The sequence below is a fragment of the Ochotona curzoniae genome, unplaced genomic scaffold (assembly GCF_017591425.1).
Source record: "Ochotona curzoniae isolate NIBS_2020 unplaced genomic scaffold, NIBS_Ocur_1.0 contig_3819, whole genome shotgun sequence".
NCBI classification, from domain to species: domain Eukaryota; kingdom Metazoa; phylum Chordata; class Mammalia; order Lagomorpha; family Ochotonidae; genus Ochotona; species Ochotona curzoniae.
Genome location: NW_024466004.1, coordinates 58,789,425 through 58,860,845, shown reverse-complemented (window position 1 = coordinate 58,860,845; position 71,421 = coordinate 58,789,425). Strand labels below are relative to the sequence as shown.

General features: G+C 47.2%; 1 protein-coding gene across 1 annotated transcript; it reads left to right on the top strand.

The window, feature by feature from the left end:
• The first annotated feature begins 12,474 nt into the window (after positions 1 to 12,474).
• TRAF3IP2 (TRAF3 interacting protein 2) lies at positions 12,475 to 62,386 on the top strand. The gene is made up of 10 exons (XM_040983903.1): positions 12,475 to 12,579; positions 19,126 to 19,314; positions 31,150 to 31,972; positions 44,923 to 45,115; positions 49,191 to 49,339; positions 51,594 to 51,682; positions 54,264 to 54,332; positions 55,367 to 55,483; positions 59,031 to 59,105; positions 61,855 to 62,386. Exons 3-10 carry the CDS (start codon positions 31,162 to 31,164, stop codon positions 61,999 to 62,001), a joined length of 1,650 nt encoding a protein of 549 aa, XP_040839837.1. The 5' UTR covers positions 12,475 to 12,579; positions 19,126 to 19,314; positions 31,150 to 31,161; the 3' UTR covers positions 62,002 to 62,386.
• The last annotated feature ends 9,035 nt before the right edge of the window (positions 62,387 to 71,421 follow it).

The window sequence follows — 71,421 nt, the reverse complement described above, 5'->3', positions numbered from 1 at the left end:
GGTCAGAAGGCTGCTGGTAGCTAATAGCCAGCCAGAGCTGCAGCCGGAAATGTCCCTCGTGGGCTTTTGCTGCTGGCTGATTGTCAGCAGAGAGCTACAAGTTCTGGTTTGATAAAAGCCAGCTATAGATTTCAAACCTTCTTTTTTTCTTTTCCCATTTGTGCTCGGAAATTGTCATGCACTCCAAATGGAACTCGTGAGCACGCCGGCCTTTGTTCTGCCTGGTTAGGCAGCAGCCATTAAAGCTCTCTCCAGACAGTCGCTTTTTGCAGGGTCAGGGGAATGAGTTGAGGTAGGAGGAAAGGACCCCTGGGGCCGGAGGGGGTCACACAACACCCAGCGGCACAGGTGCAGCCCTGGGTGGGCTGCGTGTTTCAGTATCCTGCTGTAAGCTCAGGCTTACAGTCAGTTGGGTTCCGTGACAGCAGAAAGTGGGGGGTGGGATGTGTTGTAAGTCACAGGCAGGATTTATTGACTGAAGGCCCCGAAACAAAATGAGTCACCAGCTCTGTGCAGCAGGCAAGAAACCCAAGCCTTAAACCGCTTCAAAGCTCCCGCTGATCCCAGAGGCCAGCGAGCAAGAGCGTTTTCTGAGTCCTGGAGAGCTCTGTGGATTCTAGGGGGTGGGGTTGAGAGGGAAGTGACGGGGGGTTGGGAGTGGTGGCAGGGACCACGCACAATAGTGTGTGTGCTTTAAATTCAGATGCTTAGGAGATGTCATGTGCAATGCATCAACGGTGAAAAATAAACACCCAGCAGAAGCTAGCTTGGAGTTAAGGCGCGTACACAATAAATTTCCACGGGTGAAATGAGTTGCTGGCTGCTTGTTGTGAATATTAATCCTAGGAAAGGAGCAGCCTTCTACTCCATTAAGAGACAGGTAGAAATGGAAAACAGCAAAACATTTGGGGTTGATAGAGGCAGGGCTTACCTGAGAGCCAAGCCCGGTGCTAAGTCCCACAGAGAAACAGAATCTCAAAAAAGTCTGACACCTGCTCCCCTACCGCCTTGTGCCCAGGCACAACTGCGCTGTGACAACCAGTACACCTGCCCTGACTGGCCTTCACCTGTGCCCTCCAGGGCTCCCCAGAGATGTGTACTGGGAAAAAAAGTCTTGCTTGAGGGCATAGGAGATGAAAGAGTCAAGATTCCTAATTTTTAAATGAAATATGCATCTTTAACCATCTCCAACTAGATGGCTTTCTGGCATCTGTATTGTTGTGCAAGCATCACCATCTTTCACCTCCAGGACTTTTTCAGCATCCCAGACAGCGACTGTGTCCCTTAAACAACAGCATTTCCCTGCCCCCTGCCCAATAGTCCCTGTTGCACTCTCTGTTTCAATAAATATGAACATTGTAGCTACATGGATCAACTGGAATAATACAATATTTGCTTTTTCTCACTGTTTTTACTCATAATTATTTATTTTTATTTTATTTAGAGAGAGACATTTTGTCTGTCTGCTGATTCTCTCCCCAATACCTACAACAGCCAGCACTGGGCTAGACTGAAGCCATGAACCTAGAACTCATTCTGGATCTCCCATGTGGGCGGCAGGGGACCCATCCCTTGCCATCTCTCATGGTGTGCATTAGCAGGAAATGGTACTGGAAGTGGAGTAGCCAGGACTTATAGTAGGCCTTCCAACGGGATGGGACACCAAATGTCCACCACCTCTTTCTCATTGCTAAGGGTCAGCACAGACTCAGCCTGTGTGACTGGAGGACTAGTCCCATGGATCTCAGATCTGCTCACTGTTTGCCCATCCTGCCTGTCTCATCCCACATTAGCTGCCCTGTGCAGGCCCTTTACACTCTCCTCAGGGCTTCATCACTCAGTCTCAGGGGTTGCCCATGTCAAAGGAGAAGGAAACAATCAAGAAAAAAAAAAATTACTGGATGCATAGGATGGGTAGGCCGGGGAAGCAGGAGGAAGACAGCCTAACTCTTGCAAAATGCTTTTGTTTGGTTATGAAAATGCATCTTCCTTCTGCACAGCATAGTATTATGGGAAGAATCTGTGCAATGAGAAAGCAGGAACCAGGGATTTCCCCTGTGTTTCCAGGAAACTTCGCTATGATGTCTCGTGACATCAGAATAGGATAACAAGGTCAAAGTCAGGTTCCAAGAAATGGCTGAATAGGGCCCAAGAAGAAAGATAATTCTGGTAAGAAGTCCTCCATAGCCAGCTGAGGACAGGGTCCTTGGAATAGCAGAAACACAATTGGACCCTGTGCTTTAGCCCCTGACAGCCCAGACTGTGGCCTTCAGAGCAGCAGAAGCCATAGGAGCGAGAGTATGTGAGAATTTGTTAGCAATGCAGAATCCTGGACTCCATGCAATGGCTCAATGGCTAATTTCTCACCTTACAAATGCCAGGATCCCATACGGGTGCCAGTTTGTGTACTGGTTGCTCCACTTGCCATCCAGCTCCCTGCCTGTGGCCTGGGAAAGCAGAAAAGGATGTCCCAAAGCCTTGGGAACCTGCGCCTGTGTGGGAGACCCAGAAGAAGTTCCTGGCTCCTGGCTCCTGGCTCCTGGTTCCTGGCTCCTGGCTTCAGATCGGCTTAATTCCAGCTGTTTCAGCCATGTGGGGAGTGAACCAGCAGATGGAAAATGTTTCTCTCTGACTCTCCTTCTCTCTGTAGATCTGCCTTTCTAATAAAAATAAATGAATAAATCTTAAAGGAGAAAAAAAAGAAATGTAGGATCCAGGGTTGGTGTCCTAGCACAGTAGGTTGACTCATCACCTGCAATGCTGGCACCCCACATTAGATTTGAGTCTAATGGTGGGTGCTAATGTATAATGTGGGGTGTAATGTATATGGGAAAGCAGCATATGGCTGATGCTTGCGCTCCCACCACCCATGTGGGGAAGCTGATAGAGTTCCAGGCTCTTAACTTTTGTTGGACCTACCCTAGTCCCAGCTGTTTCTTCTATTGGAGAAATGAATTGGTGAATGGAAATTGTCTATCTACCCCCTCACTCTGCCTTTCCATTAAATAAAACAAATATTTGTTTTACTCTTAAAAATAAATACAGAACCCTAGGCCCCAGGCCATACTTAAAATAGGATCTATCATTTCACAGACATCCAGGCCATTGATGCGGACACTCGAATGTGATGAGATGTTTAGAGCAACCATCTGTAACTGGTCTGCATTAGATTTAACCTGGGGAACTTGAAAACTTTTCATGCCAGAATGCTCAGGAGATTTTAATTTGCAGCAAAATCTAAGAAGCACATCGCCTTTCAGGACCCCCATCTGGCTTTTCTGTGGCCTTGCCCTGGGCAAGGGCATTCATGGGGCTGTGATTGCTGATAAACCAGCTCTCTGGGAAAAGGAAATTGATTTCACGGTGTCAGCCAGGGTCCAGAGTGTGACTACTCCTGCCATAGCTGACTTCACGCCGCCAGCATGATGTCACTCAAAGTGGAGTTGGGAGATGTGGACGGTTGGTTCTCAGGAACCTGTGCCAGTCAACACCACTGCATGGAGCATGTGCACTGCTCCCACCCCTCCTGCAGGGCTGTGGAGCTCCCTGAGCCTGTGCACTCCCTGCCCAAAGCAGACACTACTGCAGAGTGTAGACGTGGGCTAAGATGCTCACAGTGATGCTGTGTGTGCAGGGCTGGTATCTCCATGGGCATGACTGCTCTGGCCCTGTCTGTGGATGGGGTGGGCTGTTGCATGTTGATGTCCCACTGGGGACTTTCTAATTTCTTTCCTGAGTTCTGGATAGACACCCTGGTATGACCACAAAAGTCCAATCTTTAAGGAAAGATTTGCGCACTCCAACCTTGGTCTAAGTGTGCTTGCAGGAGTAAGAAAGGAAAAGCAGTGCTTTTTCCTGGGGTGTGGAAAGAGTAGGAGAAAGAACCACAGATACCGGAAGTATATGAGGATAGAAGGGGGTCCAGAATTTACATGGGAATAGCCAGGAACAGGTGTTGTGGTACAGTGGATCAAGCCCTTACTCAGGACATCCACAGCCAATATCAGATTGCTTGGGTCCAAGCCCCACCTCCACTTCCTCCACTTCAGTTCCCCATTAATACACTCCTTGGGAGGCAGCATATTTTTTGTAAAGATTTACCTTATTTTTATTTGAAAGTCAGACACACAGAGAACAGAGACAGAGAGGAAGAGCTGTCCTTTGATTTGCTCCCCAAACGGCCGCAATGGCTAGAGATGAGCTGATCCAAAGCCAGGAACCCAGAGCCTCTTTCAGGTCTCCCACGCAGGTGCAGGGTCTCAAGGCTTTGAGCCATCATCAACTGCTTTCCCAGGCCACAAGCAGGGAGCTGAATATGAAGCAGGGATGCTGGGATTAAAACTGGCATCCATATGGAATCCCAGACGTGCAAAGCAAGGACTTTTAGCCACCAGGCTACCGCACCAGGCCTGGGAGGCAACATATTTTATTTGCATCCTTTCTATCCTAGCTGGAGATTCAGATGGAGTTCCTATATCCTGGCTTTGGCCTGATCCAGCTCTGGCTGCTTGCTGGCATTGGGAGAGTGAACATTTAATGCAAGATTCTCTCTCTTTCCCTCACTCCCTCCCTCTCTGTCTCTCCTTCTCCTTCTTTCTGTATGTGGGTAATTTTGCCTTTGAAATCAATAAAAATTAATAAACTTTGAAACAACAATAAAGGGTATTAGGCAGGAGTACAGACTCAGCCTCACCTCTCAGGTCTCCACGGGCATGCCAGGAAAGCTGCAGGACTTGGCGCAGTGAGTGGCAGGTAGACTGGAATCATTTTGCTTGTTGATTAAAGAAAAGGTAAGCCTAAAGGTTGGAGGAGTCCTATAAAGCTCCTGGGCACTGGAGGCGGCTGGCTGGATGGCTGGCTGGCTGGGGACCCAGCTCACGCTGGCTATAGACTGGTGCTGGGCAAGGACCTTCCGCTTGCCTTTCTTGTTCTGTCTTCTGCCTCCTAAGTCTTCTTCCTCCCAAACTTGGAGAGGGAATAGGAGGAGCCGGGGTGAGTGTTGGGAGGCACAGAGTTGGCCAAATGTGGGGCAGGAAAGCGGCCAAGGTGGTCAGGGAGCCCTCTAGCGGTGGTGGCCTCTAGGAGTCCTGCAGGAGGTGGGCTCAGAGGCTGGCACCTGCAACAAGGGGCCTGAAAGTTGGTGACAGGAACTGGCAGGTAGGAAGAAGTTGCTGACTAGTGTCACCTTCTTCCCAGGTGTTCATACCAGCCTTCCGCCCCCAACCCAAGGCCAGTGGGAGAGCATAAGCCCCATCAAAGAGGGTCCCAAATGAGGCACTATCAAAGTGGCAAAGAGGACCAGAGTATACTAACAGTTGCAATGTGTATGTGTGTATATGTGTGTGTGAGAGAGAGAGGGAGAGAAAATGAGAGAGAGAGAGAACCCTGTGGCTACAGTTGCCCTGTCAGCCTTGGTTGGCAGCAAGAGAGCAAGTTCCCCTTTGCTTGACTGCTCTCCCACTGAGCATTACTCCAGTCTTTGGAAATCCTCAGCCTGGTGACTCCCCGTGGGGAATGGGCCCTCTCCCCAGGGTCCTGATCTACTCAAGAGGCCCAAAGACTGGAAGGGTTTATTCTCCCATTCCCCCTACCAAGGCAAATCCAATTTCAGTCTTTCAATCTTCATGGTAGTTGAACTCTTCCTTAGGTTGCTAATGGTGGACATGGCCACCATTTTTAAGGAAAATTCTAGAACAGCGGGGAGGATAGGGGAGTGAGATGTGATCTTAATGGAGAAGATCTCAATAATGCAATTCAACCAGAGTCAAATGGAAGTTTTATGTAATATGATGACTTCGGTTCAGGTTTTCTAGGGACCTTGACTCTCCATATTGTTTTCTCATCATTCTTAGGGTACTGCTGTCCAACCCCAACAACTCACTGTTATGGATACAGTGACATGTGCATTCTAGTCAATGAAAAAAAAAAAGGAACGAGATAAAGAAGGCATAGCTGTCTGCTTGAAGGCATGAATTAAAAGGTGCACCCCATCACCTGTCATGTCATTGATCAGCACTTAGTCACATAGCCAAGTCAATCTATGGGGAAGGCTGGGCAAGGCATTCTTTATTCTGTGTACCATTTGCTCATTATGTTTCTTTCATGATGGCAAATGAAGGGAATGGATCTTGGGGCTCAATTCTAGCCTCATTGTAGTCATCAACAACCTAGGCTGGGCTGAACTACACCAAGCTCAGCCCAGGTCCTTGAGAATCTCAGGGAAGAGGTGAAGTTCAAGTTAGCTTACTCTTCCTGGAGGTCCCATGTGAGCACACAGCCACCGTTGTCAAGGGCAGTGCCCAGAGGGACAAGTAGTGTTCTCATGAAGATAGAAAAGTATAACCCAGGCCTGAGGCTCTGCCCTCTGTAATGTGTAGCACACAGGCTTCCAGAGAAAAGGGAAGACAATTCCCAGGAAACAGAATTACCAGAGAAAGGCAGATGAATGTATGTTGGCAGGCAGAAGATCTTGCCCCTTGGTTTAGAGCAATGGGAGCCCATGGGGAAAGGCAGAATTGTCAGAAAAAGGAATTTGGGGTTTTTGCTTTGTGGTTGGGTTCTTACATAGTCTAAAAATGAAATTGCTCTCTCTCTCTCTCTCTCTCTCTCTCACACACACACACACACACACACACACTCTCACAGAGGGAGAGAGAGAGAGTAGATTTTCTGGTCTTGTCATTCTCAAGATGAAATTCTAAGAACAATTTTCTTACAGTTAGCACTGCTGCTCCCGTTTCCTCTGACTGCATGTGTGTTTTTCCAAGCTGAAAGGGAAAATCTTTTAAGCTAAAAGGTCACAGAATTGTTTATCCTGCCAGGGAGGTGTGAGGATTGAGCTCGGAGTGTGAGGATGACCTTGCTCACACTAAGCATTCACGGGCATGAGAGGTGATGCAATCCGTCGTCCCAGAACTGCACAGGGCCAGGGACGCACCTATCCTCTGGACACAGCACAGGGCACGCAGGCCAAGGCCTAAAGAGGCAAGCACTTCTACCTTCAGTTTCTCTCCCTTTGGACTCTCAGTTGTGGTTATTGTAAGTTCTCATCAATGTACAAGACACCTGATTGGTGAACATTTTAGTATCATCTACTATTTTGTTGAAGTTTCTCCTTTAAACCACTTAGCATTTTTTTATTATTATTATTTTTATTGGAAAGGCGGATATACAGAGAGGAGAGACAGAGAGAAAGATCTTCCGTCCGATGATTCACTCCCCAAGTGAGCGCAACAGGCCGATACTATGCCGATCCAAAGCCAGGAGCCTCTTCCGGGTCTCCCACGCGGGCCGTCCTTGACTGCTTTCCCGGGCCACAAGCAGGGAGCTGGAAGGGAAGCGGGGCTGCCGGGATTAGAACCGGCGCCCATATGGGATCCCGGGGGCGTGCAAGGCGAGGACCTTAACCACTTGCGCCACCGCGCCGGGCCCACCATTAGCATTTTTAAAGTTTACTTTCATTTTATTTAAAGGGAAGAGGGGGAAGACAAAGAGACCTTTTATATGCGAGTTCCCTTCCCAAATGCCCACTACAACGAGGGCTGGGGCAGGTTAAACGCAGCAGCCTAGAATGCCATGTGGGTGTCTCTCCTACATGGAGGCAGGAACCCAAGTATTTGAGCTTCCTAGGTTGCTCATTGGCAGAAGCTAGATCAGAAATGAAGGAGTGGGGCTGGAACCAGGCAATCTGATATGGGATGCTGGTGTCTCCAAGTAAGGACTTAACCACTCTGCCAACTTTTGCCCCAGCCTTGCAACGCTGACTAATAGCCGATTCTTGGTACATTGGTGAAGGTTTTCATTTTTTAAAAAATATTTATTGGGCTCGGCGGCGTCGCCTAGTGGCTAAAGTCCTTGTCTTGAACGCGCCAGGATCCCATATGGGCACCGGTTCTAATCCCGGCAGCTCCACTTCCCATCCAGCTCCCTGCTTGTGGCCTGGGAAAGCAGTCGAGGACGGCCCAATGCTTTGGGACCCTGCACCCGTGTGGGATACCCGGAAGAAGTTCCTGGCTCCTGGCTTTGGATCGGCATAGCATCGGCGGTTGCACTCACTTGGGGAGTGAATCATCGGACGAAAGATGTTCCCCTCTGTCTCTCCTCCTCTCAGTATATCTGACTTTCCAATAAATAAATAAATCTTAAAAAAATATATATTTATTATGAGGATAGTAGCTAACGTTAAGTACTATGCAAAACATGGCACATACATCCTTTAGCCTAATAGCTGCTGCATGCCATTGGCTAGTGTGTCCATGGCTAAGGAGGGCATGGAGCTTCAGTGGAGCCACCCAGGTCATCACTCACCAAGACTGTGTTGGGGAAGAGGCTGCAAATACTCACCCTTCCATGTCACCAGAGGAAAGAAGACATCCTGAACGCAAAAGCTGAGGCCAGCACTAAACCACCGTCACTACCCTTGAAATAGACTCTTAACTGTCCCCAGTAATCAGTTTGAGAAATTTGGGTGTGAAGAGGTTAGGAAGCTTCCTTAAGATCCGATGGCTGGCAGGAGGTCAAGAGGGACTCAAGCCAGGAAGCCCAACACAAAGCCCCAGTCCTTTTCTACCCCTTGGGAATGCTCAGTTTTAGGGTGTAAATAGCTGGAAGATGGGTGTTCACATCAAATGGCTTGTCCTAGGTTCTGCATAGCAGGCTATGCCAGCAAGTACAGCCAATGCATTTTTTAACATTTCAGGTTTACGTTTACTTATTGAAGGGAGAAAGAGAAAGAACTTCCATCCACTCCATTCCTCAGAATCTCACAACAACCAGAGCTGAATCAAGAGCCAGGAACTAAGCACAGACCTAAGTACTTAGGCCATCATCTGTTACCTCCCAGGGACCCCTAGCAACCACATCCAGGGGTTTGGTGCTTTTAGGGTACCAGGTAGCTAAGAGGCCTGGAGAACTTCAGAGAAAAGATGAGAAGGAAATCTGCCACCTGGGTTCTATTTTCTAGGGTGTGTGTATTTCTGATGACAGGTTAACAGTTTGGAATCTGGGAAAAAGTCAGTTGGACTTGCATGAGCAGTCCATATTCTTGTTTCCCTGTGCCTACAACTTGCATCTGGAGCCCTGAGAGAGCAGTCAGTCCAGAAAACATATCAAGGATCAGCAAGAAGTACATGGCAAAAGTGATGTGTAGACCGCAGCAACATTATGTACCAAAGAAAGTTGATATTTCTATTTCCCATAAACTTTTTTTAAAAGACATTATTTTTTATCTGAAGGCAGTTACAGAGAGAAGAGATAGGGAGGTCTTCCATCTACTGGCTTACTCCCAAAATGGCCACATGGCTCCAGAGCTGAGCTGATCCAAAGTCAGGAGCCAGGATTTTCTTCTGGGTCTCCCACGTGGATGTAGGTTCCCATCTTCCTCTGCTTTCCCAGGCCGTAAACAGGATGCTGGATGGGAAATGGAGCAGCCAGGACTCCAGTTGGAACCCATATGCTATCCTGGTGTGGCAGGCAGAAACAGCCTACTATGCCATAGTGCCACCCCCAGATTTTTTCATAAACTTAAAAAAAAAACAGTATTTACTTGAAAGGCAGAGACAGAGATTTTCCATCCACTGGTTCTCTCCCCAGAGTATGCCACAATGGCCAGGCAGAAGCCAGGAGCCCAGTCCTCCATCCAGGTCTCCTACATAGGAGGCAAGAGTCCAAGAGGTGCTTGGACTAACTTCCACTGTTTTCCTAAGCACCATTAGCAGGGAACTGAATCAGACGCAGAGCAGCTGGGACTCAAACTGGCACTCTGATATGGGATGCTGGTGGCATTGCAGGTGGCAACTTAACCTGCAGCACAACAATGCCAGTCCCTTCCACATGTTTGAAGTCCCCTTGCACCTCCCTTCTAACTTGAGGACTACAGTTTTCACTATGAAATGTGCTTTTTGGGGCTAGGTTTGCCCTACCTGCCACCACCTCCTTCCAGTTCCTCACTTGCTTTCTTCAGTCTAAAATTCCTTTAGCATGGAATAAAGCCATTCATTTCATAGAGGGTGATGAAGCTTAAAATGCAAGCACCCCTCTGAGAGGTACTGCAGTGATTTAAATTCACACCATATAATTTAGGTATAAATGAGTGGGGTTTTTTTTCCCCCTGAGAGTACATTAAAGAGGAAAGAGCAGAGGAAGGAATAGGGATACAATACAGTGGTGTTGGAGGAAGGGAAGTCCAAAGAGGAAGATGGGCATGGAGGGAAGGCTTGAGGTGCCCTGGTGGTGGGCGGGGGGTGGGGACTCTCTGTGGCAGCAGCAAGGGCTGTATGCCTTCCTGGGCTCCCTGGGTGGGCCCCAGCCTGGCATGCAGGGGAGCCAGTTCACACAGTCTGTGGGCACTTGCAACCCAGCTGTGCAGCCCTTCTCTGCCCTCTGATTTCCTTGCCTATAAATTGACAGCAGTAAAACCCACCTTGCAGGACTGCTTTGGGTTTGTTTTTAATCATAGCCAAAACATAAAAAATTGGCCATCTTGGGGCTGGCGCTGCAGCTTATAAGATTAAGCCTCCTCCTGGGACACTGGCATCCCATGTGGATGCCAATTTGAATCCAAGCTGCTCTGCTTCTGATCCAGCTTCCTGCTATTGTGCCTAGGAAAAAAACCAAAGATGGTCCCAGGGTTAGACTCCTGCACCCATATGGGAGATCTGGAAGAAGCTCCTGGCTCCTGGATTCTGCTTGGCTGAGCCCTAGCTCTCACAGCCAGTGAACCAGCAGATGGAAGACTCTCTCTTTCTTTATCTCTCCTCCTTTCTCTGTAACTCTGCTGTCAAATAAATATAAAAATAATCTTTGAATTGAACACCTGAACCATTTTAAGTGTAGTTAAGTGGCACAAAGCACAGTCACTGCTGTGCAACTATCACCACCATCCACCTGCAGAACTGTTGCTGTTGTTGTTTCTTAATATTTGCCAGAATTTCTTGCTTTAAAATTTATATTTATTTTGAAAGAGCAAAAGTTATCTACCTTCTGCTGATGTACTCCCCACATGGTTTCCACAGCCAAGGCTGTTTTGAGACAGGTCAAAGCCAAAGGCCAAAACTTCACCTGGATCTCCAATGAAGGTGCAGGGGCCCAAGTACGAGCCGCCTTGCCAGGGACAGTTGCAGCGAGCTGGATCAGGAGTGAGGCAGCTGAGACTTGGACTGGCATTCTCATATGGAATAACACTGCCAGAGACAGGGAATTAGCCTATCGCACCACGTTTTGCAAAACTGAAATTCTATGTCCGCTAAGCAACAGCTTCCCCCATCCCTCTCAGCCCCTCACAACCCCCATCCTGATCTCACTTCTCTAAGAGCCTCATGTAAGTGGGCCTTGTACATCTTACCTAGCAGAATGCCCTTGGGTTCATTCAAGCTGTAGCGTGTATCAGAACTTTATTCCCTTTCAAAGCTGAACATTTCATAATTGTATAAACCACATCTTTTTCATCTGCCCATCTCTAGGAAAGGTGCATTTGTTTAGTTAATTAGTTAGTTAGTTATTATAAAGGCAGAGTTACAGAGAGAGGGAGGAAGATAGAGAGCCATCTTGGTTTTACTGGCTCACTCCCTGAATCTACAGCAGCCAGTGGCCTGGAGCCTGGAGCTCCTTCCATGTCTTGCACTTGGGTAGGATCCATCTTTTGCTGCTTCCCCAGACGTATTATCAGGGAACTGGATGGGAAGCAAGGCATCTGGGACTCAAACCGACACTCTGATAAAGAATACAGGCATTGCAGTGGCAGTCTAACTTGCTGTGCCACATTGCTGGTCCCTGTCCATTCATCTTTTGAGAAAATCTTAGGTAGTTTCCACCTCTTGGCTCTTTGATTAATGCTGCTATAAACACTGGTGTTAAGATTATGAGATACTTGTTCCAGCCCCTGATTCCAATTCTTCTGCAGATCAAAGATCTAGATAAACAACAGGAACAGCCATCCTATTTCCCATAGCAGTCGCACCTTTTTCCTATCCCACCAACAGTGTACAAGATGTCCGTCTCTTCTCACCCTCACCAACACTTGCTATTTTCTGGTTTTACTTTTTTTTTAATGAATAACAGTTCTATTTTAAAAAATATTTATCTGAAAGAGCAACAAAGAAACAGAGGGAGAGGTCTTCCATCCACTGGTTCGCTCCCAAATGCCAGCACCAGCTTTGGCTGGCCCACACTGAAGCCAGGAACCCAGTGCTCCTTGAAGGATTCCTGCACCGGTGACAGGTAACCTAGTTCCTGAGCCATCACTTGCTGCCTCCCCCAGTGTCTGCATGAACAAGAATGCTGGAGGTGAGAACACAGGTTCCATTTGAACCCAGGTACTACAGCATGGGATGTGGCACCTTCCACCTCAAGGGTTTTGAAGAAATGGAGTGGATTGAGCCACATCTTGTCACTCTATAGAAACCCAGCACCAAGGTGATGGCACGGCCCCAACCTGACCCATTTACAGCTTACACCTTTCCTCCCCTCTCCAGTGTTGCCAAGAATTGTGCAAAGAAAGCAAATAATGTGGACTCCACCCAAGCGGGCAGAGAATACAGACTACAACAAGGTTGGGGGAGAAGCAAAGTAACATCCACCAAGGTAAGTCAAGCTCTGGGTTTGAATCCTACTCTGTGGCCTAGCTGTGGGCCTCAGGAGAAGCTCCTTCATATCCCCAAATGAGGTTCTTCTCAAAATGGATTTGAAGTTGCTTTTCAGTGATTCGGGGGAAAGCGAAGAAAGACTCTTGCAGAGGCCATGAATTCATTTCCCCAAATACCTGTCTCTCACAGCAAAATGTCTTAGGTCCACCTAAGAGCGGTTAAAAGTCAAGCTTCTGTGGTTGGTATGATGACTCAATAGGCTAAGAAAGCAGAAGATGGCCCAAAGCCTTGGGACCTTGCATCTACATGGGGCACTCAAAAGAGACTCCTGGATTCTGGTTTCGGATTGTCTCAGCTCCGGAGCCATTGCAGCCATTTAGGGTGTGAACCGGTGGATGACAGATCTTTCTCTCTGACTGATGGCATTGTAACTCCTTATGAAAAATGTACTGTTGTGACAATATGGGAAAAATCAATCGGAGGGTGGATTGAGGGGAGGAGAATCCCAGACTCTACAGAATTGTATGATAAAATTTAAAATTTTAAATAAAAATTTTAAAAAATCTTTCTCTCTGCGTCTCCTTCTCTCTGTAGATATGATCTGCCTTTCCAGTATAAATAAATAAATCTTAAAACAAATAAATATAAATTGGAAGCCATGCTTCATATTTGGTGTCCCTCCTCCAGGGTCCTCAGGAAAACAGCTAGAGAGACACAGGGAGGACAGCAGCTGTCATGCCTGAGGGGTGGTGCTCCAATGGGAGCCCTTGAGGGCGGAGCCTGGGAGCCTGGGCCCCACCCATTTCAGGCCCTCTGTGAAAGGAAAAGCATTTCACCCCTGCCATGCCCTTATTCCCTGCCCACTTCCTCCCCTTGCCCTTCTCATGCACAGGCTATTTCCCCCATCCCTGCAAAAGACGATGCTAAAAATTATCTCAAAGCAGAAATTCCAAGGCTAAGGCAATAAAGACTATTTTTTTTATTTAAAAACAAGAAATTGTATTCCTTTTCTCAAGAAAAAAAAATACCACTTGCTTTGTGTAAAAGGAAAACATCAAATTGTGCCTGTGTCTCTCTGGCTCTCTGCTTTTTCATATACATGAAAATTTTGGTACTTGCATTGGGGTGCAGTGCGTTAAGCCACCATTTGCAATGCCAGAATCCTAAATCCAAGTCCTTGCTGCTCTGTTTCCAATCCAGCTCCCTGCTAATGTGTCTGGAAAAGCAGCAGAAAGTGGCCCAAGTACACGGATTCCTAGATGGTATTCCAGACTCCTGGCTCTGGCCTGGCTCAGTTCTGGCCATGGAAGCAATCTGATTTTTTTTTTTTTTACATTTTTTCCCTCTGTTTTATTTTTAGTTTTATGATACAATTCTGGGATTTTTCCTTACCTGCTCCCCAAATCCCACCCCCAACATATTATCATATATATATATCATATGCATTATTATATATTATATTATTATTATTATAGTATAGTATATTATTACAACAGTATAATGTTACTACATCTTATTTCATATTATTACAACAGTATAGTCCTTCATAAATAGTCTTAAGTCCATCATTCTGCTATTTAAGTGTATCCTGACATTGCAAGTACAGACTATGACAGAGTCCAGCATCCTATTGTCAAGTTATATCCAACAGCTTCTTTGAAAGTTCATCTTTGATTTGGAAGTACAGATGCATACTGCATTGTATCTTTACATCTGGATTTAATATGGACTGATTTTCTTAAGCAAATACACACATAATATTCTGGTGTAAAGAAATACAGAAATGTGGAGTCCAAGTAAGCCTGAGCAGCAGCACAGCATGGGTGTCTGAGTCCCTTGGGCACATGCCTGTGGTTGGGAGTACTCGCGCCAGCCCAGACTTCCTGCTGAGGTTCATAGCTCCCCATGCAGCACTGCTACATGGGGGGAGGGTCCTGGGTTTGTGGGCGGCCAGTGCGCCAACTGGTGCTAGTCTCCACCCACTGGCCACCAGCAGCAAGCTCTGGGGTCTTGGGAGTATGGAATTACTGAGTGTGTGGTGGGCAGGATCAGAGCAGACTGCAACACCCATTAGTTTGTGTAGAAGACAAGGCTGGAGACAACTGACCCAACAATCGCAACTAACAGTGTTCTCATGGGCCGATTTGGGCAAAGGACTCTACTGGTCTCTGTATTGGCATGCACACACACAAGGGATCACCTCAGATGAAGTTTGTTTGGGAATTCCCCCAGCCGAACCGCAGGACTCAAAACTCCAGCCATGGAAGTAATTACAGGTTCCATGATCTGACTGTGGAGTGCATGTTTCAGAGCTGTGCCTTCTCAGTGGTTTAGACAGAGCAGTAGACAGCATATCCAGATGCAAAAGAAGGATTTGGCAGTACACTGGAACCTGTAGAGGATACCTGGTACCATAGCAGAGGACGGAGGACAGAACAAATCAATCATCAATTACCCCAGCCAAGAGTTGGCAGTGAATACTTGGTCAAATGAAAACTCTAAGGTGGACTATGTCAGCTGCTAGATTCTGGAGAGATTTCATCGTGATTGGAGTTATAAGATTGGCAGCAATACAGAACTGTTGAACTATGAAAACCACTTGAGCAGGACCCTCGGAGCATACCCCACACTGGGGACCCTGGGAGGGTTGGAAGGTTGGGTGTGGCTTCTCCCCTTGTCTCTCCCCTCCTCCCAGATACAGGAAGGGAAAAAGAATATCAAAACAATGGTTATACCCACTTTGCTCTAGCCTTTGACACTTTGCACCCCAATTAGGGGAAAGTATCAAAAATAAAATGTATAGTTTTTTTTAAAAGAAATGCAGATATGTGTATACTGTATATACATATTTTTAAATATTCACTGTTTATTTTTATTGGCAAGGCAGATTTACAGAGAGAAAAGTCAGAGAGAAAGACCCTCCATCTTCTGGTTTATTCCCCAAGTGGTTGCAGTGACAGAGCTGAGCTGATCTGAAGCCAGAAGCCAGGAGCCAGGTGCTTCTTCAGGGTCTCCCACACAGATGCAGGGCCTCAAGACTTTGAATCATCCTCTCCTGCTTTCCTAGGCCACAAGCAGGGAGTAGGATGGAAAGTGGAGCAGCTGGGACATGAACTGATGCCTACACAGCAAGTTCCAGTACCTGCATGGTGAGAATGCAGTCGCTGAGCCACTGCACTGGGCCCAATATATGTTATTTTTAAACACTTATTGATTTTCATCTATTTGAAAAGCAGAGTGATTAAAAAAAAGAGAGAGAGAAGGAGGGGAGTTATCTTCTTCATACTGGTTCACTTCACAATTAGCTACAGTATCCACTGTTGGACCAGGATGAGACCAGGAGCCCAAAACACAGTGTGGGTCTCTCCCACGGGTGGCAAGAGCTCACACATTTGGATCATCACCTGCTGCCTCCCAGGATGCATTAGTAGGATTCTGGGTTGAAACGGAAGCATCAAAGACTCAAACTAACACTCTGACATGGCATGCAATGACCTTATCTACTGTGTCACAATGCCTGTCCCGGGATACACTATTTTAAAAACAAGTCATGCAACAGACAGGTCCCCATTTGGACCCCTTCATCCCATATCAGAATTCCTGGGCTCAAGTCCTGGCCCTACTCTCCATTCTTTTTAAAAAGATTTATTTATTTAATTTGAAAGGCAGAGTTACAAAGAGAGGGCAAGACAAAAGGAAGTCTTCCACCTGTTAGTTCATTTCCCAAATGGCTAGAGCTGGGCTGTCCAAAATCAGGAGCCAGGTGCTCCTCCAAAGCTCTCATGTGTGTGCTGGGTCCCAAATCCTTGAGTCATTCTCTGTTGCTTTCCCAGGTCAGAGAGCTGACCAGAAGTAGAGTAGTTGGGACACAAAGTGGTGTCCATATGGGATCTGGTACTGCAAGTGGGTGGCTTGTTACGCCACAGCATTGGCTCTCGTTCTCTCCATTCCAACCTCCTGCTAATGCATATCCTGAGAAGCAGCAAGTGATGCTCACGCAAGTGCTTGGGCCCCTGCCACCCACAGAGAAGACCTAGGTTGAGTTCCCAGTTTTCCTGTCTCTGACCTGTTCCAACCTCAGCTGTTGTGGGCATTTAGGAAATGAATCAACAGATAGATTTCTCTGTCTCACAAATAAATAAACACAACGTTAAATAAGATAAAATAAAGCAACTCATTTTTTTAAGTTCATAGAAAATGCATATTATGAAAAAGCTATGAATGCATTTCACAACTTTTTGTGCCCAAATAAATGTGTACTAACTTGTTATAAGCATGTTCAATGGGATCTAGTTTGAGACACTAGGAAAAGATAGCAATTTACAGAGTTCCTATTCAGAGCAGCATGAATTCTAACCAAACTTGAAGTAAGAACAGACATCAACTTTATTGTGAAGCTTTAGTGTGGAAGAACAGAGAAATTTTTTCAGGCCTTACCAGAAGTTTGTGGGACAATGCCCCCTTGGAAATCAGCAGTTTAGAGAAGTATAACTCATTTGAAAAGGGAATAGGATAATGTGAAGATGAAGCCTCCACTGGGAAATCATTCACATCCGTTTGTAAAGGAAAGATTGCTCTTGTTCATCGTCTCAGAAGAGGACAGAAACAGCAACCAACGTCACAGATGCCTCAATCAGTTCAGCTTGCTCAAGTCTGACCAGAGAGCTCCAGTGGAGCACATTTTCTGCTTGATGGCTCCAAAATTATTGTTCCCAGATCAGTCACAGCCCAAAGCAGAAGCTTGGTTTTATGATTTAGTTTTAGTTTTTTTTTTTTTTATTGGAAAGGCTAAACTATAGAGACAAGAGACAAAGAGAGACAGATCTTGCATCCACTGGGTTCTTTCTACAGACAGCTGGAGCTGACCCAACCCGAAGCTTCTTCTGGATTATTCCATGTGGTTGCAAGCATCCAAAGACCTGAGCCATCCTCTGCTGCTACTTTCCCAGACCACAAACAGGGAACTGGATCAGAAGTAAAGCAGCTGGGACTCAAACCAGCACCCATGTGGGATGCCAAAACCACAGATAAAGGCATAGCCTTCTACAACTCAGTGCTGGTCCTGAGAACAGTGGCTTTAATACAGATTTTATATAAGTATGGTCAGGATCCACAGGTACTTTGCATAAGCGTAACAGGAGGTGAATCATGGCTGAAGACAAAGCACAATCCAAGCTGCGGCTACCAAAAGATGGACATAGTCAAAGTACAAGCAGATTCTCAGGAGAAAGTGTCATGACAACGGTTGTTGGATGCTTACAGGTATTTTGCTTGTTGACTTTCTGGAGGGTCAAAGAATAGTAACATCTGTTTATTGGAAGTGTCTTGGAGAAAGTTAGCCAAAACTTAAGCAGAAGAATGCTTGGGAAAGCTTCATCAGAGAGTCCTTCTGCATCACAATAGTCCAACTCACTCCTCTCGTCAAACAACAGTGATTTTCTGAGAGCTCAAAGGAGAATTGTTAGACATCCACCTTGTAATCCTGATTTGCCTACTTCTGACTTTTTTGTTTGTTTCTTAATCTAAGCACACACAAATACACTTTAAAAACAAGATTTATTTCTTTATTTTTATTGGAAAGTCAGATTTATACAGAGAAGGATAGAAAGATTTTCCATCCACTGGCTCACTCCCAAAGTGACCTCAATGGCTGGAGCTGAGTTGACCAGAAGCCAAGAGCCAGGAGCTTCTTCTGGGTCTTCCATGTAGGTACAGGGTCCCACATGGATGCAGGATCCCACAGCTTTGGGCCTCAACTGCTTTCCCGGGCCACAGACAGGGAGCTGGAAAGGAAGTGGAGCAACTGGGATATGAACCGGCGCCCATAAGGGATCCTGGTGCACACAAGGAAAGGACTTTAGTCATAAGGCTACAGTACCCATCCCCCTCACACACACACACACTTTAAAAGCAATTCATTTCTCTTCAGTTAATAATGAGAAAAAGGACTGCTGTGAGAGGATCAAATTCCCAATACTCTTAGTTCCATCAGGATGGACAACGTGACTCTCCTTGAACAGTCTGGGTGGGTTGGTTTAGGGAATGTTTACCACCTGGGGATGAAGAGCTGCCAGCCAGTGGACTGACCCTCCCATGTGTCCACTACCAGGAGCACAGTGAGCAGCCTAGGGGCACAGCTGGATTCATAGCCCACACCCTCCACCCCTGAAGCACCCAACACCTCACACCACTCTCCAGGTTCTCATCAGCATTGCTTTGATACCAGCTGCTTCTTCCGATTAAACAATGAAGTCATGAAAAATGCAGCCAAGGGTCCCAGGAGCTGCGAAGAGGCTCCAGTTTCACACCCCTCGCCATTAGCTGCTCCCAATCCTCCTCCTGGGGGAGAAACAGTCTGTTCCAGCCCCTCCTGGAGACACTTCCTCAGGTCCCCAGCAGCCTCTTAGCTGGGTGGTGACATTCTCAACACACACACACACCCCACCACGCAGCCTTATTGGCCGCTGGCCCTCTCTAGTGAAAGAAGGAGGTTTCTGTTTTAAGAAATATAGTGACTCCTCGCCTGTTGATTCACTGCCCACAGGGAGATCAGGAGCCCAGGCTTCCTAGCCTCGCTAGAAATTTGCATACGACTTCCACTTCCTGCCTCAGATCCTGCTCTGCCACTTACCTGAGCCCGGGGAGGGCGAGAGCAACCTGAAGGCGGAGAACCTGGAGAAGCAGAGCGACCACCTGGGGCCCCCCTCCTCCCGTCGTCGGCGTCTGTCCCAAGGTAAGTTACTCAGCTTTGCTGCCTGCCTGCCTGCCTGCCTGACTTTGAGCCGCTGACCCATTTTCCTAGGCGCAGTCTCTTATTTATTGAAACGTTCTGCCTTCCTGCTCTCTTGCCTCCGCCCCTCCCCGCCTTGAACTCCACTTGTTGGTGCTTAAGAGCGGCTGGAGGGAATGACAGTTGACTTTCTGCCACAGCAACGTGCCGCCGGAGGTTTAGGGTTTCAGCCAGGCCAGACGTGATTCCCTCTTTGGGGCCAGGTGGCACGCAGACGGGTCCTGTTCAGGGCTGCCTGGGAACCACTTGTTTAGGTATTTGGTGTCCCCACAACTCTCAAGCAAGATATTCAAGCTCCATTTCTCCTACGAGGCAGCTGGGGATGGCATGGATTAAATAATTGGCTTCCAGCCTCAGAGCGCGTCAGCAGCAGAGGGGGAAAGAAAAGTCCCAGTTCTCCAGCCGTGTTTCATGCAAGAGGGAAGAAAAATCAACACAACATTCTTGGGCCAGGAAGTTCTGCTTGGGCCCATGCCGGCCCAAGTGCCTCCTCCTCCGACTCTCTCACGCCCCTCCTCCCCCAGCAGCCCAGACCATTGCTGGCACTGGAAGCAGCCAGCAAAACCAGAAAGGCTTGTGCTTGACCTTAGAAGCTGATCAGTTTCATGTTCAAGATGGGCTTTTGGAATAGAACATTTGTGTATGTGTGTGTGTGTGTGTGTTTTTAAAGGAACAGGAGGCAAAATGGTCAAGGTTATAAGAAAAAGGAGGGCAAAAAGCCAATTCCAAGTGTTTGCTCTACTTCTTGTGGTGCCATGACTAAGGCAATTGCCTGTGGCTCCTGGAGTCTGGATTTCTTCATCGGAAAGTGTTTGGGGGCGGGGAGGGTGGAGGGTGAGCTAGCCTGATTAGAGTCTAGATCTCCTTCTAACAACATAGGAATAAGCTAGTCTCGGAAGGGCAGCCAAAACGGGGATCTTGGAGGATGGTTTTGTTCACCGATCATTCATGTTCCTAAATTTGACCTCCTTCTGCCTATTGGTTAGCCCTGGGAGGAAAGGGACTTGATTCTTAATACTCTTCCGTCCTTTTCCACTCCCCACGCCCCAAGCACACCATCGCAGGGCTCATGAGACCGCCTCATGTTCCTTGCTGGTGAGCTTCTCTGATTTCTGTGAGCTCCTCTGCCCTTAAGGTCAAAGGCGAAAAGCTTGGGTGAGGCTGAGGCCCTTGGCAGTCAGCAGGGCTGCCTAGACTGTGGGCAACACTGGGTTCTGGGCCGTAATGGAGAAAATCAGGGTTTCCAAGTCCAGTTTGGCTAACCCAGGAAGGAAGGATTGACCTGCGTATTTGCCACCAAAAGCAACATGGGCCAGAGAACCTGCAGGCACGCCCAGCTTCCGGAGCCAGCGGTACTGACTCAGCAGGAGCTGAGAACCACCTCCTGCCAGGCCAGGGAGGGCAGTCCATGGCGGGGGGGGGGGGGGGGGGAAGGAAACAGTGAGACACAGCGTAAGCCCCTGTGTGTGTGCAAGTGCTTGTGCCGGTGATGGCGTGTACATGGAATCCTTAACCCTTTCCAGACCACACCTTACTATGTTTTTCATTGCTGTTGTTTCTTCAGAGTTATTGCTAGCTGTCAGTCCAGTGCTGACAGACTCCAGCTGATGTGGCTGGGCTGCCTGAACGCTCCTGGTAGGGCTAACCTGTTTCTGCAGCGTGGAGGCCAGGGGTAGGGGGAGAGGAATCTCAGAGCCCAACACTGGCCTCTGTCTGTTCCCCTGGGATGAGAGAAGCCAGGATTCGAGAGTCGCCATGAGTTCCTGCTTTTACTTTCCAAGAAGGAGACAGCGTTATCTGAAATCAGGCTCTTTGGTGACCCGCCTAACTTTGATCCCTGAACGCCACACTGGAGCCAGAGGCCATGGCTGAGATGGATGGTGCGGTTACTCCACTGGGGTGGGCTGTCGAGGCTGGGTGTGTTGAAGAGAAAGATTCTTAACTGAAGGATAATGTATCTGCAGAGGGTGCATAAATGGAAAATATTAATGCCTGCTTCTTCCAGGACTAAGGAGTTAGTGACTTTCAAATGCTCTGAAAATTAAAAGAAGAGGAGGAGTCAGCCATATTCACAGGTGCTCTTTAATAGGCATTCAGAAATATAGATTCTGGCGAAGTAGTTTGTCTAAATTAAATCTCTGTGCCACCCCTCCCAGCATGGAAATCTCAGAAATATCCTGGATTCAAATAATTTTCCTGCTGCAGGCAATTTTAGATTAGTCTTGAAAAACACATGCGGCTTGCAGGCCACCGCAGCCAAGGAGAAAAGCTCACCCAAGAGGCACCTTCCACTTCAAATTCCTTCCAAACCCAGTGAAATGACCCCTACCATTTGATCACGTCGCCTTATCAAAACGATCTCGCAGCCTTTCCAGCAGAAAGCAGCTGAGAGCTTGAAGTACGGAGCTATCCCGTGGGCCTCTCCTGTTTCCTCCTGAATCCTTGTCACCAAGATATTTTTAGTTGGTGAAGCCCAGGCTGTCCTGTCTGCTTCCAACATTCTTTGTGGCTCATGCCCAGAGGCCTCCCAGGAGCTCACATGTGCTTGGCTGGCTGGCAGCTCAGTTCCCCCTGTGCCTCTGTGTGTGTGTGTGTGTGTGTATACAGGCCTTGTAGGAGACCAGGGTTGTAAAGCAGCAGGGAAAGGAAGGGTTTTCACGCACGTGGGGGCCCCCAGCACTGTTCCAGTTGGCTCTCTTCCCTGATAAGACAGCTGAAATCCAGCTCAGTGGGAGGGAGGGGATGGCCTGGAGCCCCCAGCCTGCAGGCCCAGGCTGGCTGGGGTCCTGGCAGCTCCTCTTGGCGATGAGCAAAACTTGGCTGCCTTTGCCTCATTGTGTTTCCCAGGCTCAGGATTCCAGCGCTTTCCTTTCTGCCCTCCCAGAGTCGAGGGTCTCCCTCCTCTATCTGACCTCTCATCCCACCCTGAGCCATCCCAGGCCCTTGTGGACCACCAACTTTGCCTGGACCTGGTCGCCCTATACCTACACCCGAGCCTTCCCTTCCAGCTTGCCTTCTCAGACTCAATGAGAGACCCCATTTCCGGTTGAAAGAAGTCTCTCTCTTAGGTCCCTCCTTGGTGCCTGATCAGCCGCTTCCTTTAGGGTTTTCCCCAAGTTCCTTACATCCCTCCCCTTCCACTCTGTTCTCTTCCTTTCTTGATTTTCCCTTTCTATTCTTTTCTCTCCTTCACTGTGGCCTGGACCCAATTAGTGATGAAAAACATGTGCTTGGAGAGACTTTCTTATCTGAAAAAGAAAACACCTACAATAACACAGAACCGGGGCTGTTTGAGGTTGTTCTCCAGCCAACTTTCAAAGCAGCCAGGTCAGTGTGTTGGGTCCCATTGTGCAGCTTCTCCTTTAGCTAAGCCTCTTGGAGACCCAGCCAGACTTCCTCATAGGAGGTCTGTGTGTGCTGCTTAGGCCATAGCATGATGGCAATGTGACTGTGCAGGGGTGTTTGCAAGGCATGTTACATGTTCCTTTGTCTTCAATCTCTGCTGCCAATTCTCTGGCAAACCCAGTGAAAGAACTTTCTGTCTGGAAAACTACAAGTAAACTTGGAAGTATGTATTTGCAGGAGTTTGAATCAGAGCCTAACAATTCACCCAAAACCAACGATCTGTGAAGCTAATCAGTGTTGTGGAAGTTCACATGCATTTGGGTAGTAAACAAATAATATTCATTGGTTTGAAAACTTAAAAAAATCCATGACTTTCAGATGTATCAAAAAATTACTCTCTAGAGGAACGAAATAAGGCCTGAAGAATCCAGTATTTGAAAGTGTATGATCCAAATTGGAGCTTAGGATCCTCCCAGTTGTAAATTTCTGTATTTATATGAAATCCACCTGAAATACTCCTGATGCATATCTCTAACCTCTTGCACTTTTTCATTGACCTAAAGAACACTTTAAAACCTCCCAGCAGTTGGTGAGCCCCGAGCTTGATAATTTAGGAGCTGCTCACACGGTTTATTAATTACTCAGGCTGCGCGCTCCTGCCCTTCCTTGCTATGCGATTTGTCTTCTTCCAGGGACATAACACCTTCATCAAATCCCTTCCGCCCTTGCTTCGGAGACGTCCCCTGGAAGATCTCCCTTTCTCAGCATGCATCACCATTTATCATCACTCTTTGTTTGTGCTCTGTCAACCAGCTTTCAATTTATTTTGAATTCAGTTTATGATTAAAATTTAATGAGATCCAATCAAGTACTTTTCTCGAATCAAGATGCCTCTGCAGTTTCATCCCTACCCTCCATTGTAAGGGCAAACAACAAAGCCACATGAGGGCTCTAGCCTGGCAATTCCTTATAGCACACAGGTGGTGCTTTAGTGTCAAGGTGAATGGCTCCGAAATACATTTATTCCAGAAATTCCAGGGGCTACGTGGTCCCCCTCTTCCTTTTTCTCCCTCCCAAATATCTTAACGAGCTCAGTGCTCACAATGAACATACAAACCGTTCAGTGCATAAGGTGTGGTATGCTGAGCTGCTTGAACTGGAATCCTAATTCTGTTACCTACTGGGCATATAATCTTGGGCATGGTATCTAACCGCTCCGTGCCTCAGTTTCCCCATCTATTAAAAAAATGGGACTTTGGAAAATGGGCATGGAGAAAGGGGAGGTGGAGCGGGGAATCCCTATACCTATAAAACCATATCATGGAAAATAATAACTTTAAAACATGGGGCTGGCAGCAGTAACAACCAAACAGGGTAGCTGTGAGAATTAAGCACGTTAATGCAGACAATACTTAGAACAGTACTTCACACACAGTAACCCTGGAATGAATATTAATCAGTGATTATTAACTAAGAGTGGCATTTCCCAAGTCTATCCAGATCATTCATTGTGCATTTTGATTTATCAGCGTTATTGAGAACAGCAGTTGATAAACTACAATCCTTGCTCCGAAGGTGGCCTGTGACCTGCTTTTGCATTGGCCTTTTGTGAAGAGTACATTTTATATTTTTAGAGGATTGCTTTTGTTTAGAAAAGAAGAACCAGAAGATGAGACAGCGACAGCATATGGCAAATAGCTGGAAGTCGGCTACTCTCTGGCCCCTTGCAGATAAGCGTTTGCCAACTCCTGATCTGTGTGGTTTAGTGGAAAGAATCAGGAGAGATCTATAGGCCAGATTGGCTCCACTGCACACTTGTTGGCTGACTTGGAAAAAGCTGGTTAATATGTCTGAGCTAGTTTATGTGTCTAGGCTAGTTAAAGTGTCTAAACACAGTGTGTAAAATAAGAAGAACACTGAGATGGTGTTCCTCACCCTGCCTGTGGCCCAGGCTTGTTTTAAGGACCAAATGAGATGATAAACATCAAATATGCCGGATGTGACTCATGTACTTATTTCTTGGTGAAAAATATAATCTTCATACATTGGGTTGATATAGTGATAACAGATGTGTAGAAAATGAGGTAATGCAGTCTTTAAAAAGAAAACAACAAAAACACTTCCACAGGGGCTGCTGGTATTGTGGCATAGCAAGTTAAGCAACAACTTGAAACGTGTGCATTCTATGTTGGAGCACTGGTTCAAGTCCTGGCTACTCTACTTCCAATACAGCTTTCTGCTACTGTGCCTGAGAAGTACTGGGAAGTACTTGGGCCCCCGCCACCCATGTGGAAGACCAGATAGAGGTTCTAGATCCTGACTTCAGCCTGTTCCGGACTGTTTATGGCCACCTGGGGAGTGAACCAGCAGATGAAAGACCTCCCTCTCTTTCTCTGTGTCCATCCCACCCCTGTTCAATACACAAATCCATAAAAACAAGCAAATCTATTTTTTAAAAAAGAGTTCCATAGATAAATGACTTGCTGAAGTAAGAAATAACAAAATGGTCGTTTTTTTTAAAGGGTTTTTTAAAAAGGGACTGTTATTATTATTTGAAAGGCAGAGTTACAGAGAGAGAAGGAGAGACAGGAAGAGAGACCATTCATCTGCTGGGTCACTCCCCAAATGGCCACAGTGACTACAGCTGGGTCAGGCCTCCCAAGTGGATGCAGGCACCCGAGCACTTGGGCCATTCTCTGCTGCTTTCCCAGGCCTTTTGCAAGGAGCTGGGTTGGAAGTTGGGCAGCCTGGACTTGAACTGATGCCCATAGGGGATGCAGATGCTGCAGGCAGAGGCTTCATTTGCTGTACCACATACCTCAACGTTTTTTGAGAATTGCATGTGTGCCAAGTTCTACACTTACACTCTGTGATTTATTTCCTTTTCCTTTTGTTTTCAGGACACTCCTATATGGCAAGTGTTGCTATTTCCCTCATTTTGCAGATAAGAAAAATGAGACCCAGAGAAGTTAAATAATTTTGCCAAGGTCACATGTCTTACTATGCTAATGTAGAGAAAAAAATGTAGACCTCAATAGTCTGAAACTAGAGCTAAAGTCCTCACTTTGCACACCCAGGATCCCATATAGGCGCCGGTTCATGTCCTTGCAGCCCTACTTCCCATCCAGCTCCCTGCTTGTTGCCTGAAAAGGCAGTGGAGGATGGCCCAAAGCCTTGGGTCTCTGCATCTGTGTGGGAGACCCGGAAGAGGCTTCTGGTTCCTGGTTTTGGATCAGCGCAGCTCCAGCTGTTGCAGCCCCTTGGGGAATGAATCAGAATCTCCCATTTGGGGAGTTTCTCCTCCTTTCTGTATATCTGATTTTCCAATAAAAATAAATAAATCTTTTTTAAAAAGAAAAAGAGAGGCCACAGAATGGGAAAGGAAGCACGTTAGAGAAGAGTGATGCGATGAGAAATATAGTGTCACAGAATTGGATTGGCTCTATTTTGAGAAACTATGAATTTCAAGCTTGGTGTGCTCCAGGGGGGAACAGGTTGCTGGGAACAGACAGGAGGCAAGAAAGACCTGTGTGCAGGAAAAAAAAAAAAAGGCAGAGAGAGGTGTGGACACACAGGAAATTCTGTGAGTGAGACAGCAGTGGGATACTGCTGCACGAGATGTCAGAGCTGCTGTTGTCTGTGTAAGATGTTTGCAAAGCCAGGCTGCTTGTGCAGAAAGGAAAGGAAAGGCCTCAGGCCCCAGGAGACCTAAAGGGAGTCCCAAGTGAGAGACTTTGGAGAGGGAGAGAGAATATAACAGAAATATTTGAAGAAAGGTGCTGGTCAGATTTGAAGAGTTCCTACACTTAGGGTAATGGGATTCCAGAGAAGAAAAATTACTACCCTTTGAGTCAAATCAGAGTAAGACCCAAGCTCATCTGTGCACTGTTTCAGACTGGTTGGAAGTCTCTGGCACCAGCTACTTCTTAGCCCACCTAAGTGTATGCTTAATTTTGCACCAAAATTTTTTTAAGTCACTTTTAAATTCCATCTGCCATAAACTTTTTGAAGCACTCTCATATACAATCTTATACAAAGGGTGACATACTCTCTACACTGAGATCTTCCACCTCTGGCACACTCCCCAAATGCTTGCATCAACCAGATCTCCAAAACCAGGAACCTGGAATTCAATATTGGTCTTGCATCTGGATAGTGAGCACCCGACTACTGGAGCCACCATCTGCTGTTGGTTCCCAGGGCGCATATTAGCAGGAAGCTAGATTAGAAGCAAAGTAAGTAGGACTCTGATATGGGATGCAGGCTCCCCACACAGCTATGCCAAATATATGCCCCAACTTCCTCACTGTCAGCTGTACTAGAGCTTAAAAAGGCAAGAACCTCTGAGGATATAAGGACTGTTTCTAGTCTGTACTATCCCAAATCTTGCCACATTGCTTCTGGCATGCACATACTACCATGGAGGAAATTCTCAAGAAATGAAATTACTAGGTCAAAGAACAGATGCTTTAGAAATTCTGATAGCTGCTGCCAAGTTGAACAGTTGACACTCCTGCTGGCAAAGCAGACAAGTACCTGTGGGGCTTTGCTGTCTCAGGACAAAAGGGTTGTGGTGGTGGTGAGGAAGCTTGGGGAATCCAGCAAGGGAGTGGTAGAAAGGGATTCTGAGCCAGACCTTCTAGGTTTCCTTGTCCTTGAAGCTATCCCCTCCTGGCTTGTGGCAGTGTGGTAATGGCTGTTGTCCTCCAGGCCTGTGCCCTCAGCTTCTCCCAGGCTTGCTGAGCTCCAGTGCCAGCTATTACTTCCCGGGCTGCCCAGGCTCTGCCAGTACTGGGCTCCCAGGCCCCTAGCCCACTGCTCTGGCGTTCAGGGGTTTTGCCCTGTGAACCAGGTGCTACCTTCTGTGAGAGACTGCAGCACAGACCATGCCAGGGTTCCAACCAGTGGACAGCATGTGGAGAAGTCCTGAGGACAGGCTAGGGAGGGACATGGAAAAATGGAAATGATTAGCAGTACAAAGAGTAGGGATTTTTGTTTGTTTGTTTGTTTGTTTTTAATGTGTAGAATTTTTACATTATTAACAATAAAATTGCAACAAATAAAACTGCTCTTTGTGACCTAAAACACTACTCTTCTATGGCCTCAGCATGCAATTGTCCTCTGTGATGACTGGGTAGGACCAGCCCTGCCCTCTGTGTGCCTGTAGACAGATGCTCCAGGACCTGTCCTGCTGCTGTGTAATGGGCAGGACATCATAAGTATGGCCCAAGACCACTATGGAGGCTTGGTCCCTAGTGAGGATTCATAGCATGTTTGTGAAAGGAAGAAGGAGGGGTTGCCCAAGTGGCCCGAAAACTCAGCCCTCTGAACCCTCCTTGGTGCCTCCACCCATGACGTGGTCACTGTACAGATCTGTTGCTTCTTGAGCATCTTCATTTCTCACTCATTCACTCATTCAGTACTTCTTGACTGAGTCCTGACCTAGAGCTAGAAACAGTTTGGAGAACATAGAATAGGCCCCAGCCCTGCTCTCTGTGACCTTTGCATTGTGCAGGGAGGGGCAGGCGAGAATAACCCTACAAGAGGTGGTTAGGTATTGACACGTGTTTATGATAGAACTTGGGTAGGCTGTAAGATGATGATGATTCTGGGAGGGAAAGGGAAGATGGAAATGAAAGGAAGCGACAACTGAGTGAGAGTCTGAAGGCCAATGGAGGTGAGCCATGCAGGTTTATTGGCGAATGGGGTCCAGTAGGGGAGCAGCCAAAGTCAAGGCCCTGGGTGCAGCCTGATTGTTGCAGTGCTTATGCATCTGTGGATATCATTTGCTCATGTGCACTGGATGGCCTTTTGTATCTACATGGCCTTTTGAAGTCAGCATCACCGGTAGAGATTTTAAAAATCCAAAGAAATTAGAATTAATCATATGCCTCAGCAGGTCACTCACACACCAGACTAAACCCTGAACAGTGTTCCATCATTATTTGGTGTTTAAATATTTGCTATGTAGCATGTTTGAAGCTTGAAGGTCCTGTCTCTTTTCTGAAGAGCCTTGAGCCCATCACTATGTGAGATGGCTCATTGCCCCTCTGTGTTATTTTACTAACCTCCAAGGAAATACGCCATGGGTGTGTGCAGGTTTCAGAACCACTTAAACCATAGCACCGCCACCCTACAATGTGCCTCAGATGTGCAGGAGACATGACTGCGCTCATCACCTTTTAAGACGATTTTTATATATTTGAAAGGAAGAAAGACCGAGAGTTCCTATCCACTGATTCACTCTCCAAATGCCTGCTGCAACAGCTGGTGCTGGGCCAGGCTGAAGCTGGGAGCCAGGAGCTCAATCCAGGTCTCCTACATGGGTGGCAGAGGCCCAGCCACTTGAGCCATCACTGCTGCCTCCCGGATTGTTCATGAGCAGCAATCAAGAACAGAACCTGGGGCTCACACCCAGGCACTCCTGTGTAAGGATGCAGGCACTCTAAGTGGCACTTGAGCTGCTAAGCCAAATGCTCTCCGATTTGTCCCTTTCCCATGAGCCTCCTCTAAACCCTGAGGCCCCTTAACTGGAAGAACAGAATTTGTAACTTTTTATGTTTTCTTGGTAGGGAAGCACTTCTAAGGAATTCATGTTTGAAAACCCAGGGAGAAAGTAAAACAGCTGTACCTGAAGTGCAGGTAATGAAAATGTGTCCCCTGATGAGAAATGATCGGCAGAACGTAGTCCATTAGCCAGCTCCCTTTGTGCGTCTCTTCGCCTTCCCACTCAGCTGTAGGCTCCCAGATGCATGCAGGAGATTACACCCTCTAAAGCCATCCCTGAGACAAGACTGGTATTTTCTGCCCAGCTGAGGAACATGCTAGGTGGCATATCCAACTGCATAGCTCTAGACAAACCATGAGAAAGGAAAACAATAGTGACTTCTTAAATGCTGTATAGTGGAAATATGTTGGTTGCTGTTGGCACTTGGGCATTTTTGCAAGGTCTAAGCAGGTGAAGTGGTGAGGTCTCTTGTCTGCAGAGGGTCCAGGGGTGGGGGCTGCAGTGCAGCCTGGGAAAGGAGATAGACAGGGGAAGGGAAAGGCAGAAGGAAGTGGGAGACCAGCCAGGAATTAGGGGCAGAAGGAGTTTCCTGTTGTGTGAGAACAGTGCCAGGTGGTTGTGCAGCGGTGGGGAGGGGTGCTGTGTGTGCGCCTGACACCAACATCATGGAGGGTTCATTTGGCAGGGAATAGAGGCATGTCTCTTTGCATAGACAATGAGGACACGTCTGGTGACCACTGCAGGCCCCACCTCTGTGCAGCCGGGCACTGCAGAGCACCAGCTGTCATCTTCCCACTGACGTGGGGACCAAGGGTGGGACAAAGTGAATCCATGTTTATGAGTGTGATGCACAGTAAACCTTTAGCCCACATTTGGAGTTGAAATACTATATAGACCCCAAGTGAAAATCCACAAACAATCCTTTCTTCTCTCTCTCCTAAGCTGAAGCTGGGTATATATGAGACCTGACATAGAATGAAAACTGAGATTTTTTTTCCCTTTCGCTCAATTGTTTGCTCTTTTGTGACACTGCAGGTTTCTGGAAGCTTCCTGATGCTCCCCAGAATAGCCTTTCCCCCATCCTGCCTCCCTTCAGCCCTTGAACGTTTATCTTAACCAAATTAGTGCGCTTGCTAGGCTGAGCAAGAATTCTCTTGTTAGGGATAGAGGCCATATTGCCTGAACTCTGGGCTAAAGGCTTGGCTAGGGAGCCCAGCTAGTTCAACTGCCACAACACAAACCAGGTGGTCAGTGCTACCTGCATTCCAGACATAGGGCCAGAAGGACACATCCCTCAAATGACCCCCAAGCTCCTAGGTAAAAAATGTCACTATGACCTGTATTCCACGTGTTTGGAACTTGGGATGGCTTTCTTGTTTGTGTGTTTAACCTCTATTTATTTTTACTCATGAGGCAACAGTCACGGGGAACAAAATTGTAAAAGTTGGAGAACCACACACACTCCCTTCCAGTTGCCGCTCCCCACCTGCTCCCATCCTCGTAGGCAGCTGGGGTCCTCGGGTCTGGGTTCTCCACATGTGCGCTGCACATACATAAGCAGATACACATATGCAAGCATGCACACACTCCCTGCATTAGCCAACAGAATGGTGTGCACACTGGTCAGCACCTCGCTTGCTGTTCGTCCCTGAACAGGTTCATATTAGTTCCTGGGACGTCCTTCATCATGTATTCCATACACACATGGAACAGCCCACACTATAACAAAGTCTTTCCTTGGTCCTTGGCAGTGGATTTCCACTCGTGATGACGGGGGCTCGGCAGGTGCACAAGCATCACACCAACTGGTAATTTTAAGCCATGTCTTGAACGAGGTCCCTTGAGGTCAGAAAGTGGGGGCGGGGATTGTCTTTGAGAATTGATAGGTCTTCTGAGGCGGTGGCGTGTTTTCTTTCTTGTTCCAGAAACAAGATAGAATGAGTCGGAGCATTCCTGTGGAGGTTGACGAATCGGAACCATACCCCAGCGAGCTGCTGAAAGCGATCCCAGAAAATGCTCTAGAAGCAGAATCAGAGTTCCCTGCTGCAGGCACAAGGAACGTGGCGCCCCAGGGCTTGTGGGCTCCTCCGGCTCCTCACCGGCCCCAGGGAGACTCTGCTGAGGTGCCTCTGGTACTTGTCAGCCCGCAGCGGCCTGTGTCCCAGGAGGTCGCCTGTCTGCGTGCTCGAATCCTGGAGGAGAGCGAAGACAGCTTCTTCAGGAGGCACCAAGACGCCGACAAAGATTTCCCCACAGGCTCCTCTGCAGCCAGCACGTGGGAGGCCGGGACTGGAGCCGGCGCCCTCCACCCGGAGAGTCAGTTTTCGTTTCTGGAAAAACACATTGTACAACCAGGATCTCAGCTTTCAGCAGCTTCTTCTGACGCTAGCCATGACTCTGACAAAGCCGACCGGAGTTTACCCACTGCCTCAGCAGACTCCCCAGACAGCAACCAAGAGACGTGGCGGGGCGCCCAGCCCCACAGGAACCGACTGGCCCCAGGCCCTCCCACCATAGACACGGGGTATGATTCCCAGCCCCAGGATGTCCTGGGCATCCGAAAGCTGGAAAGGCCTCTGCCCTTGACCTCTGTGTGTTACCCCCAGGATCTCCCTGCATCACTGAGGTCCCATGAGTTCCCACAGAGATACCCAGCCCGCGCCCAGGTGCAGCCTCCCAACCCTTGTGCACACACTCCGTGGGACCACGCCCACTGGTATCCCAGAGGTCCCAACCACCAGGTGCCATGTAAGTGATCTTCTAGACACTCTGGATGGGGTGACTGGGGAAGCAAGGGCCTCACATCCAACCATATCTCATGTCACCAGACCAGTACACGTGGTGAGAGCTTTGGCTCTCGGGGACTTCCGTGTGTCTGCACTTGCAAGAAGGACCCATGAGGAGGCTTGCTCTGAGCTCGCCCCACACCCCTGGGAACCTGCTGCCCTTGGATGCTTTAGGGATGGCTTCGCAGAAATCTGCCCAGACACAGGGAGGTGACTTCAGTGATTTCTAGAAAGCACATTAATTGTTTGAGTTTTGGAGCATCTGAGTGCTTCCCTTTCTTCAAGTGTCTTTCCTATTTTAGACTTGGCAAAGAAAGGGGCCTTTGGTCAATCATAACAACAAAAATCAGCATGCATCCAGCCTGACGTTAAGTCTCCGGATTCAGGCTGTGAGCGCCAGGTTGGTCCCGTATTTCTGTTGCTTAAGTCCTTCTGGGCTATCTATGTACCACATTTGCACTGTCCCAAGGACTGGCAGGCCTCCTGACTCATCACATACACCTGCCCCTGCTCTTCAGTCACTAGAATGTTCCTTCCTCTAGTGTGTTTGACCCACGACTATACATTTTCTAACAAACTTTTTTACTTATTTTTTAAAAGATATTTATTGATTTATTGGAAAGGCAGAGCAATGCCAGTGGCCAGGGTGCGGGGTGGCTTGGGGGAGGGTGAGAGAAAGACGTCTTTATCCTCTGGTTCCCAAATGGCTGCAACAGCTGAAACTGAGGCAGACCTGGAGCCAGGATTTCGACCGAGTCTCCCACGTGGGTGAGTCAGCTTTGAGTCGCCTTCTGATGCCTTTGCAGGTGCATTAGCCGAAAGCTGCATAGGAAGCAGAGCAGCCGTGTGAGATGCTGGTGATGCAAGTGGGTATAACTTGCTATGCTATAATAACCAGCCTCTGCATGTTTATTTACTGATCTATTTGTGAAGCAGAGAGAGAGTGAGAGAGAGAGTGAGTGAGAGAGAGAGTGAGTGAGATGGAGAGAGAGCTCCTGTCAACTTGTTCACTCCCTCAGTGCCCACAGTGGCTAAAATTTGGCATGGGCCAACACTGGTAGTTAGAAACTCAATTCAGATCTCCCATGTAGATGGCAGGATCTCAGTTTCTTCAACCATCATCATTTCTTTCCAGGGTCTGCATTAACAGGAATTGGGAATCAGGTTCGGCGCGATAGCGTAGTGGTTAAAGTTCTCGCCTTGAACGTGCCAGGATCCCATATGGACGCCGGTTCTAATCCTGGTGGCCCTGCTTCCCATCCAGCTCCCTGCTTGTGGCCTGGGAAAGCAGTCGAGGATGGCCCAAAGCCTTACTGGGTGGGAGACCCTGCACCCGTGTAGGAGACCTGGAAGAAGCCAGAAAAGCTCCCGGCTTCGGATTGGCTCAGGTCCAGCCGTTGAGGCCTCTTGGGGAGTGAACCATCAGATGGAAGTTCTTCCTCTCTGTATCTCTTCCTCTCTGAACATCTGCCTTTCCAATAAAAATAAATAAATCTTAAAAAAAAAAAAAACCAGGAATTTGGAATCAAGAGGGGAGCCAGTTATTACACCAGGTACTTCTATGTGGGACAAGGAAATCTTAACTGCTACATCCATCAAACACTTGCCCTCATCTTTTTTTTAATAGCTTTTTGAGATCTAATTGGCATGCTGTAAAGTCTACCCTTGACACATTTTAATTATATGAACAGATTTTACAGATACCACCAGCATCGTGTATAGATGCATTTCTAAAGATGTATTTGTTGTTATTGGTAAGTCAGATTTACAGAGAGGAGAGACACAGAGAAAGATCTTCCATCTGCTGATCCACTCGCTAAGTGGCCACAATGGCCGCAGGCTGAGTTGAAGCCAGGAGCCTCCTCCAGGTCTCCCATGCAGGACCTTGGGCTGTCCTCTACTGCTTTCCCAGGCCATAAGCAGGAGGCTGGATGGGAAGTAGAGCAGCCAGGACATGAACTGGTACCCGTATGGAATCCTAGGGCATACAAGGCAAGCACTAAAGCCACTAAGCTAACATGTTTGATTCATCATATATATGTGTAAAGACTTCTCAAGGGTCCCTGTGGAAACCTCCCCAGATAGAAGTCTCCTTCAGGTTCTCTCCCCCTTGTGCTCTGGCTCAGCTGAGACACCTAACACCAGTGTGGCATCTAGTTATGGGCTTGTCTGCCTGTCCGTGCACACCATGAGCTTTTGCATGTCAGCCAAGGTGTACTTTTCCACTGTCACTCCCCAAGACTGAGCACAGTACCTGCCACCTGTCAGACCCAGTAAAACACTTCTGATGGTGTGCTCCGCATCAGCGCAGTTATCTGTGAGAGTAATAAACTCTTAGACTGAGATAAAAGCTCCATCATTGTGCTCGATGTTAAAACTCTGGTGAGGCCCACTGGAAAATAATAAGAGGGTTTTCAGATGAAACACAGGACTGTAAGATGTGACATTTCTCTTAGCAAATAAACATGGGACAGAAAGCAATTGAAATAACGTAGGCAGCTCTGTCCAAAGGCTTGATGCCTGGCTTTAAAACAAATTACAGAAATAATCACAAATGTGTAATCAACCATTGTGCATGTATTGGTGCATGTGCGTTCAGTGTAAAACTTCCTAGAGAGTAGGCAGCAATATAGGAATTCAGCTTGAAAATAGGGGGCAGAGCAGGGAAGCCAGATGATGTAGGCATGGTGGCACAGAGGGTTAAGCCACTGCTTGGGTGCCTTCATGCTAAATTAAAGTGTATGGGATTAATCCATCCTGCAGTTCTGACTCAGCTTCCTACTGATGCCCACCCTGGGAAGCAGCAGAGGATGGCTCAAGTATTCAGCTCTCCATCACCAATGTGGGAGACATGGATGGAGTTCCTGGCTCCTAACTTTGGCCTCAACCAGCCCTAGCTGTTACGAACATTTGGAAAGTGAACCAGTAGAGGGAAATTCTCTCTCTCTTTCTCACTCTGACTTTCAAATAAACAAAAACAAACATTGTTTTTAAAGTGGAGGATGGAAGAATATAGCTTACATGATACTTTGGTTGGGGGACAGCACAGTGGTGTAATAGGTTAAACCGCTCCCTACACAGCACCAACGTCCCATTTGGGAATCAATTTAAGATCCAGCTGTTCCACTTCTAATTTGACTCCCTGCCAATGCACCTGGGAAAGCAGCAGAGGATGGTCCAAGTCCTTGGGCACCTGCCACCTACATGGGAGACCAGTTGAAGCCCCTGGTTCCTTGACTGTGGCCTGGCCCAGCCCTAGCCATGGCAACCTTTTAGGAGAGTGAACTAGTGGGTAGAAGATTTCTCTTTCTCTCTCTCAGATTTCAAAAAAATGAAATAAGTTGTTTAAGAACAGATGATTGGAAGGCATGGGTAAGAATGCATGAGGTCAAGAGTGAGGCCAGAATCTGGGGAGCAGCAGGACTTGGGGAGAATTGGACATAGGGCTGGTAAGGGAAAAAGAGACGCTGGGGTTCCACCTGAGACTGACTTGTGGGGTGATTGGAGGGTGTGGCCACCACTACCTGCCCTGAGCACCCATCACAGGCCGGTTCCCTCAAGTGGGAATCCCTGAGAACCCAAGCTTGGCAGGGCTGGTGCTGGGTTTATTTCTCAGAGATTTCCAGGTCCAAAAAAGAGTCAATTGTGGAAACAATTCCACAAGCTACTTTTTAAACATTGTACCTCACTGAAAGTGAACCTTTCTGATCCTATAGTAATCTTTGGTTCCTTCTCCAACTGAAAGATGTCCAACAGTTCAGAAATGAAAAGGAAATGAATCCATGTATCTGTCACACCCAAAATACAATTCCTAAGGACTTCACACATATACTTCTGGGAGCCCCTCCCACTTACAAATTATGTTGAATGCAAAGTTAATTTCCAAAGATGTTGGATGTATCCTTCTTCCAGTATCATTTTAAAATGCTGCACTGCATGGCATCAGACATGGCCACTGGATTGTTGTTAAGCTGGTCTTTATAGTCAGACAATTACGATAGTCTGCAGTGTGCTGATCTGATAAGAAATACCGTGCATGTACGGGTGTTTTTGTCGGCATTTCTGAGGAACTTTTCAGATTAACGTGTAGAATCATGAATGCTTAGCTAAAGGCTGTGTGGTACTGGGTCCCAAGCAGTCACCTTTCTCTGCTAACAGGGGGAAGCCTCCTGATCATAGAAAAGCCTTGACTCAATATTATGACGAAGGCCCCAGCAAGATCTTCCTACTGGAAAGCATTTTTTTTCTGAAATGACACTGTTAGCAATCTAGTCTTTGCAGGTGAACTTAGCCCCTCAGGCCGGCACCTTGAAAAGACAAATGCTCCCCACCAGGAACTCCTCTCTCTAATAGCACTGAATCTGTTTCCCTTCATCGTGTCACTTTCCCCTTGCCCTCAGTATTATTTCCTTCTATTGAAGTGGGGAGGGAGAGGGCTGTCTAGATCCTGGGAAGGCAAAGTGGTGATGGAAGGCAGAGGGGGAAATAGTTTTTCACAGAAGACAGGGATAATTCACAGGAGATTTACAAACAGCCAATATGCCCTCCAGTCTGGGCTCACAGCACTCTGCTGAGGATATGCAGATTTTTAAAAATTGTTTACTTATTTGGGAAAGAGAAAGAAACAGAGAGACTGGGAAAAAGTCCATCCTCTGATTGCCCAGATGCCTGCATTGATCAAGACTGTGTTAGTGCTGAAGACAGGAACTGGAATTCAATCCAGGTCTCCCACCAGAGTGGCAAGAACCCAGCCACTTGAGCCATCCCTGCTGCCTCCCAGGGTGTGCATTGGCAGGAAGTGGGAGTCAGGAACCAGAGCCAAGTATAGAATCCAGCACTACAATATGAGACAAAGATTTTTTTAAAAATTTATTTGTATTTGAAAGGCAGATTTTACAGAGAGAGAAAGAGAAATTGGGGAGAGAAACAGAGAGATCTTCCATCCACTGGTTCATACCTCACATGGCCACAACTGAGCCAGAGCTGAGCTGATAAAGCCAGGAACCAAGAGCCTCTTCCAGCTCTCCCATGTGGGTGCAGGGTCCACTGCTTTCCCAGGCCATAAGCAGAGAGCTGTATGGGAACTGGAACAGCCAGGACATGAACCAGTGCCCATGTGGGATGCTGGTGCCATAGGGTGGAGGATTTGCATGCTGTGCCACCATGCTGGCTCCAGGACAAGGATTTCTTAATCACTAGGCCAAAAACTCAAACCCCAAATGCAAAATTTCATAAAGATCTTTTTTCCTTAATTAGGAGTGCCAAATCAAAACCTGAGAGACAACACTCAGCAGAGTTATTTAGAAGGGAATGTTCTCATACTCTTCTGGCAGGAATATAAATTAGTACAACCTTCCAGAAGACAATCTCACCATTGATCACCATTTTCACATAATGAGCCAGGAACACAGGAGCAAGGGGGCTGTGGGGAACGTTGTTGTATGTAAGCAAGAATGTGAACAACCACGATGTGTGTCAGTGGAGGTTCCAGGTAGGGTCAGCAGCCCCACCTCAAGCTGGCCAACCTATGGTCTTCCAACTTCAGGACAGTATGAGAGCAAAATGCATTCAGCAAAGAACGTTTGGATTTTGGACTCAGATCCTTTTCTGGGCTTGGTAATATACAGTATGATTCTTTCTTATGAAACTGGGCGGCTGCAGCGGTTCCCAACCAGGCAGCTCACAAGCTCAGACAATAGGTGTTCTAGTGTGCTGTGCCGCCAACCTAGGGGCCTCAGCAGGCCAGGCCCACTAACTGCATTTTTACCTTTGATATTCCCAAGGTACGATAGGCCTACAGGGAGGGGGCCCCACTGTAAACAGAGCATTATCTGCAATCCAAGGTTTATTTATACAATGGACCATGAGGTCCCTGTTCCATGGACTAGAAGACCAGGCACATTCTGACATAAAAAGATTGAGTTATAAAGCAAGATGCAGTGTGGATTCTATCTATATTTATTTTTTAAAATTGTATGTGTTTCTTTTTAAGATTTGTTGATTTTTATTGGAAAGCCCGATTTACATAGAGGAGAGACACAGTGAAAGATCTTCCATCTTCTGGTTCACTCCCCATGTGGCCACAATGGCTGGAGCTGAGCCAATTCAAAGCCAGGAGTAGGAGCTTCCTCCGGGTCTTCCACATGGGTGCAGGGTCCCAAGGCTTTGGACCATCCTCGACTGCTTTTCCAGGCTGTAAGCAGGGAGCTGGATGGGAAGTGGGATAACGAGGATACAAACCAGTACGCATATGGGATCCTGGCACATGCAAGGCAAGGATTTAGCCACTAGGCTATCATACTGGGCCTGTGTTTTGTTTTGTTTTGTTTTGAGATTTGCTTCTTTTTCTTGGAAAGGCAGAGTTACAGAAAGAAGAGACAGAGAGGGCTTCCATTCACTGGTTCACTCCCTCAAACAGCCATAACAATAGGAACCAGGATTTTCCTCCAGCTCTCCCACAAGGGTGCAGCCAAGGACTTGAACTATCTTCTGTTGGTTTCCCAGGCCATAAGCTGAGAGCTGAATCAAAAGCAGGCAAGCCATAACATGAACTAGTGCCCTTATGGGATGCTGGCACCACAGGTTGAAGCTTAGCCTACAATACCATGGAGCCAGCCCCAAAAAGCTGTATGTGTTTTAAATGTATATATATATACATTTAAAAGTCTGAAAGGGCTGGCATGATGACTCAATTGGTTAATCCTCCATCTACAAATGCTAGTATCCCATATGGGTACTGGTTCATGTCCTAGCTGCTCTACTTCCCTTTCAGCTCCCTGTCTGCTGCCTGGGAAACCTTGGGAAAGCCTTGGGACCCTGCACCATGTGGGAGACCTGGGAGAAGCTCCTGGCTCCAAGCTTTGGATCAGCTCTGCTCTGGCTACTGGGGCTACTTGGGGAGTAAACCTATGAATGGAAGATCTTTCTCTCTGTAAATCTGCCTTTTCAATAAAAATGAATAAGTCTTACAAATCTTAAAAAAAAAAAAGTCTGGAAGGATCACCCCATGAGGAAAGGAGCAGGGAATCAAAAAGAGATGGGGATTTTTCCTTCTAACTTCATATGCTCCCGTTAGTTTCATTTCACAGCAAATGGGCATTGCTTCTACAATTAGAAAATAATGAAAAGCTGAAAATTTAGAAAGAAACGCACAGGGAAGGGAGAGAGTGTGGAAGGTGAGCTTGCTGTCCTTCAGCCTGCAGGTGTTTGTTGAGGGTATCCGGCCACAGGGAGAGGATGAGCAGGACTGCCCAGTGCCCTGAGTCTGTCTGCAGGGCGCAGCGACTGCCCTCCTCCCACAGCAGTGGCTACCATGAAGGTGGGTGTGAGGACCCAATGAGATCATGTATTAGAAGCCCTAGGAAAGCGGCTGGCTGGTAATAAGCTCATAATACTCACAGTTCTTAGTTATGACTGTTCGTATTCAAGTGGATCCTGCAGCCCAGCCCTGCCAGGCATGCTTCTCCTTGGAGATCCCTCTCCCAGGCACAGATTTTTCAGCATTCAGGGCAGGTGTACAAATGCTTAGTTTCATGTCAAGGCTATAACCGCGCTTAATTGCCAACAAAACCACTTCAAAAGAGCTGTTCACCTAAGGGATGCTCAAGCCTTTGGAAACCATGGCTACGTGGTCCTGCTTGACTTTAGACGAGCCTGGCTTCCTTACATTAATGAGTGTATAAATAAATAATGATCACCATGCAAATGGCATAGCTTAGCTTTTTGCAAGTTAAAGCAAAAATGATTCTTGGCCACCTCTTTAATATAAAAGGAGAAAAAAAGTTTTCAAAGAAGGTGAAAATGCCAAGAAACATGGCTTGTGTTTGTCCCTCACCTACCCCACCCCCCTACCCCGAAAGAAGTCAACCTCTTACTGCCTCCAGAGCCTTTCCACCGAGATTCACCCCAGGGGAGATCAGGGCTGTGCAACCAAATGAAACCTCCGTGACAAGCCTATGGGGAAAGGGAACAGAAAGCCTAGAGACCTCTCCTCTTACTGTAGGATTCTCACTTTTCTGCATCCAGGAGATGGAATAAAATGAAGCTGTGGGTACATGTGCCTACATTTGCTCCTGTGGACCAAAAAAAAAAAAAAAAAAAAGCTTTGTATGCTAGAATGCTTGCACGATGAAATAAGCCAGATGGAAGAAATGATAGCAAAAGGAGTTGCCTTTCAGCAACCGCAGCTGCTTACAGCTGTATGAGTTCCCGTAACTGTTTGGCCATTTTGTTTCCTGGCTAAACTGATGACATTCTAAAGCACGATGTTTTTTTGACAACTTGGAAATCAGGTTTTATTTTCTCTCTCATAGAGCCTCTTAATACCATTCTTAATAAGGAAGAAAAATGTCGAATGCTTTCTCTGATAGATGGAAAACTCCTTTAGGATTTGGTTTACAGATTCCAAGTGGCAAAAGCCCAGGAACATGAAAACTGTGTGTGCTCAAGCCAAGAGGGTCACAGAATTGATAAATAACACCCAGCCCTGGGCACCCACTGAAGGATTCTGCAAGGTTTTCATTTTTTGCTTTGCAGTTAACACTGCCTCAGAACTGACAAATCATTTGTCTATTACATCACCCCTTCCCCTTCCACCTCCATCCCAGTAAACTCATGATGGAATCTTAGGTACTAGGGGAAGAGTCCCCAAGGAAGCTATTTTTTGAGCAATGATTCTTGAGTAGGTGGCTCCAACTCATGCCTTTCCTCACAGGCTGCCTCACGTGGGTTTGTGTTTAAAAACAGACTCAAAAACTTTCTTTCTCTGTGTATTGATTCTGAGTTACTCAAGGGAATTGTATTCCATTCATTTTTGTTCAGTGGGGTTCCTTGCTGTATACTTGACACAGAAATATTTATTGAATGAACAAAAGAAATCTGTTCTTCACTTCCTGAGAGAAGTACTCCTCATGAATTAGGCTTTGCAATTTCCAGCCTTGGAAAGGTCATCTCTAATTGTCAGAGAGAGAAAGAGGGGAGGCCATAGAATTTGGAAACAGATCTTGTCCATTGATTTATCCTTGTATGCAACAAATACAATGACGTTTCCAAAAAGATCATAGACAGTGGAAGTACAAGGCAAGTTAATTTTAATGCAAACATTTTGAAATGCATGTATCAGTGTTTTTTTGCTTTTGTTTTTGGGTTTTTTGGTTTTTTTTTTTTTTTTTTTTTTGGTGATGTGCATTTTCCACAAATCTCTTGAAAATCCTTCTAACTGCCAAGCTTTCTGCTAGGTACTAGTATATGGTGGTGAATACAACACCTATGGTTCTTGTCTTTGTGGATTTCACAGTCTACTAAGCAGACAGAAATGAAGTAAAAATAACAAAATGATAACAAAATGATAAGCCTTGCAAGTGAATACTCAGTTTTGGATGTTAATGGAGTGGCCAGAGAATGTGTGCCATCTGAGCTGGAACAGTCAAGGGCACTACGAGCTTCATTCCTTAAGATAACAAAGGCAAGGCAGGTGGGCCAGCAGAGACAGAAGTGAAGGCTGCAGAGGCTGAGGCAAGGTACTAGGGTTCTGTCCTGAATCAAACACCTTCTTTAGGAAAAGAAAACATTGAACTCAAGAATACTGAATAAGAAACCTGAATAGAACAAGTCTTGACAGGTGTTGAGTGATTAATGAATGTTAACCATTTTTGTAAATAAAGTATCCAGCTGAACTGGCAAGTCTTGGTCGTAACAATGGGTCAGAGTAACCTGAGCATTGAAAAGATACTCATTTACCTGATAAACAGAGTTGATTTAGCAAGTTTTCCATCATCAGCCAAATTCCAGACAAAACCAGTCAAATTCCACTTAGCGTGATTTTGATTGATCCTCTGATACTCAATATTTTTGGTTTCAAAAAATAAATGGGCAGCATAGAGCACTGTATGGTCAGTACCCTAATTTTAAAAATCAATGAGGTGGATCATTGTCATCTGCTCACATAAGCTGTCTAGCTTTTGATCACAGGTGGCCATTGCAGAAATGAAAGTTCCAGATAATCAAACACTTATCCCACATGCTTTCATGATTTTAGTGATATGATTTGTTGCTATGAGACAAAAACATGCTGTGCAGAAAATAATCTGTTAGAAATCATATGACCTTGATTCAAAGGCTTTTGATTAACAGCCCTAACATCCGCTTTTTGGAAAAGAAACAAACCCTATGATTAGAGCCTGGTAGTCCTTTTTAAAGCAAATAAAATATTATTAGCTACTCATTAATGCATATGGAAAGTAAAATGGATCCAAACACTGAAAACTTCATTTGAATTACTTTCAGGCCACTCTTAACCTGCTGCAAAAGCTTTCACATTCCCTGACAATGTTTTTCCTCTTTTACCATGTTTTTTTTTTTCCTCTGATTTCTGTAGGGAGACACTAGTAGCACACCTTCCTGCATCCTACCATGGACATGAATGATGTGTAGACATCTCAGGAGATCCAGGTCCTGGCCACCACTTCCTGCAGTTCTAAGTGGCTTCCTTTCTCCTGGGTGTACAGCTGACTTTATGACCATCTCTAGTCTTTATTCCTTCATCTATGGTACACCCAATTTGTGGGCCCCATGCTTGGAGACCTGATGGGGAATGGACATAGTCCCTGCTTCCACAGAGTCTAGTGGGGAAGGCCAGCAAGAAGTTGGCAGAGAAGAATCATGCTTACTTACACAAACACATGAGTGATGAAGAAGATAGGGAATTGGAGTAGTTAGTTGGATGAAGCAGGTGGATGGGTGAGTGTCTTTAAACAGGTCATGTTTGGGCTGAGTTTACAACCATCTAGGATGGAAGCATTCTAAGAAGAAAGTACGGTGAATTCAGGGGTCCAGAGATGGAAGCAAGCTGGGCTCAAGATGAAGCTGAGATTGGTAAGCCAGGGAAAGCATAGGAGACAGGATCAAGACAGGTGTGATCATGCGAGGCAGGTCCTGTGTGCTCTCTGAAGTTTAAGGGAAACATTATGAAAAATGGATGCATGGATTTCAAACTTGTTTGCAACAAAATAAACGTATCTCTTCATTGCTCTTTCCCATAAACTGTTGAAGCAATCCTCAGATATACAACCGGATTTGTCCGTGGTCCGCTTGTGCTTGGCTCCTCTGATGACTGCAGTGTCTTTGTCCTTCCTACCTAGAACAGCAGAACTTACCTGATGCCCTGAAATGCCAGTCAGTGCTCTGGACCTTTTGGATTATCCAGCCAGCCCCCAGCTTGTCCCAGACCAGAGGGGTCCCTGTGGGCCTGTTTCCTAAGTCTTGGCCTCCTTTGTTAGTTAGATCCTGGGCCAAGCCCAGCAGAAGCTTTTCTCCCCCTCTTGCCTTCCTTAGACCCCTGACTGCTGTCATGCCCAATTGAAGCAATAACAGTACAAGGCTCCTGGGTCACAACTAGGACACAGCCTGTGTTGGAGTGGCATGCAGACTCACTAGAGGAAGCATGGCAGCTGGTGTCATGGTCAAATTGGACAATAGATGAACTGGCTTAGGCACACGGCCAGGGTCACTCAACCAAATTTCCTGAACCCGGACAATGGCGTACCTGGAGACAGCCACACCGAACATACTGATTATTAGTCATCAGTTCTAAACTAGAGGCCAGTATACCCTTGGACAACCACCTCCCCCCCCCCCCCCCCCCCGTCCTTGAAAACTGATAGCTGCTAACTGCTTCCTCAATCAAGATTAAAATTCTTGGCTTCATTCTCACCCTCCCCCCACCGACCTTAGTGGATGATTCCTTGCTTGCTTCCTTGCCAACTTTTTTTGCTGTACATCTTCGCACGCCAACTTGCTCCTGACTTTTAATTGCTTTTACGTGACAGGCCAACTTGACTATCATTTTTCCAATCAACAGTCTATGGCCATACCACCCTGACAAAGTCCAATCTCGTCCAATCAACAAAAAGGCTGGGAACAGTGAATTTGTTTTGAAATGATCAGGTGTCTTTTGATTCTACCTAGCCAGGGGTCCTCCTGCTTTTCCCGGGCAGGGGTGGCAGTGGCTTTGCGGGACTGCCTGTTTGGCTCTGTTCAGACCCTTGCTATTTCACATTCTGGTCCCCTTGGGGTTGGGCAGTGCTCTCAGTGCTGGAGCAGTGTCTCTGGCCCATTGCTGGGTTCCCAGCATTTGTCTTCTGGCATGAGTTCAGTCCTCTTCTCTCATTTAGTCAGGGAAGCTGACTTTGTTCCCGAGGCCTGCCTGGGACCCATTTGTTCTCATGTTACACTTTCACGGCATCGCTGCCAGCCCTGGCTTCGCTCCAACTCTGCCCTCTTCAAACCTCCCTGATCCCAAGTGCATGTGACCTTTAGCAAAAGAGGACCAGGGGAGATCGAAGGCATTGCCAGCTCTTGGCTCCTTCCCACAGGGACGAGCCAAGTTTCCATCTATTTATTTCCTTTTAAGAAGAAATGGTGTGTGTGTGCTTGTGAGAGAGAGAGAGAATGTGTGAACACATCCCCTTGAGGGAGGAAAGGAGCAAGTGGTCATTCTCCATGTATCATGAGGATAATTTCTCAGCCTCAGGTTCTAGCCACTTGGAGAATTACAGTAGGAGTGGTGGTGTGAGCATGGTTCTTCGTTGTTGGACTCTTTCTAAGCCTCTTATTAAAATAAGAGCATGGGTAGATATTTTTAAAAGTTCTTTGAGTGAGTGTTCCAATTAGAATACCAAACTCGTGATTTCACATATGTTTTTATTTAGGAAGAAAAAAATATATAGTAAGTGGATTTCATGAAAACTCTCAAGGATTAGTACAAAAATCTGGCAAGTATCACAGAGGTGGTACAAGAAATCTGGGCCCCTGAGCTGATAACAAAGACAAAAACGTGCCCCAAGCTTGCCTCTCCTTCTGTGTGTGGAAGCCAGAGGCAATCTGTCTTCTGCTCTCTTTGTTGTCTCCCTACAGATGGCCATGACTGGCCTCCAGCAGTCTACCAGCAAGCAATCCAGCCAGCTCTACCTGGACAGCCCCGGCTTGGAGCCAGTGGGAGAGGCCCATACCCTGTGCACAGGGTTGTTCCGAATTATCCCAGCCCCTGGGACCAAGAAGAGAGACCTGCACAAAGGAACTGCTCCCTCCCTGGGCCTCCATGCTATCAGTACGTACTACAGGGCCGCCCTTTACTTTAGATATCTGTAATGTGAAAAACAAGTTGTGTATGCAACCAAGATGGCCTGAAGTTCTCTGCAGGTCTGCTACAGAACATCCAATCGAGGGTTTTTCAGATCAAATGGACACAGGCACTGGTTGGCATAAAAAAGCCATTAATGACCAGTTAAAATTCTTTTGAAGGAAAATCCCTTAGTTATACTTTCTTTTGCCTTCAGACCTGAACTTTGAGCCCATGAATTAGATTTTTCTTTTGGCCATCAATGACAACGATTCTTTGCAAGTTCTGTGTAGTTCTACCTTCTGTTGCTTCAACTTACTTCTGACTTCAAAATTTGGAATTCAATTAATTCTCGGTGGAAATTTAAAATAGCCTATGATGTTCTTTAGTAATGAAAGCATTCCTACACATTGAAAGCCATTGTTAAGTCTCTCCTACGCTGTTCGTGTAGAAAAACAATTCTGATTCTTCATGACTTTATTTGCCTAACATTGTATGAATGCCATTTGTCATTGCTATTACACAATATCTGAAGCTACATACATTGTAAAGACAAGATGTTTACAAGATGACTACATAAAGTTTGCGGGGAGTGGGCATTTAGTTTAGAGAGTTAAGATCCAGGTATCCTACATTAGAATCCCTAGGTTCAATAGCTGTCTGTGGCTCCTACTTTCTTTCATGTTCCTACCTCAATAGGCCCTGAGAGGCAGCAGAGATGGCTCAAATAATTCAGTTCCTGCCACCACTTGGGAGACCTGGACTGCCTTTCCTGGGTCCCTGCTCTCCTAGCTGGCTGGTGTGGACATTTCAGGAATGACCCAGCAGATGGGAGCTCTCTTTGCCTCTTTCCCACTCCTATGCATTCTTAAAAATAAGACTATAAATAAATAAATAAAACGAAAAGTAGCTGATTTGATTGGACATCTTTCTAAAGAAAAATTTTATAGAAAATGGCACGAAAAAATTATTATAGTGCAAACAATTTTTGAAATCTATGCATGCCCGTATATGGCTCACAGTTTGGAGGACTAGAGGGTTCAGATCCAGTAACTACATTCATTCAGCCTGTGTTGAGCTTCCCTTGACTGTGTCACATCTTGGTAGATGCCTCCCGCATGATGCAGGCTTATGCAAGAGGGAGAGAGCTCCTGGCAAGACAGGAGGCAAGAATGGGAGACCAGGAGGGGCCAGGTTGGCTGTTTCACTTCCACCCTCTCCAGTCCTTCCTCCCCTGGGCAGTGTCTTCAGTGACAAAATTCCTTCCCAGGAGGTCATGTCTCTTAAAATTCCACACCACCTCAGAACACCCACCACCCTGAGCACCAGGCTCCCAACACAGGAACTCCTGGGGGGCACACTCAAACCATAGCACCTCTTAGTCATTTTTCTCTTTGTTTGCTCTTTTGAGTCTTTTCTTTTGGTTGATGGATTTAAAGCATACTGGGAGAAGTCATGCAAATAGAGCTTCCTCGTGGATGACGATGTTGGAAAGGAGATGAAAACATTTGTACTTGCTCAGGCACAACTTTTATACAGCACTCAAAGTCAAGGACACTGTTTTATAGAATAGAATGAGATGTGGAGGTCTCAGTAAAGTGACATTTTTTTCTGAGGGACAGAAATTGGTCATTAGCTCAAAAATGTTCATTGAAAAAATAAAGTCCCCATTACTAGCAATGGCGGATAAGGCATGTGCCTGATTTCACCATTACTGGATAGTGTGCAAAGGACAGATCTCACTTTCCCAAAACAAAAATACATGGAGTCTAAAATGTGGAATTACTCAAAGCCTGACTTTACAGCAGCATAAACATGCTTACAGAAAAAAGTCCCCAAGACCTCAGAAAACAAACAACATGTAAGCACCTTTAGGAAGTAAGTGTAGTGTCGACAGGGAAGGTAATAGTACTTTTTTGAAATAGTTTTAGATTTACGGAAGAATTGCAAAGACAGTACAGAGTAATTGGTTTTGTAACAACGAATTCAGCCTGCGGTGGTCTCTTGATTTTCTTCATCATTTTAGGATAATGGAAAATGGGTTCAGGTACAGAAGCGAGTTCTCCGCGTTCTGATCATTTCAAAGAAAATCTTGGTACAGGATGTTTACCCTGTCATTAATCTGTAGGATATTGTTTTTATATGATAGTTTTTGAATATGATCAAGGCATTAGCATTTCTCTATCAAATGAGACATCATCTTGACAACCACCAAGCAACTCTGGGCCTGAAAGAATTTAGTGCAAAAGAATCAGGTATGAATCTACATTAGACGAAAACATATTTTATAGGAGTTATTTTCTCCGTAATAATAAAAATAATCGCCATAAACATTCATATTTTGGAAATGTAGTATAGTTGAGGTTCTGTGTAATTTTATTTTATTTCCCATTACATAAGACTTTCACAATTTTTTATTATCCTTGTGGGTAAGAAATGTGAACGCAAAAGCAATAATCTACAAAAATGGGGCGTATGGATTTTATAATAAAAACTTTTGAAACTTATACCATGAAACAGTTTCAAGCAAATAGCAAACATCCGTGTTCTCACTACCTGGATTATTCATCACTTTTGGAGCGGCAGAAACAGACAAAGAGAGCATGCGCTCCCATTTGTGGATTCACGCTATGGATACTCAAAACTGCCAGATTAGGCCAGGCTGAAGCCAGGAACTGGGAACTGCATGCATGTCTCACATGTAAATGGCAGGAAGCCGGTTACCTAACCCATCACTGCTGCTTCACACAGTGTTCAGGAGCCCAAGATCCAATCAAGCAGTTTGACATGGGTTGTGGGTGTCTCCACCACTATGTCAGTTGCAATCCTGCACTACTTAGGTTTTTAAAATTTTAAAGTATAGTCACATACGTTTCAAAATTTTTAAAGATTTCTTTTTATTTGAAAGGCAGATTTGTAGAAAGAAGGAGAGGCAGAGAGCTCTTCCATCCACTGGTTCACTCCCCAAATGACTGCAACAGCTAGAATTAAGTCAATCAGAAGCCAAGAGCCATGAGTTTCTTTATTGTCTTCCACATGGGTTCAGGGTCCCAAGGACTTGAGCCATCCTCCGCTGCTTTCCCAAGCCACAAGAAGGGAGCTGGATGGGAAGTGGAGCAGCTGGGAATAGAACCCGTGCCCATATAGGATGCTGGAGCTACAAGCAGAGGATCGGCCTGTTGAGCCACTGTGCGAACCCCCTAGTTCAGATTTTTTTTAAGGGAATAAAGCATTACAGATACGGTCTCACTGCAAGAGAAAACAGGATCAAACAACTTCTGCTGTGTTCAGCAGGTGTTAATACGGGCCAGTGAATGCCTACAGAGAAGCCAGTTAGTTGGACTCCCAGGAATGATCCTGGAGCAACACAATAGACCAGGACTCTTCTCCTCCCAGCAACTCTACCAGCCAGGAAGGTCACCCCCTCTCTGGTGCAGGAGGAAGGTGGATGATTGAGAAAGCCAACACTCTGGCAGCCTTGGCAATGTCTGGACATGTTCTGTGCCCAACAGATCTGCCCTGGAAAAAGTGGGTGCCCATGCCCTGCCCTGCATGTCCATAACCTCAGGAAGCCACACAAAAGGGGCAGGAGCATGCTCTCCATCCCCTCTGATACATAATGAAATGTTATCCATCATGAGATGAAAGTTAATGTCCTTTTTTTATCTGAATGACCCAACTATTGTGTCCTCCCAGCCCTGCCCAACATCATACTACTGTTGTGTTTGTGATCTTGTCTGCCCTGGGCATGAGACTTATTTGCCTAATTACAACCCTTGAATGGAGAAATCAGATCTGCATCCACACCCCAAACCCACCTACCCCCTCCTCCATCCCAGCTCAGGACTTCACATGTGGCAGCCAGCTGAATCTGATTGATGGCAGCTCCCTGGAGCGCCCCCTCTTTCCTTCTGTCTCGGTTGAGGAAAGAGAGAGGGAAGAGAGAGAGAGAGAGAGAGAGATACTTCCCGATAGCTTCCCATGGTTCTTAGAACCGTTCTGTCCCTCGGGGTTTGCTTCTGTGAAAGATGTGCATTTCCTGCCAATGTGTGTGTCTTCGCAGGGAGCAGCAGCCACACAGCCCGCCGCCCCACCGAGCTGGGCTTCCCCAGGAGGCTCCCCAGGCTCCCGCCCCAGCTGCGCTGCCTCGACCCCCCAGCAACTCTCCAGCCAGAGGCACTCTGAGGACAAGCAATTTGCCGGAAGAGTTGCGTAAGTTGTTTGGCGAGGCTGTTTTCTCCTTCTTGTCAGTCTGGAGTATGAGTGTTCACCCTTGACCTTAGAAAGGAAACGATTTTTTTTTTCCCTTCTTGCTTGAACAGTAGCCCGCATTTTTGTAGGAATGTGTTCAGCGATTCCGACACTTCCAGAACAGCTCACAAACTGCTTAGCCCTAGATTTTCTTAAAGCGCATATTCTGACAGCAAATAACGCCAACGCTCTCCCTCTCTGCTAAGTGGCGCTTTCCAGGGGACTTGTCCCTGGGGAAATTGATGGGCTGTCAGTGTGGTATAGGACAGGGCCCTGGTGTCTCATCGTAAATTAGCGGCGGCCATCAAGAACGAGGTCATTTCCTGTAGGAATGAGCAATCTTGTTTGGAAAAAAAAAAGTCCTCACAGTCTCCATATTGCTTCACAACCACAAGCAAATGAAGCCTTTTATTTAAAGAAACATTCAGCTGTGTCAGGTGATGATTTTTCTTTTCCATGCTTTACTGCCAGAACCAGAAATGTTGAAATATCACCAAAATGTTCTCCTATTAACGTCAGTCAGGATTGTCGGTTCCAGAAATCTTAAGGAAACAGCCACTACTTGAGGAACTATTATCAGTTGTGCTTGCGAAAGTAGCTCAGCTGGGTGTTTTGTTTTGCTTCGTTTAACATGTATGTGTTTGAAAGGCACAGGTACAGAGATAGTGGGGGAGAGATCACTACCCTGGGTCAGTGACCACAACAGCTGGAGCTAGGTCAGGCAGAAGTCAGGCATCTAGGATCCCCTCTAGGTCTCCAGTGGCATGGACACTTGGGCCGTCATCTGTTGCTTTCCCAGGCACATTAGCAGGGAGCCAGATCAGAAGTAAAGGAAGTTAGGACTCAAACCTATGGCCAATGCCAGCATCACGGGCAGCAGCTTAACATACTGTGGCAGCTCAAGTGCTTCAAATGAGCTCTCCCCAAATCTGGAAGGCTCATCACACCAAACCAAACTTGAGATGAAGCCCTTTGCCACTGTCAACTCCTTTTGGGGAATCTGTAATCTGTAGTCCCATAAATTGCTAAAAGAACTAGTTTCTATGGCAATGAATTATTGCTGTTTTCATTTTTTTAAAAGTGTGCTGTCCAAGCATCTTAAAATCTTACATGTTTTCATTTTGAGCACTTCTGGAAAGCAGGTGCTGCCCCGGAAAGGATACAGCCCTGCTGTCTGTCCACAGATCAGATGTCTAAAATCATGTGGGTGGAAACTGGGCGAACATTGGATAGAATAAGAAAGAGTCCTGCACAATCACACTCCTTCCTGCTTCAATGAGCTAATGTGATTATTGGGTGCACCCCTGTGTTTGAGCCAATTCACTGATGTTCAGATGAATATACATGGGCTCACATTTGTTTTTCTCCAGCCCCCTTTTCTCCCCTCTATGCCCCAGGGGAGTCCTGAGAGATAACCCACTGGCCCACACACCCAGAGAATTCTTCCCCCCAGGTTACATGAACTTCTCTAGGGAAATCTGGCAGTCCTGCCGGTCAAGCCTATCCCAACGGTGCTGCCCACTGCTCTGACCTGGCCTGGGACCAGGTGACGGAGCAATGTGATTGTGGACAGCCCCAGGGGTGGATGGGGGCACAGCTCTCCTTCAAGCACTGACTGAGCTGAGCTGAACCTCAGTCACCCCAAGCCTCCTGGCCTTTCTCCCCAAGTGAGGGGGTGGGGAGGGCTGTTCTCGACTGGAGAGAGAGTTCAAGGTAGCCAGAGGACAACACTGGGAGATCAAAAGGACACAGCCTGGGTGGCCCCTAGCAAGTGTCAGCTTCCTGGCTTTGCTGTGAGAGCACTCCTTGGGCAGCACGCCAAGTGTCTCTAAGAAACCAGAGGCAGCTTGTGCTCAGAGACCAGTTCTGAGCCACAGCTGTTTTTTTGTTGTTGTTGTTGTTTGGGTTTTTTTTTTTTTTTTTTTTTGACTGATGCCCCTTATGGTCTCTCTGAAGGCCTGATCAACCTTGACCTGCCCGGGCTTGCCAGATCCCTTTTTTGTCCCACTGGTTTCCATTGACCCTGAACAGTCTGCAGAGTTCTCCTCCAGATGAATCAGGCTACCAAGGCAGCAAGCACAAAACCCCAAGGCCACCCTCACTCCAGAGATTCCTGTATCACTCTAGAAGAGCTGAAGACCTTAAGCAGAGCTCAGAAGTAGTTAGGCTAGAATGCTCTGACTGGTTTCTAATCTATGTGGACCATCTCTCTTAGGGAAAGTCTTTATCACTTATTCGATGGACACAGCGATGGAGGTGGTGAAATTCGTGAACTTTCTGTTGGGCAATGGCTTCCAAACTGCAGTAAGTATTTTCTGCAAAGAGAAAATCCAACATGGAAAAGTGAGTACAATGCAACATGCAAGAACTACAGATAGCTGTTGATATTATAAATGATCTTAATGGATTTCTTTGGCTAGAGACCCTATCTCTATGGCTTTTAGTCATTTGCTAGATTATAAACCATCCAGTGCCTCCAGCACTTTCTTCTCCCTGCGCTAAACATGCCTGAGAACCTCTGAACCAACAAGTGCAGTGCCCATGGTGACCACACGAGCAGCCGGCCTGCACTCTTGCTGGACTTTGGCCCTTGGCCTGTTTTTTGATTCCTTTATCTATTTGAAAGTCAAAGTTAGAAAGAGACAAAGAGATTTTTCCATCTGCTGATTCATCACCTGCTAGATGAGTAAAACATCCAGAGCTGGGCCAGGAGCCAGGAGCTTCATCCAGGTCCCAAATGGATGGCAGGGACCCAAGCACTTGGGTGGCCTTCAACCACGTTTTTCTTTAAAGATTTTATTTTATTTTATTTTACTTTATTTTATTTTAAAGGCAAATATACAATGAAAAAGATTTCCCATCTGCTGATTCACTCCCCAAGTGACTGCAACAGCAAGAGCTAAGCTGATCCAAAGCCAGGAACCTCCTCTAGGTCTCCCATGTGGGTGTAGGGTCCCGAGGCTTTGGGCTATCCTCTACTGCTCTCCCAGGCCACAAACAGGGAACTTGATGGAAAGTGGAGCAGCCGGGACACAAACTGGCACCCATATGGGATCTCGGCACTTGTAAGATAAAGAAGTAGCCACTAGGCTATCACGCTGGGCCCCTTCTGCCACTTTTCCTAGGTCATCAGCAGGGAGCAAGATGGAAAGTGGAGCAGCCGGGACAAAGAACCAGTGCCCATATGGGATGTTGGCATTGCAAGTGGCAGCTGTACTTGCTGCACTACAAAAGCAGCTCCTGCCTTTGCCTTTTCTTGCCACCTGTGCCCCGTCTGCTCATGCCTCCTGAGATGCAGGAAGCTGCAGGTTTCACCACAGGCACCTGTGCATTTAACAAGAGTCTTTTCTTCTTCACAGGATTATGTAAAGTAATATCCAAGCAGCCTGGGTACCTCTGGTGTCCTACACACACACACCTGCATGCCCCACAGATACTTCCAGAAAGGAAGCAACAGGCCAGGTTTTCAGCCGGTCTGGTCTAGATCAAGGGGAGGCCACTTTAACCCAGCCCTGAAGAAACTGCAACAAGCCTTTTCTCCTCCCATCCCCCTACAGCTCCTAGAAACAGCACAGCTCACAGCGTTGCAAGTTTTTTTAGGATAAGTCAAATACTTCAGGACACTTCTCAGAGGACTGGCTTTTCTCAAATAATGACATCACTTCTTTGCCTTCTACCAGGCCTCTTCTGGGTATTCAGTGTCAGGGAGAGTAAGTGGAAACACCTGAGCAACTTACCTATGGCTAGAAATGTTGGAGGATAAAGAGGAATATTTTGCCAACGAAATGTCCATTTTTAATGTTACCCTAGCATTGTTTAGGTGGATTTTTTTTTAATTTGAAGCAATCTTTATTGTTCACCACTTTTTACAAGGTTTACTTGTATATGCAAGAGGCATAATTACAAGAGGGAGAGAGAACTTTCCAAATGTTCACACCAGCTGGGGCCAGACCAGGCTGAAGTCAGGAGCTTGGAACCCCATCCAGGACTCCCAGGTGGGTGGCAGGGGCTTGGCTGTCTGGGCCATCTTCTGCTTTCCCAGGCACGTGAGCAGAGAACTGGATTAGAAGTGAAGCAGTCGGGACTTAAGCTAGTGCCCATATGGAATGCCATTGTTGCAGGTGGCAGCCCAACACAGTATACCATAATGCCAGCCCCTCCTCTTTAATAAATGTTTCTAAATGGTAGTATCTGAAAGCCTTAAAAAAAAAAAAAAAAAACAAAGATGCAATTTATACAATCCAACCTCCTGGCTACAGATATGGACTGATATTTCACTTTCTCATTTCTGCACACAGAAAGCTCTATGGTAGCCATGACATAAAATCAAATAAGATATAAGGCCAAGCTTTCCGTAAAGAATTCACTTTTCATCATTTTCCAAAGAAGCAAAACTGACTCCCCTATCCCCCCACAGAGGCAGGTGCAGAGAGAGCCCAGGCTTTATTTACCTTACCAGTCAAGGGCTGTTTGGCAGAACTCAAATCTGTCCTTGCCCCACCTCACTCTGAAGCTGCCACACATCCATTTGAGCTTTCCAGAAGTGTGTAAATGCCTTTTGAATTTTCAAACCAAAAATACCCATCTGGCATTTGAGGTGTGTGGCTGGCTTACATCCAATGTGGCAGTGGTGTCCTGTGTCCTTCCAATTTTTAAAAGCCATTATGATGGAGCTCCAGAGATCATTTTTGTACCACTACATCGTAATGATTACTAATCACAATGTTGAAATTGGCACTCTTTGAAGAAAATTTTGTTTGTTGATTTACTTTTGTGCTTCCCCTTGCACAGATACCAACCTACCCCCACCCCTATCCCCAGCTGACTGTGGGTCTGGAATGCCCAGGTCTCACCGAAGGCCACCTGCCACTTCTTTGCCTTGCAGATCGACATATTTGAGGACCGAATTCGAGGCATCGATATCATCAAATGGATGGAGCGTTACCTTAGGGATGTAAGTACATTCTTAAACACTGAGGCTTCTTTTCTGGTGAGAAACCCAGTGGCTTGTGAAGTGATTTTTTTTTTTTTTATGAAAGAAGTGCTGGCAGGCCCCATCCCCCTTCCCTACCCCACCCCCACCCCTGGGTCTAAATTCACTGGGGCCTGCTCTCACTGGAAGCTGAGCCCAGACATGGAAAGGAAGGATGGGGTCGCCCTCCCAGACAGGCACAGGCAGGAAATTACAGCCAAACCAGACACAGGTGGTTGATAACCATCGGAACAAACCACTTTTTTTTTTTTTACCAGATTAGGAAAGGAGGAAATGAAGGCAGGAGTGGGCTGAGGCAGCAGAACTGCAGAAATCTGCTTCAAGCCATCCCCATGTGTCCTGTAGGATGAGGCCAGAGAGCCATCCCAGTTGGTGGTCTGGCTCCCAGGACACCCCCTCTTGGCCGGGGATTTGTTTTCCATGAACAGAATCCCTGCTGGCCACTGGGCTGCTTTGTGCTGAAACAGGATAGAAATTGATCAGGGCCAGGCACTGGTGTCTCAGCCCACCGGGCTGCAGCAGCAGCAGCAGCTGCAGCTCCTCCTTTTGTCTGCAGCCAGATGTTTGCTTTGTGCCTCAGGGTCGCTAGTGCCCACGTGGGCTGGGGGTGGCAGCTCTGGAGCCAGCTGTGGGCAGACAGGGTGACAGGGGCTGCTTCTCAAGGGTGCAGACTCACTTTCATGATTCTGGCTCTCATGAGCCTATGGGTTCGAGAAGCTGGTGGAAAATGTGCCAGACACATCTGTGGCCCTGCATAGTGGAGGGCGGACAGAGAGGGCAGAGGGGGAAAAGCAGAACAGAGTATGGCCTAAGAGGCTGCGTGCCTGTCACTCTGCATGCAGAGAGTGCCTGGCCCCTCCATCTGTGAAGGCGTCCGTGAGCACTTGCAGCACTGCTGGCCACTGTCCAGCCTGCCTTCGCCAAATGGACCACACTTTCCGCTTCCATAAACATGCTTTCCACCCACTCCTCCCACCCCCACTTCTCATTAACAGAAGACAGTGATGATAATCGTGGCAATCAGCCCCAAATACAAACAGGATGTGGAAGGCGCCGAATCGCAGCTGGACGAGGATGAGCACGGCTTACATACTAAGTACATCCATCGCATGGTGAGTGGGGAGGGGACACAGCATCCGCTGTCCCCAGGACCTGGGCACTTGGCACACTCTCCCAATGCAAGCCCACCCTTTGCCAGAGATGGACTGGAGGTGACATGATGCCTGGGGAGGGACTCCAGCCGCCTCCCTTGGCAGCTGCATGTGTGAGACATGGACCTAGCTCTGTCCACCTGTGGGACCAATGTGTGTGTGAGTCCCTATACCGGTATGGCGCAATGCTCTCATCCATCACAAGAGGAGACAGGTCTGGGACAGCTAAGGATCCTAGAGGCTGGAAAATGGTTACTCGCTGGCTTGGTTGTTGGCTAATCAAGGTAAAGTCCCAGGAGGGTGGACAACGGGGCCAGGAGGAGAGGGAACACTCATGTGGCCATATCCCACTCTGTCTGCCTGCCTTCTCCAAGAGAAGGATACAGGCTACAGCACCAGACGGACTGGGCTCAAATTTGGCATCCTTCTTTAACAGGCTCATGTGGCTGTGTCCAGCTGCTTATGTCTCTCAGTGTCCCCCTCCACACACACACACACACATACTGAAGATGGGTCACTGACACAGTGCTCTTGCCAAAAGTAAGTGGAATAACATCTGTGAATCATCGAGTGCATAGTGACCCGGGGCACTAAGGGAGAACAGGAGATGGGTGCAGGGAACAGAAGTGGTCTGGATGGAGTAGGTGGCCCAGAGGCTCTATTTCTTTGTCCACCAAGCACAGACCACACATTCAAGCCCACAACCAACCTATAGCAACATGGAAGCAGAGTGTCTAGGTTTGGGGCTCAGGGAAGCAGAAGAAGAGAAGTTCCTCCTATCCCAGCCTCACAGATGTCACTTTGGAAGCAAACAGGTCCTGGCTGCTCTCTGGTCCATATCTGTTTGGTCCATATGTACATGGATGGCATCAGTGCGCCTGCTGCCCTGTCCACTGAGCTCTGCCTATCCCAGGTCCCAACAGCTGGTGCACGGGAAGTGCTTCAGGTCCCTGTCAGTGCTCACACAGCTGCCTGGCTCTGCTGCTGTACCCCCACACCCAGGCAGCAGCCTGACTCTGCCAGCCAAGCGTGTATTGTCTTCCAGCTCATCATGATCTTGGATCATGATGTCTTAGGGCTTTCCTCATCCCCAGAAGGAGGGGAAGCACCTGCCTGCCCAGCTGGCTGGCTTACTGGTCCCCCTCCAGGCCACACACAGGACCCTGGGACATTAAGAGCATGGCTGTGACAGAGGGTGTACAGATAAATAGCCCTGAGTTACTGCATCATAAAACAAACTGCTCCATAGAGAGCCAGTTGTCTGGAAGAATCTCTACTGACCACACTGCACCTAGCTGCTTATTTACTCTCTGCCTACCCACTGCAATGCTGTTTGAGAAGACAAGCACAGTCTCATCAAAGTGCCTCTCCAAAACAAACATAAAATCCAGATCTGAGGGTGATTGTCCTAGTGGCTGAGACACATGTAATCCTTATCAGAGTGCCTGAGCCAGTCCCTGAACAGATGGGGCAGGCCAGTGAACAAACCCAACTGACCAGTACACAGTGGCCTAAAGGTGAGAACCAAAACCTAGTTGACTGTGGACTCACAAACTCTTCCTGTACTAGGATGGGTTTGCTGTCTGCTGCTGCAGTAGCATCAGTGGTTTGGGTGCCACAATCCTGGGATTGCTGAAAAACATGCTTTCAGCGCTGTCTTCTGATTTTCGAAGGGAGGTGAATCTGAGAAGCCTTATAGAGGATCTCTGTGTGTCATAAGTGTGTGTGTGTGTGTGTGTGTGTGTGTGTGTGTGTGTGTGTGTGTGTGTGTGGAGGTGCGGCTGTGTGTGTTTATGAGGCATTTCCGTGGTGATTTCAATAAGCAGTCATCCTTTCGGACGGCCATGGCGGCGGGTGGTGATGGACGCGTGGTCCCCTGCTCTCCAGCCGCGCCGACCCGGCCAGGAGCGTTCGCTGCGCCCCCGGGACGCTATGGAGTCCGGTGTCCAAGCGGAAGCCGGCCGCGCTCCTAGGCGTCCCCCTCGGGTGAGGACCTGACCTGTGTACCCCGCGACTGCAGGAGGGCAGGTGGCCCGGTGGAGGAGTGCGCGGCCCCTGGTTTCTCAGCCTGAGGAGACCCCAGGGGGCAGCCAGCTCCCAGCCACAGCCGCATGAAGGACCAGCCCACAATGGGGCTATGGTGGACACCGCTTGTCACCAAGGCGTGGCAGAAATGGAATAAATTAACGATAGTAGATTGTGAAAAAAAAAAAAAAAAGCAGTCATCACCACTGTGCTTTTCTTCTGTTTTTGTTCCCATGTATGATGAAGACTTCTGAGTTCTGAAACTCCATTGGGAGATAGAATCACTGAAAATGCACAGTTCCTCCTGTTGTCAGCATAGGGCTGAAAGCTTTGTGCTGGTCACAGGTTTTGGGAGATTCTCACACCCCTGAGATGGAAAATTCTGACTGTGGCAGAGTTCTTGGCAGCTAAGTCTTCTTGGGCTACCACAGTAGAAGAGGAGTGGGCAACCTAGAATCCTTGTACACTGTGTGATTCACAAGAAGCCTTGCCACCTCCCTGCCCTGCCTGCCCTGGGCGCTGGCTGCCATGGGTCACCAGCCAATCCCAGCTGCTACACTTGCTTCCCCAAAAACATCCTTCTCTTCTCTGCCCCACCCCCGCCCCATTTGCTCAGGTCTTGGCTTCTTTCCTTGGTGGAATGACCGTGCCCTTAAAACTGCCTTTCAAATCCCAGATGTAGACTCGATGGCCCCCATTTGGGCTCCCAAAACAGCTGTTGCTGCTGCTAACACCACCCCTGGCTAGTTATTTACTCTGCCTGCTCACTGCAATGCTGGCTTTGAGAGGATAACTACTGTCTCATCAAATTGCCTCTCCAAAATAATAATGATTATGATGATAAAATAGAAATCCAGATTTGAGGGTGTTCGGCCTGCTGGTAAACCTGTAGCAGAGTGTCTGAGTTTGATTCCTAGTACCAACTGCTGCCCATTCAGACCTAGGGAGCAACAAGGAATGGCTCAAGCAGTTGGGTCCCTGCCACGCCAGTGGGAGATTTACATCACGTTTCCTGGCTCTCAACTTCAGTTCCTACTCCAGTCCCAGTCATATGGGCATTTGGGGAATGAACCAACCTGTTCTGTTTCTGCCTCTTGAATTTTTTTTAATTCGTAACATTCACCCATTTCCATGGTACAAATGCTGTTATACTGGCCAATTTCAGGTTACCAACATGAAGCCCCTGAACACCAAATTGGAAAGAGATGCACACAGCTGGCCCCTGTGGGCCAATTCCAGCCAGCTCCAGCAAATCCTGGAGGGCATCCAAATCCTTCAAATCCAAAGGCTGGTGCAGAGGTGACCTTAGTAGACCATAAATGAGTGAATGGCAGAGACGAGGAAGGTGAAAGCCGGCTTAACAGAAACAAGTGACACCCAAATACAAAAATCAGAATGGAGATACTGTGTGGCCTGGTCAGGGAATGGGGAGCCGATGGTACCTGTCCTCAGTCCTGAAACCTTTGTATTTATCTGATTTCAGATGCAGATTGAGTTTATAAAACAAGGAAGCATGAATTTCAGATTCATCCCTGTGCTCTTCCCAAACGCTAAGAAGGTAAACACAAACAAGCCACAAATACATAATTCAGTCTTCGGTCTTCGTAAGTGGAAAATCTGCTGAACCCTTTGTAAAACCTGAGAGATAACAATGTTACTAGAAAGATCAACAGGTGTACCCTGTGGTTCAGCAACACAAAGCAGCAAAGTCTCAAACTGTTATCTGATGGCATCACACTGTCCTAATTGCTCCAGCGGCCACTGCACACAAAGAAGTAGTTTGTGTTTTAAACTCATGAAGAAAAGGAGACCATTCTTTTGATATGCCTTATCTCTTGGACACAAGTCAGGCTATGTGTATTTTTTGGCTGGCTGTTTCCTGAAGGCATTTGGCTACACACGGTTTGGTTCTCCCAGCCATAGCTGAAGGCATTAAGTCTCTGCAGTACCCAAAATGAACTTTACTGGGGTTCAGACAAAGGTTTTCACACCAGAAAACATGTGCGGGCAGGTTTGGAGAATGGGGGAGCAGAACCACAGGGGCCAAAGCTCTCAGCTGGGAAGTGGAAGTTGTGATGGAGTAAATATCTTGTGAAGCAGACCCCAGCGCCCTGAGCTAAGGCCCCCTCCTCCCTGGAGGACCCCTACGTGTCAGGGCTGCATTGAGACCTCTGTCCTGGATGAATGTGGGTCCAACCTACGTGAGTGGTTGCACAGCACAGCCTACACACCAGGACAACTTCCCCTCTCCCTTGCTCCCTTGCTTAGGGTCTCATTGCTCTCATCAGCCAAGGAGTCTTCTTCATGGTCTGCTGGCTCCACTCTGCCCTTGGACTCGCTGCTTTCTGCTCCAAAATGTTGAACAGCTCTTTCCAGCTTAAAAAGCTTGGTGCTGTTTTCCCCTGACTACAGGCTCACGTCCACCTTTCTGAGCATGACATGCGAGCACAGTCTTCTCTCGTAGCCCTCTGGGTACAGGAGCTTTATGTTGGGGCCATGCTGGGTTGCCCTCACACCCTCCATGTTGTTTCCTGCCTCAACATCTTTGCCCTTTCTCTTTCCTCTGCTTGCCAAATCTTCCTCTGACTTGCCTGCCTCGTGAACTCCCGCTGATTTTACCATCCCATCTCTCTGCCTCCCCGGAGCTTTCGTTCCCATTTAGGTACCAGGAGGTATTGTTGTCCCTCTCTCGAGAGCTCTTCGTTCTGGTACCTTGAGGTAGTGGCATGCTGTTGTGGGGGAGGTGAGCCTCTGGGGATAATTGTTGAGAATTACTGGAGCGTGGTGTTATAAAAAACAGACCAGCTTTCCCCTGGTTCCTCGACAGTTTGTAAATCCCCTCCAGGTGATCCTAATCGCCTTGCTCAGGACAGGCCTCCCGCACTTCCTGGCGTCAAGGTACATCATAGTCTAGAAAGTCCTCTCCTTACATTTTGCTTGCATCCTAACCTGTTTCTCACCCCCTGCTTGGCAGCTACTGTCTTTTTCACTTGGGGATCCTCAAGCATGGGGCCTAATTTGCAATTAGGTACTGCTTCTAAACTCTCTTTTCATCCCCGAAGGAGTTCATCTCAAAGCAAAAAAAAAAAAAAAAACAAGGGTAGGCCTTCAGTGGCCCACCAGGTCCTGTCTACTTCCACACCTCACCTGCCCAGTCTCACATACTCTGCTCCAGCCACTCGGGTCTCCTGGCATTAGAGTAGGCCCAGCACACTCCCAGCCACAGGGTATTTGCACTGATGCTTCTATCTGCCTGGACCAAGAACCACAAAGCTTATCTCCCCACACACTGTTTTTAGATCTTTGTCCGTTTTCCTAAGCACTCCCGATCTCTTCTATTTTTTGTGCTCACTTACTGTTGAATACACTATCTGTGCTACTTATTAGCTACATCTCAAATAGTTTTGGCTTTCTTTAGTTGAAAGGTAGAGAGGCAAACAGAGCCCCCATCTGCCTGTCCTGTCTCCAGATGTTTACAACCGCTGGGAGAAGGCCACGCTGAAGCTAGAAACTGTGACCTAATGCAAATCCCCCCTATGGGTGACAGTGAACTACCTGAACCATCTCACCTACGGCCTCCCGATGTGTGCCTTAGCAGGAAGGAAGAATTGGGAGCAGAGTAGGGCTCGAACCCCGGACCTTGGATACAGAATGTCAGCACCCCAAGTAATGTCCTACCCACTGTGCCAAACACCTGCCCCACCACTGATACTCAATCCCTAAGGGTGGCCTGAATCCACACACCCAACCCCCACCCCTCCATACACACATTCCCACCCCACTCCCTGCCACAGAATCACAAGCTTACAATTGCTGCCTTGCCTGGACACGGGTCTTCTGGTCTCCTCCCCCTGCAATCCCAACCTGGGGCTGGAGGAAAGGGGAATGAATCTGCTGAAGCCCACAGCCTTGGCAGACATACACTCCCCTCCCCAGCCTCAGGGGAATTTGCATCACTCTGCATGACCTCCATTCCACCTCTTTCATGTGAGGTGATGAAAAGCACGTTGAAATGCAACGGGCAGGTAGCCTAGGAGACTGGCAGAAAATGCTTGTGCACATGTGGTTTCCATAATGAGCACTATAGCTTGCACCTGAAGCCAAGAGCGCTTTCTACACTAAACCCTTCCAACAGCCAAAAACAGTGCAGGACCGGGGGAGGGGTGGATGAGGGGAAGAAGGGAATGGTTGTGTGGGAAACAGCCGTGGAGATGAGACCGAGGAGATGTGTGGGAGACGGGCCTGCGACCTGTAATCCAGGTTTTTCCTTTCTCTCATGTCCGCTTCTGTTTGCTGTCTGTCCACAGGAGCACGTACCTACCTGGCTTCAGAACACGCACGTCTACAGCTGGCCCAAGAATAAGAAGAACATCCTGCTGCGGCTGCTCCGAGAGGAGGAGTATGTGGCCCCTCCCCGAGGGCCTCTGCCTACCCTTCAAGTGGTGCCCTTGTGACTGACACTGTCCAGCCCCCGGGCCCTGCCAGGCTTGGGGCCCTGTTGTACCCCACCACCTTGGTAGGTGAGGCCAGTCGGTGGCAGGTGGCAGGTGGCAGGGGGCAGTGGAAGAGGCGCTGACGGCAGGCTGTTTCTCAGTCCTTCCATTAAGCACCTGCCTCCTGGCACCTGCACAGGCGGAGGCTGTGGCTGCTGAACTCTGTGCAGTGGCCAGTGTCTAACTGGTTCTTCCTCACAGTAAGGGATGTTGCCAAGCAGTGTAAACCACGAGCAGCACTTTCCTCCTATCTTTACAAGCTCCTCTTAGGAGTTAGCCAGATGCCTGTGTGTCCTCAGACCCAACTGAATCCTGAACAAATAAAACAATGTTTACTCTTTTCTGAGAGTGTGTTTCCCTTCTCTTCAAGGAAATAGATACCAACTAACTCTGCAATCAGGTGAGCCCTTGTTTCCTGCCACTCAACAAGGCTGCTTAGTGTACTATTAGATAAATGTGACAGGTGACTGAATCAAAACATGCAAGCCAGATGGTTAAATAACCCCTTTTCACATAACCATGAAAGTTATGTTTTTGTTTTTAATTTTAGGGAACATTTCCCACCTTCATTCCTTTGCCATGATTTCTGAGATTTTTGTTTGGGTTTGGTTTTTGGATTTTTCAGAGATTTGTTTATTTGAAAGGCAGAGTGACTGAGAGGGAAGGAAAGAGAGAGTATCTTCCATATGTTGGTTCACTCAGCAAATGCCCACAGTGCCTGAGGTTGGGCCAGTTAGAAGCCAGAAGCATAGAAATCCATCTGAGTGTTCCATGACGGCCAGCACTCAGGACCTTGGGCCATCTTCTGTTGCTTTCCCAGGCACATTAGTAGGGAGTTCAAGCAGGAATGGAACAGCTGGAACTCAAACCAGTCACTCCATTATGGCTGTGTCACAATACTAGCCCCTGCAGTAAACATTATTTCAAAGTATTATTTGAAAGGTAGAGGTACATGGGGAGACAGACACAGATATTTTGCATCTGCTGGTTCACTACCCAAATGGCTTCAACAACTGGGACTGGGCCAGGCAAAACCATGAGTTTCTTCTGGTCTCCCACACTGGAACATTAGCAGGGAGCAGGATTAAAAGTGGAGCAGCCACCCCTCTGTGGTAGGTGAAGGGCGAGCGTATGTTGGGCAGGGCAGGGCTGGGCTGCAGCACCTATTGGTTTGCTGAGGATGGAGGGCAGAACAAACTGATCGAGTAGAGTGCAGCTTCACAGCAGATTTCTGGGACAGTGGAGACTCACAGGTAGACTTGGGCCAATCAATCTTGGAAATCACATGAGCAGAACCCTCAAAAAATACTCCACAATAGGGATTCTGGGATGACATTGGGTGGCAGTTCCCCGACTCCTGGGTAATGCAATGGTTGGGAGGCTGGGCATGGTTTCTCCTCTTGTATCCTCCTCTCCCCCATATACAGGAAGAAGAGAAAGAAAACGTGTAAACAGTAGTCTCACCCACTATCCCTTGATCCTTAACCCTTCTCACCCTGATCAGTTATGTAACATAATCAGTCCTAGCTTATGGTTAAGGAAAGAAAGGAGGAAGGAAGGGAGGGAGGGAGGGAGGGAGGAAGGAAATAAAGAAGGAAGGAAGGAAGGAAGGAAGAAAGGAAGGAAGGAAGGAAGGAAGGAAGGAAGGAAGGAAGATTTTTCTCTTTGTGTCTCCCTTTCTCTGTATATCTGACTTTCCAATAAAAATAAATGATTTATAAAAAAGAAATTACTGATGCCATTTTATTTATTCATATGGAAAGAATCAAGGAAGGGAAGGAAGGAAGAGGGAAAGGAAAAAAAGAAAAAGAAAGGAGGGAAGGAAAGAATAAAGCAAGGAAGGAAGGGAAAGAAAGACATTTAAAGACAGAAAGGGAGAAACAGAGAAACAAACATTTTCTTTTTTGTTTTAAAGATTTATTTTTATTATTTTTTTCATTGGAAAGGCGGATATACAGAGAGGAGAGACAGAGAGGAAGATCTTCCATTCAATGATTCACTCCCCAAGTGAGCGCAACGGCCAATGCTATGCCGATCCAAAGCCAGGAGGCTCTTCCGGGTCTCCCACGCGGGTGCAGGGTCCCAAAGCTTTGGGCCGTCCTAGACTGCTTTCCTGGGCCACAGGCAGGGAGCTGGAAGGGAAGCGGGGCTGCTAGGATTAGAACCAGTGCCCATATGGGATCCTGGGCGTGCAAGGCGAGGACCTTAACCACTTGCGCCACCGCGCCAGGCCCAAAACAAACATTTTCCATGTGCTGATTCATTCTCCATCTAGGCCGGGCTGAAGCCAGGAGCCAGGAATTCCATCCTGGCATCCCGTGTGGATGGGAATCCTTTGCCATGCCAGGCTCATTATACCAGGGAGCTGGATGGGAAGAGGAGCTGCCAGGACTTGCACTGGAGCTCTGCTATGGGATACTGCACCACATGCCAGCACTAGGTTATGGTTCTTCAAGTCTGCTTCTGTATGTACAGGTATTTGTGAATGTGTATGGAGTAACGGAAGGCTAATAATGCAGGACTGGAAACGTGGCTTAGGGTGAGTGGCGGTGTGTCCTGTGTTATACTGGTAGATCTACCACTACTGAACATGAGCCAGTCACCCTTTTCTGGGATTCGGGGCAGGGCCACACTCACACGGTGACCTAGACAAAGTATCTCCGAGGACCCTCCAAGGTTTGTGGTCTGGAACCTAGGTTCCAAATACTCTTCCGAGGAATGACTGGGTTTTCAATTTTTAGAAGTATTTCCACCAAAGAATGAATTTAAATTTTGTAACAGACGTTTTCTTCTTTATTTTCAGAGTAATACTTTAGGAGATATGAATACATATGGATGCCTGTTCCCAAAATTAATACACATTTATATCTTGTATGCATTTATTAATAACCTTAGTTAACTTTGTTCCAAAATTGGAGTGTCTACACATGGATATATATGTTAGTGAAAATCTAAGTAAATGAGAGAACGAGATGGGGATAGCATCATTACAGCCTGGTGTTTGGGGCTCAACTCTAGGGTTGAGAGCTATTGGTCCTCTTACCTGTCAACCTAACCTGTTAGGGTTCAGCTTGGCTATGAGAGTTCAACCCTTATCTGAAACCATAGGGAAAGGACAACAATTTGTCAACCATAACTAGAAAACATCAATAATGAATCACAACAATAACGCTAGTTTCATTTAGTGGATAACCTTTTTAAAAGATTCATTTATTTTTATTGGAAAGTCAGATACACAGAGAGGAAGAGAGACAGAGAGGAAGATCTGTCCATTGAAGCACTCCTCAAGTGACTGCAATGGCCAGAGCTGAGTTGATCCAAAGCCAGGAACCCGGAGCCAGGAGCCTCTTTTAGGTCTCCCACATAGTGCAGGGTGCCAAAGCTTTGGGCCGTCCTCGACTGCTTTCCCGGGCCACAGGCAGGGAGCTGGATGGGAAAGCAGGGTCACTGGGATTAGAACTGGCAGCCATTTGGGATCCTGGCATGTGCAAGGCAAGGATTTTAGCTGCTAGGCTACCGGGCCAGGCCCTACTGTATAACTTTGATGTCTGCTGGGCAATGAACATTGTTGTTGAGAAAAAAACTAACAGAAGCAAACTGGTGTAAGTACTCAAGGGTAAGATTTTGTGACAAGGACCTTTAGTTCATAGTGTTCGTGTGAGTTTTTGAGAGGTCTGACTTCTTGATTGACTCAGTGTTACTTTTACTTTTTATTTGAGGTGGTACCAACATGAATGATTCTCCCAAGATAAATAAATAAAATGACACCAGCAATTTCTTTTTTTTTATGATTTATTTCTTTTTATTGGAAAATCAGCTAAACAGAGAAAAGGAGACACAAAGAGAAAAGATCTTTCATCCTCTGATTCATTCCTCAAGTGGCCACAACAGATGGAGTTAAGCCAATCCGAAGCCAGGAGCTTCTTCTAGGTCTCCCATAAGAGTGCAGGGTCCCAAGGCCTTGGGCCCATCCTCTACTGCCTTCCCAAAGCACAAGCAGGGAGCTGGAAGGGACGTGGTGCAGCTGAGACACGAACTGGCACCCATATGGGATCCCAGCACATGCAAGGTGAGGATTTAGCCACTAGGCTATTGCAACAGGCCTGATGTCAGCACTTTCTATTCTGAAATGTTTCGAGTTGGCAGGGATACAGTAATGTGTTGCTGTGACCCCCACCCTCTCTTTAGAGACCTGAGCTGAACTCTTAACCTCTTGTGCTTTCTGCCCTTTCCTTACCCCAAGTGGTGGACAAGAAATATCCTTGGCATTGAACGAATAGTCATTAAAGTGCTGCAGCAAGTAGTAAAGAAACACACACACACACAGCCGGACAAAGCCACCTGGCCAAGTGATGACAGCTCTGTCTCTGAAGTTTCTGTGAAATCTGATGACCACCAACATCAAAGAGAGTTTAACAACTCTTTTAGAGCACTGACATTCTGATTAGCACTTGGAACATCCAGATGTGACCCTGGGGCTCACATACATTCATTTGTAGATATTTTGGAGCTAGAAGTCGGATAGATCTGACTTGGCAAAAAAAAAAAAAGATAACTTATTTCCCTCAAAAGGTTATTTGAGAATGCAGAGTCAATATTTGGTGATTTAATGTGATTCTTAACTTTAGTGGTTGCAAAATGCATGCCTGCTTAATTTGACTTTTATGTTGTTCAAAGACTTCTCAGTATACAGCTACAGTTGGAGTATTAGACCAGCTGGTTCTCAGCCCAGGGCTCAGAAAAATTATTGATGCCCATACTTTTGCCTTTGCTTCCTACTAAGTCAATATCCTCTTTAGAGACGGAGAAATCCTTGCGGTTCTGTCACACGGAAGGGATGCAAGCTCTCAGTGTTGAACATTCTACCCTTGTTTTGGGATGTTCCTCTGTGAGGCCATTTTGTCAATCACCTCATCTACTTTGCCAGACACCAGCCTGTCACCACCACCTTTGCCAAAAGGCCTGCCAAGTCTTGTGATTGTTGGGAATGGTCCAGAAAGGGTCTTCAAAAACATTGGATTTTTCTGTCTCTTGTTCATGAACCAGGAAGAATCTGGCAAGAGCCGCCTCCTGGTACTAAATGAAAAGGGAAGGAAGGAAGGTGGCACCATGGGAACCTCCCACAAAGAAGCCAACCCTCTCATCCTCTTTTCAAGATCAACAGTCCTGCGTGAGTCCACAGCAAGCAGGCAGGCAACAAAAACAAGATCGGGACAGGAGTAGGGGGAATGCACCAAAATTGACAGCTTTTTTTCACACTGTTGATTTCTGCTAAGGAATTTTCAGACTGAAAGAGATTCCGGGAATCATAGAACCCAGTGACTTTGCTTTAAACATGAAGAGAGCCTGAGGCTTGTCAAGATTCACCCCAGAGCCGGAATCTAGATTTCCAGCTTCCCAGCTTGCAAATGTTTAGTTGCAGATGTCTAGTTGGTGAGCCCACAAAACTTTCTGGCTTTTTCTTCCTCCACCTTCCCCTCCTCCTGCCCCCCTTTTTTTATGGCAAAGGCACAGAGAAGGTTACAGGCCTACAGAGATCATCCATCTGCTGGTTCATTCACCAAATACCATCAATAGCTGAGACTGGGCCAAGAGAAAAAGTCAGGAGCCATGTGCTTCATCTGTGTCTCCCAGGTGAGTGGCACAGACCCAAAGCCAAAGCCATCATCTGCTGCCTCCCAGGGTGCACAAGGGGCAAGAAGCTGGACTCAACCCTAGGCACTTTGATACATGATGCTGGTATTCCAAGGGAAGGGCTAACCATTGTGCAGAATGTACCCACCCACCCTGATTTCCTGGCTTCTGATGGTAGGTCTGCTCAAGAAATGACCCAGGATCCCCCCTGAGGCAGGCCAGGGAAGACATGCTGTCTGCTGGGAGCAGAGGACTCATGGATCAGGTTGCAACTTGCTCTGTGGGAAATTCTTTGGGGGATTAATTATTGCCGTGCCTTTATAGGGTATGAGTTTTCTTCAAGTGCTTTGTAGGTACTATAAGAAGCCAAGGTACAATTTCAAAGCTCCTGACACCTTCCTGAAGCTTGCAGGCAAAAATCTGCTATTGGTTTTATCTGGCCAATGCCTAAAACATCGACAATGGGAAAAAAAGAGTTTTTAGCTTCAAACACTGTGATAGTCATCTCTATCTTTCTGTTAGTCTCTCTCTCTCACACACACACCTTTTTTTTTTTTTTAATATTCATTTATTTTTATTGGAAAAGCAGATTTACAGAAGAAAGGAGAAATACAAGAGCCTGCAATAGCCAGAGCTGAGACAATCCAAAGTCAGGAACTAGGAGCTTCTTCTGAGTTTCCCACACAGGTGCAGGGTCCCAAGGCATTGGGCCGTCCTCGACTGCTTTCCCAGGCCACAGCAGAGAGCTGGATAGAAAGTGGAACAGCCCACGAACCAATGCCCATATGGGATTCCAGTGCAAACAAAGTGAGGATTTAGCCACTGAGCCATTGCACTGGATGCACTCACTTCCAAGTCCAGAAAAAGTGGCAGTGCCCAATGCAGAGAGGGAGCTATAAAAAAGTTTTGCGTTGTGGTTCCCCTTCTCTAGGTCAGGGAGTGGGTAGGGAGTGTGCAAATTGCTGGTGGAGTATCCACTTTGTAACAAGGGATCAGCTGCCTGGTGGTAGGGGCAGCGGTGGTCTTGCTCAACCAATTACAATTGGCATTCCGGAAGGCCTTGTGACCAGGCAGGACAGCAGGTTGTTAACTTCATCCTGACTTGTTCCATTTTCTGCTAGAAAACACTTTCAGAACCACAGGAGGTGGGTGGCTTTTGCAGCCCTGGGGCAGCCATGTGCTTCCCACTTAGCTGTGAACAAGTCCTAGTGACCAGTCTCACAACAGGCATAGCCCTGGGTGTGTGTGTGGTGGTGTGTGTGGGGTTAATTGTTGACTTTACTTCTCAGAGAACCTATGTATATGGGTGTGGGGCAGGTGCATTTGCATGACTAAGAAGTGATATTTGAATCCTTGCTAAACAATGACAGTCTTAGTCCAGAGTGTACCCCGGCAAAGGTGATCCTGTTCTGGGGTTGCTTGCTCTTTTCTAGGAATTCTGTGGCAGGAGGGCTTGCCACACCCTGCCACCACCCCTCCCTTCCCATCCCCCAAGGCTTGTAAACCAAAAGCCTGAAGACTTCATTTCTTGTCCCGCACTTAACCTCCCCCAGCTCCTTTCACAAGGAAGGTACTGATGGTAGCCAGCAGCTGTGGAGGGAGGCAGAGTGAGGGAGAGTGTGCGTGGGGAACTCGTGCCTGATGCATCATCCCATTAGGCTTTGTGAGCAAAGCAAGTTGAGATGAAGTAGCTGTTCTGGTATGCGTCCAAAACTGCTAATCTATTTTTAGTCTCTCCCGCTTGCTTCTTAGCCTACCATGTCGGCCTGGGCACCTGGATCGGCAGCAAAACATGGCACTGAGCCATTCGTTTGTGAAACTGGAAGGAAGGAGGCATTGATGCTCTGGGCTTGCTGATCGAGCTGGCTGGTGAGTTGAGAGGGACCTGGAATGTTAATGAGGATGGCTCTCCGAAGCGTGCCTTCACGGTTAAACCTGGGAGTTCAAAGGAGAGGGCAGACTGCAGCCTGTGCCCAACAAATGGGAACTGTTGGGAGAGAGAAGGAGAAATCAATTAGGCAGTCTCTGGCTGCCCAGTCATTGTGTTGGAGTTGCTAGAAAAGGTAGGACGAGGACCAGATCCCGAAAGGAAACAAAGCCACATGGCCTTGAAGTATAACGAGTTTGCCATGGCAACTGATGGAAATGAGCCTCCCGGGCTGAGCAGGTGTGTTATCTTACAGAATAAACATCCTTCTCTCACTCCCTGGTTTTTATAATAAAACCTGTGTTTGGATTACTTTCCCCTCCTCTTTGTTACCCAGAGAAGCTGGCTGTTGCTCAATCAGCCCAGGGCTGTATCGAGGGAAATGTAATCAGTGTTATCAAAAGGGCTGTTTGTGAAAAACCTGATGTTGGCTCGCCTGGGCTGCCAGCAGCATCACAGGGCCGGCAGCTGGGCTGTTGGTACCTGCCTGGCCCATGTTACCTCACGTGATCATTCAGGCGTATCTTGGTTCTCCAGAGGCGGGTCTGAGCCACCTCCTGAGAATGAAACAGGATTTAGGGGTTTACCCCATGGCGTGGGGTATGGGCCATGAGTAACTCGAATTCAGGGATTAAGTGATTCTATCGTCCAATCTGTTGTTACCTCCAAACAGGGAGCTGTTACCAGCAACTCCAAGTTACAAAAGTTTGTTTTTCCTTTTTACAAGGAGATGTCACAGGAGGGGGCTCCTGGAAGTTGATGGAAATGAAATTAAAACTATGTTGACTTTGCTGCCAACAGGACAACTTGGAGCCCCTGCCTCGTTTTTTCTCATAATAGACATTTTCCATAAACCTTTGAAAAGCCCTCTGGTCTTTTCATGGCTCTCATTGTGAGTCAGAGAGAAACTGCCACCACTCCAGCTTCAAACAGATTTTCAAAACAAGATGTCCATTCTTAGTGGGCTGCTAGCACACAGACAGCTTCTAAACAGGGTTATGGCAGATCATCTGACCTGGGAGCCTGAGCACTGCCAGGATCAGCCAGTCAGCCAGCTCCACCCATCACTGTCACAAGCAATTCACAATGAACACTCGAAACCCTGTCCCTTTAACCCCGCCCCCCCCCCCCCCCCCCCCCGTCCTTTCTCCACCACCACCATCATTGCCCTCTCTTGTAACTGTTTGTCCAGTCAATACCCTGGCCACAGCTTCATTCACAACTTTACCTTGGTACCTAGGAAGTCCTGGTGTTGGAGTAGTGGAAAGGGTTTCATTCGCTAATCCCCCAGACAGAACAATAAGCGGAGGGTAGACACCGCACCTGCCCTGCTTTTATCCCTAAGACGTCCATTTGCCTACACTCAACTCTCACTGACTTACTTGTATCCAGCAAGTGCAGGGAAAGGGAGAGGAGTGCGGACAGAGGGGTGGTGAGCTTGTTTTTCCAACCTTCAGCAGGTGAGAAGCTGCACATTTAGGGAGACTGTAGGGAGGAAGCGTTACAGAATACATCCTGATGGAAATGACAGTTGAGGTTTTGACAAGGTGGTTTTGTCATGAAAATATTTTGAAGCTGCCTGAAAAATATGATCCATTAATTATTCTGTCTTATTTTAAAAAAAATGAGTGATAGGGTTGGCACTGCGGTACAACTTGCGATAGCAGCGTCTCATATTGAAGAGCTTGGTTTAAGTCCCAGTGACTTCGCTTCTGAGGCAGCTGCCTGTTGATATGGGAAGAGGTAGTGAAATGATGGCTCTAGTTCTTGAGTTCCTGTCAAGTCCCTCCCAGCGGGAGACCTGGCTGGAGTCCCTAGAT

Coding starts and splice junctions, on each gene's coding strand:
- TRAF3IP2 (XM_040983903.1), top strand. CDS start 31,162: ATGAGTCGGAGCATTCCTGTGGAGGTTGACGAATCGGAACCATACCCC. Junction 54,333..55,366: donor TGGAGCGTTACCTTAGGGAT/GTAAGTACATTC, acceptor TCTCATTAACAG/AAGACAGTGATGATAATCGT. Junction 59,106..61,854: donor TCTTCCCAAACGCTAAGAAG/GTAAACACAAAC, acceptor GTCTGTCCACAG/GAGCACGTACCTACCTGGCT.